Source organism: Procambarus clarkii, chromosome 49, assembly GCF_040958095.1.
Source record: "Procambarus clarkii isolate CNS0578487 chromosome 49, FALCON_Pclarkii_2.0, whole genome shotgun sequence".
Taxonomy (NCBI): Eukaryota; Metazoa; Arthropoda; class Malacostraca; order Decapoda; family Cambaridae; genus Procambarus; species Procambarus clarkii.
In genome coordinates, this window is record NC_091198.1 from 14,312,487 (window position 1) to 14,384,575 (window position 72,089).

Genomic DNA, 72,089 nt, shown 5'->3' on the forward strand with positions numbered 1-72,089 from the left:
AGAAATGCCGATTAAATGCGACCTCAGAACACTGAAAAGATTTACTGAACAAAAAATTGTACCACTTACGGGCTATTCATGCCCGTGCCACCTTGGGGTGGCTTTATCTTCATCAATCAATCAATCATCCAGCAGTGAATGGGTACCTTTTAAACGATTTGGCGGGTCGTATTCCAGGGAAAATAAGGATTAAGGACCTGCCCGAAACGCTACGCGTGCTAGTGGCTTTACAAGAATATAAGAACTCTTATATATATATAAATAAATAAATAATTAAATGAATAAATGAATAGAATGGCCGTTATTTAAGTAAACTAGTGTAAATATTATAGTCTACCCAAATTTGACCAAAGAAAACATCAAAGTTTACGTAACTGCGAAAGTGACCGAAATCACCACAACAACCGTTGCCTGCAAATTTCCTGACGAAGTAGACTCGTACAGTCATTGGGTGGAGGAGGAAACCTTGAGGCAAATTCTACGTAACATAAAGAAGGAAAAAGAACAAACATGAAGACATCATCTTGGTTCAAGTATCATACACAGTGGAAGTGTTGTATCTCCAAGAGACGGCCCACGCTGCAAAACAATTGCTGTCGTCCTGGGAAGGATATAAGCTTCCCACAAACTTTACCGGAAATTAACCGGCCACCGGTCATTAAGGTGGCACCTCACCGATGTCCTGAGTGTGGGAAAGGATTCAGTTATCCTAATACTATGAAGGCTCACATGGTAGTGCATACAGGTGAGAAACCTTACGAGTGCCCAGAGTGTGGGAACAGATTTAGTCGTCTTCAAAATATGAAGGCCCACAGGAAGTTGCATATGGATAAAAAAACATTTAGTTACACGTGTGCCGATTGTGGGAAAGGTTTTAATCACCTTGGGACTATGAAGAGGCACATGGTTGTGCATACAGGTGATAAACCTTATTCTTGCCATATATGTGGGAACAGATTCAGTCGTCTTTCAAATGTGAAAATTCATATGGTATTACATGCCCATGATAAACCTCATGAGTGTCCTGAATGTGGGAAAAGATTCAGTCAGCTTGGAAATATGAAGAGGCACAGGACGATGCATACAGATGATAGACCTTTCGAATGTTCGGAATGTGGCAGAAAATTCAAAAGACGTAATAGTATAATAAACCATATGTCGGTGCATGCAATTAATAAAACTTATGAGTGTAGTGAGTGTGGGAGAACATTCAGAAACCGTAGCACTATAATAAAACACGTGTCAATGCATTTTGAACATAGTAAACTAAAAATATCTCAAGCATGGGAAAGCATATATATGTAATCATCTTTAACCATTCATAATTCATAGCTTATGGTGCAGACTGATATCCATGCATACAGATGATAAACCTTTCAAGTGTGCGTGAAAATTTAAAAGAACATACCAGTATAATGTCATATTAGTGCAGATAAAAAATAAATTTCTCATTCTTCTGTGAGAAAAATTTAGGTGTAGCAGAATTGAAGTCATCTATTTGTGCTTTCAAGTGATGAATTTAACTCTGGTTAACTGCAGTGTCATCAAATCTAGCCAATCTTCAATCTACCCTTGAGCCTGGACATGAGTGGTCTTCTCAATTATAATTTGGGCTAATATTCGGACTTGGGGTTTTGGAGGTTTAATAGGGGGTCTTGGCGGCCCAGTACAGTATTTGTCCCTGCCCCAGGTCAGTGTCCCTGGTCCCAATCAGTCCTCTGTGGCACTGGGCCAGGTTTCACTGCCCATGGTCTGTTTGGAATTATATCTCCTCCTTCCTGGCAAGTCCATTATTTTTTCTGTTTCTCTGTGGTTAGCTTCAGGGAGCCACCAAGAGCCTACTCCCAGACAACCAGTCTTTAAAGAAATAAAATGCCAACCTACCAGGTTTGTTGGTTTCGTTCATTGTCGATCAGCTCTGGAATAGTTGGTGGAGCAAGTGTTTATAAATATAACTTTTTTTTTAATATATTATTCACCATTTTACTTGATATAATTTTATATACACTGTATAAACAAAAAACTCCTCACCTCTGAAGGATTCGAATTCAGACAGCCTTGCACTTTGGCATGTCCAGTACTTTAACTGCTAGGCCACACTGACTATTCCAAAGAATTGGAAGTTGTCTGACCTTTAACCCAATTCCCGACAACCTTGTTGAGAATTAGGAATATATAACCCAATTGTAACCTTGTGGGGGACCATTTATTCCATGACCCTGTAATTTCCTTGTCAATCTTTCATGTGGTACCTTATCAAAGGCTATAGCAAAATCCATGTATGTATACTACATCCACCAGAAGTACCATATCTGAGAAGCTGGTTAATGTTTCCAAAAATGTGAGCAGGATCTATTTTTTAACAAACCTATGTTGTGTTGATTATACAAGGTTATTCACTGAAAGATGGTAGTCTTGAAAGAATTTACCATTTAATCACCTAAATCTGTACTTGACAACTCATTATACCTTTGTGTGTATGTAAAGTATATTATATACAGTATACACACACACACCTTTAATTGTGCGTGTTTTATTGTGACATTAATTCTGGGTGATAGTTTTAAAAGAAAAAATGCATAAAAAATGATGTTAGGTAAGGGTTTGTCCTAGTTAACTTCTGTCATTAATAGAATATGAAGGTGTATAAATTGCAAGGAGCATGGTTGTTTTAGACACAAGTCAAATTGACAAAGCTAATTTTTTTTAAATCGTATATTGTTATAGTAGGCTGCATTAGCTAAGGTTTGGTTGTATTGAGATCAGTTAGGTTAGGTTGATTTGTATTAGGCTGGGATGGTTTGAGGTGAGCTAGGCCATCCTGACATTGTGGGGCAAAGTACAATTATGTGCAAGTTAAAACAATGTTAAAAACACATCTTGTTTATTGGCTTATGTTGTTGTTTTAGATTCAGCTACTCGGAACAAAAATTCCTAAGTAGCACGGGCTATGGTGAGCCCATAGTGTTCTTACCTGGCACAGGAGTGGGGCTTTTGTAATAGGTAATTATTGGCATAGTCATCATGTTTAGCAGTTTATATATATTTATGGTATATTATTTGAGTAATTAATACTGTTGTGATATTTTTAATTTGTAAACATTGCATATTTAACACTAATTAAACAAATACAAAGGACTTGGTTAGCATTGCAGACTGTTATGACCCTAGGCCCAGTGTTGAACTGTGCAGATGGGATTCTGGATCATACAACATTTCAAATCAAATCAAATCTATTCAGGTAAAAGTACATTGCATACATACAAGATAAGTTACAAACATAATATTGGATTTATAGTACTATATAGTAGTATAGTAATATTGGATAGCTAGTACATACAATGCCTAAAGCCAATAATACACACAGCATTTCGAGCAACATATTTGTTGTATTTGTTTACATATAAATTTGAGGGACTTTAGTAGGTTGTATATTTTTTCTGATGATAGGCCCTGAAAGTGATGAGAATATATGTTAGGAGAATGGTTATATAAATTATAGTTTTTGCTCAGCGTGGTACTGGCTGATTGTGGCGTTCCCCCGCCTCTTACTCTACTTCTTAAGGTTTATTACTAAATTAGTACGTACTAACGTACTTAAGTACTTCATTTAAGTGCCACCCTTCTGTTCCAAGGAAATCCAGATCCTGTCCAGTGGAGCATGTGGTTCAGAGATATCCATATACTGTACGGTATACAGTACTGTATATTTATTTAGGTTAAAGTAAATTGTTCCTGAAAGAATTGTAGACTTTACCACTACAGTAGTTTGCTATTATGTGAATCTCGTCTCCCTATTTATGCGGAGGTGAGGTAAGGTAGATGTGGTATTGTGTATTGTGTTACTTACAATAATAATAAAAATGTTTATTCAGGTAAAAGTACATACTGTACATGTATATACAAAATGAGTTACAAAAATAATGTTGGATTTCTAGACAGCTAGTATATACTAAGCCTAAAGCCACCAATACGCATAACATTTCAGGCAAGATGTGGGAAAACACATAATAAACTAATTGAGATAAAAAGCATAAATTGAACTGAAATAAAGGGAAAAAATGTTAGATGAAACTGTTGTACACTAGGGAGTGTAGTTTACAATAAATAGTAACTGACTTACAGGAGTTTATCATCCCCACTCATGAATAGGATAAGGCAATCTGCTCTAGACTGTCTTGTGATCTGTCACATTTGTCTTGTGAGGGTAGGCACTGATTGATTGATTGATGAAGATTAAGCCACCCAAGAGGTGGCACGGGCATGAATAGCCCGTAAGTGGTGGCCCTTTCGAGCCATTGCCAGTATCAAAAGATGATACTGGAGATCTGTGGAGGCGCAACTGCACCCTGCGTGACGGGAGATGTCTCCCGGACCAAGTGGTGACCAAATGGTGGTCGTAGGCACTGGACATGGCGAGTGTTATATTGTATCAAGGGAAAAGGTATGAATTGTAATTAGCGGACTAACTAGAATCTAAGTAGAATAACCAGGTGTAGTGGTAAGACACTCGCCTGGCTGATGATTGATTGATGAAGATTAAGCCACCCAAAAGGTGGCACGGGCATGAATAGCCCGTAAGTGGTGGCCCTTTGGAGCCATTACCAGTATCAAGAGTTGATACTGATCTGTGGAGGTGCAACTGCACCCTGCGTGACGGGAGATGTCTCCCGTGACTCGCCTGGCGTTCCGCAAGCACTTTGTCATGGGTTCGTATCCTGGCCGGGGGTGGATTTACTGGCCGCAAATCCTTAACTGTAGCCTCTGTTTAACTCAACAGTAAAATGTGTACTTGGTTGTAACAACGATTCTTCGCGGCGGGGATCGTATTCCAGGTACCTGCCCGAAACGCTACGCGTACTAGTGGCTGTACAAGAATGTAACAACTCTTGTATATCTCTCTCTCTCTCTAAAAAAAAAAAAAAAAAAAAAAAACATAAGCTAATCAGAATATGGAGCAAGAATATTACTGACATAATATACTTGCTACAGCATAACAAACATAAGATCACCAGATTGTTTCAAAAGTTAGTTATATATATAGTTTTTTTATTTATTGATATATTTATATATCATATATATATATATCATATATATATATATATATATATATATATATATATATATATATATATATATATATATATGTCGTACCTAATAGCCAGAATGCACTTCTCGGCCTACTATGCAAGGCCCGATTTGCCTAATAAGCCAAGTTTTCCTGAATTAATATATTATCTCTAACTTTTTTCTTATGAAATGATAAAGCTACCCATTACATTACGAATGAGGTCAATTTTTTTTTATTGGAGTTAAAATTAACGTAGATATATGACCGAACCTAACCAACCCTACCTAACCTAACTTTATAGGTTAGGTTTGGTTAGGTAGCCGAAAAAGTTAGGTTAGGTTAGGTTAGGTAGGTTAGGTAGACGAAAAACAATTAATTCATGAAAACTTGGCTTATTAGGCAAATCTGGCCTTGCATAGTAGGCATAGAAGTGAGTTCTGGCTACTAGGTACGACATATATATATATATATATATATATATATATATATATATATATATATATATATATATATATATATATATATATATATATGCAAACAAGCCTGAATGTTCCCCAGGACTATATACAACTGAAAACTCACACTGGTCACAGAAGTGACTCGAAGTATGGGTTCGAGTTTTCAGTTATATATATATATATATATATATATATATATATATATATATATATATATATATATATATATATATATATATATATATATATATATATATATATATAAATATATATATATATATATTTATGATATATAAATATATCAATAAATAAAAAAATACAGGAATAAGTAAACAAATCATATAAATAAGTTTTTTTTTATTAAAACTCATATTATTGGGCCGTAAGAGTTGTCGTTTGGGAAATGTACTTTATTACATCCTTGGTCGTGTATTCGGTTACCGTGTTCCTGACTCCCGCGAAGTAGGAATATGTCATTCTTCGCGGCGGCCCCAGCACTGGCCGTTGCGACTCCAGCAGTTCAATCCTCGTGGTCGTTGTAATATATCCTATCACATGTCTATGACAATCGACGGTCGAACGCGTAGCCGAGCTGGTGGTCTGGGTCACCATAAGCGTCTGTGGTGTACTTGTTGTTGAGGAAGGTGTGTGCCACTCAGTGAAAAAGGTTGTGTCAATTATACGAAGAGTCACAGTGAGATTCCAAGTGACGTACGTTCCTTCCGTGTTTACTATTTTGGTTACCGATGTGACGTAGACGGAGCGAGTAATGGTGTCCGGTTTGGGATGTACCGTTCGGGTGATGGTGGATACGACGGTGTATGATGGCATAGCTACTGTGTTCGGAATAAGAGAATTGGTCGTGGTGATAAGGAAAGCATTCAAGTTAGAGAGGGCCATCCCCACTAAGAGAAGAAATGCCAGCCACATGATTCTTACTGTACGTTAGATAAATCTGTGAATGAGTCAAGATTGATGATTGATTAAGGCACCCAAGAGGTGGCACAGGGATGAATAGTCTGTAGAATGATTCAACTTATTGCCCGCACAGATCTATATATCTCCCTTCACCTCACTCCAACCTACAATATATTTTTGTGATTATTTTCATGACAACGTTTGCCTCGTAATATTTTTACAATTTTTGTTTTTAACAATAGACACACTGGTATCCAACTAATACTTTAAGCCTTCCTTAAGGTGCCACTTATTTATGCTATTACTAATGTGGTTAGCTATTAATATATTCGTTACCAGATATATGCCAGTCGAAGATTCAGGGACTAGTTTGGATGAAAAGCAAACATGATAGTCAAGATTATTTATCTCTTGCATAAGAAGCAGCCATTTGTTAACTATCTATCCAGCATTCAGACTAGTGTGATCACTGAACAAATCCACAAGGGCAGTGACGAGGATTCGAACCCACGTCCTTAGTCGACTGCGCCACGACATAAGAACAAAGGTAACTGTAGAAGGCCTATTGGCCTATACCAGCTCCTATTTATAACCACCCAATCCCACTCATATACATGTCCAACCCAGGCTTGAAACAATCGAGGGACCCCACCTCCACCACGTTACGCGATAATTGGTTCCATGGTTAAAAGAATTGCAACCTGGATTTGTGTGTGTGTGATTATTCTTGGTATAAACAATTGAGCCCAACACATTCTAACCCCAAGCCCTGGACGAACCTTGGTAAATAGAGCTGGCGTCATACCTTAAATGTATCATACCTAAAACAAAATGTACATTTGATAATACGAATATTACTAGAAGTCAAAGGGAATCATTATAATAGGCCTAACATACAGACTTTTTGATCATCCATTCACAAAGAATTTGGTCATTAATATGAGATAATTTCGACAGTGCTTTTAAATAAGACACCAGATAATAGTATGAGACAATGGATATATATTGGATAAGTTTAGATTTAGGAAAGACCTGGGTAAATACTGGTTCGGTAACAGGGTTGTTGATTTTTGGGACCAATTACCATGTAACATAATAGAAGTAGGATCACTTGATTGTTTAAAGAGTAGGTTATATATATATATGTATATATATATATATATATATATATATATATATATATATCAAAGAATGAGGTGATTTGATAAAATGCTATGCCCAAGATTACCATCCGAGTGCCGGCGGGGAAGTGGTTCAAACAGCTTCGTCTATCACTTCCTTTTGTCCGGTCGTGATGGTCAAGCGGATTAAGGCGTCCTGTAGATACCAGTTGCGTTGCTCCTGGCAGTATGGGTTGGAGTCACTTCTGGGGTGTGAGTTTTCAGTCACACCCCAGAAGTGTGAGAAGTTACCTTGTGGATTTGTTCATTTCATGCATCACGTTATTGTGATTTCGGTGTGAAATAATGTTGGATTTTTCTAGTACATACAATACCTAAAGCCACTAATACGCAGAGCATTTCAGGCAATTTTAGTACTCTTATTGATTATGCTTCTCACATTTCTGGTTTTGGTCAAGATAGGCTAAACAAGTGATATAAGGTAAAAATGAATCCATGAGAATAATTTTACGATGGCCAAGAACTGTTATGCTTAAGATAATAAGGATGGACTTGACCTTACACAGTATTGGGGATTGAATTTATGAGATAAATGTAACTTCAGTGAATAGACTAATGAGAGGCGGGGGACCTAATGAATTAATCCACTCAAAAGGTGGGAAGGAATGAACAACGTATTTCAAACTGTAATAAGAGATAATATACAAGAACCTTATGGTCTAATGTTACAAAATATATATTACATTGACTGAGAAACAATTAACAAGCGACGTGTGTTCAAGTATGTTTATTGAGACAAGAAAACAATATATCTCAAAGGAATAGATGTTTAAGATTCAGCTACTTAGAACAAAACGTTTAAGTAGCACGGGCTATGGCGAGCCCGTAAAAAAAGGGGATAGAGTAGCTTAGGCTATTTCTACCGGGTCCATTAGTAAAACACCAAACCAGCCGATGCAACCTCTCTCCAAGGGAGACTGGGGTATTGTGGAAATTTCCACTCATGTTATTATCATCATCTAAGGAATGTATTATTCCATATCATATCTATCTATCGGCATCATTATCTATTCATCATATCTACTGTATATACATCAGCATCCTGTATGACCATTGGTTAAGTACACTGTTAGGCTTAATGCCTATACAATATGGTAGATGTGATCTCCAGAATCTAGAAGCTTCCAGGTAATCAAAAAATATTGCTGGAACCAATGTTATTACTTCCAATGATGTATTTTCAAAAACCTTAATAAAGGACAAAAGGTACTATCAACCACTGTTAATAATCTTTAAATCTCTTGTGATATAACTATATCATAATAATCAGTCTAAATAAAGAAAATAATAATTTTATAATCATTGCCGGCACCTCCTCTGAGGAGGGGACGCCGCCAGCAACACAGATTAGGCTACAAGTAGCGAATTAGGCTACTTTTGAGAGCCCCAAATTTTTCATTTTGCTACTTGCGGCATTTTGGGCTAATTTAAAAGCAATTAAGTTGGGCTAATTTAGGCTATTAATGTTAACAAAACTTAATGATGATTGTTGACCAGACCACACACTAGAAATTGAAGGGACGACGACGTTTCGGCACACGTCTCGACGACGACATAAATAATCATTAATGATGATTATTTATGCTTTTATAATGTAATGTGTACAAATCACAGTCGCGTCCAACACCCTGATTGACTAGGCCACTTACCGCAGGAGGCCTGGTCAGAGACCGGCCCTCTGGGAACGTTGATCCTAGAAATCTTCGAAAGAAAGAGTACTCTCCCCAGGGGCCATACATTTCCCAACCTTAATTGTCATTAATACTTCATCCCAAAAGCTATAGCTGGTTCCACAGATCTTAATTAAGGAGAGAACGTTTTTCTGAGGTTGGAAGAAAACGCGCTCGTTTTGTAAGTGAAGCAGCTGCATGCGTGGGTGGCGGGAAAAGGGACCCCACCAGACCGCGGGCAAAGCTTATATAAACATATGTTGCGCGCGCAGGGTTTTTTCGCACCACAAGGCGCAGTGTGGTCACAATGCTATCGGAAGAAGCAATACTTTAAAGGTCCTGAAGGACGTAACTGGCCTCAAACCCGCTGACATTAGTCAGGAAGGTGAAGATATCCACTCCGGAGACTACCACCAGGACGACCATGCGGTCAACTTCAACACCGACTCCAGAACCGCCCATGACCCGGGCGACACAGAGGTAATTCCTTCTCCAGCTCCCAACACTCCTACCTTCACTATCTCAGCAGCCGCGCTAGCAGACGTGCTGTTTACAAACGATAACAGCACCACCAGCGCTCCTGAAATAGCTACAACCACCAATCAACGACACCTAAACCTACCTAAGGCTGCGAGGCGAAAGACAAAAACGCCCACTACGGAGGTTACGGACTCCTCAGACGAGGAAATCATAGTAGGAGCTCCACCGCCGCATCACAAATACGTCATCATGGAAGCCACGTCACCAAACTCTAACGACAGCACTGCTCAGCCAAAGTCACAGGCAAAGAAAAAACGGAAAACCTAGAGGTCTACACTAACCTCATAACTGGTATAGCCCTCCAGGCTGAAAACCATCATGAAGACCCCCATCCATCGCCACATCTCTAGTATCAGCCACTGATACAGATAATGGCTCCAAAAAGCCTCCACTTACGGGCTCACCATAGCCCGAGCTACTGGATCCTATCGTTCTGAGTAGCGAATCTTAAACAACAACAGCGCGCAGGTTGAGCGGTTAGACGCATCTTCACAGACCTACGTTTTCTTCCATCAGAAAACCCACCTCTTTGGAAAGCAGTGTTCTTATCTAGAAATTTACAGATTGATAAATGATGGGAAAGTTTGAAAGGATGAATTTACTTTATCAAAAAGATGAAGTAGATTGTGTTTCCCTGTTAGATAACACCAAGTCTAAAATATTAGAAATATTGAAATGTAAAAAAATTGCTATAATCCCTAAGTTTGGTGGACTGTATATAACTCCTATTATTAGATTTTTCGATTAGTTGTAGCCAAATAGTTTGTGAATCCCACTTTGCGACTACCTTTAAAATTTTCCATATGGCTACACCCCCCTCCTCGTCTAATATATCTATGTGTGAAATAGTTTAAGTACGTTTAATTGATACTCAGCTAATAGTTCTGTTTCCAGTATGCGCATTCGGGCTACAGGATCACTCCCTTGGGTAACCAGTTCTTTATAATACAGTTAAGATAGAGATATATAAAGAGAGAAAGAGTATAAAAATTAGGGTACACCCAATTCAAAGTTGCAGTGAAAATCCAGTAATAAAAACACATATTGATCTATAACTTTTATTTTAGGTAATATTTTTATTGACACATGAGATGATCCTAAAACATTAAAACATTCAATGAACATCCACTTCATTGCACTTTCTGCTTCTTGTTGCTTCTAGAAAACTCATCAGATTCAATCTCAAACTTCACTAACATATTTTGTGGCATTGATTCCTCTTCATATTCTGCTTCTTGTTGCTCGCTGGGGCACCGATTAACTCTATCATCAGAGTGCACCTCTTCCTGCCTCTTCATATTTGTAAGCTGACTTTTCTCACACTCTTCACACTTGTGAGACGTAACACCTGTATCCACTTTTACACGTTTCTTCATATTTCCACGAAGACTGTAACTTTTGCCACAATCAGGACACTTATGAGGTTCATCGTTCATATGTTGTAACATGTGATGTTTCATATTGTAACGGTTTTTGAACTGTCTTACACACTCAGGACACTGGTGAAGCTTATCAGAGTGTACCAACAGGTGTTGTTTCAACGTTTCAGAGGACTTGAACCTTTTCTCACACTCAGGACACTTGTGAGGCCTATAATCTGAATGTTTTAAAAGATGTTTTCTCAAAGCCCCAGAGTAACAGAATTTTTTCGGACACTCAGGACACTCGTGAGGCCTATAATCTGAATGTTTTAAAAGATGTTGTTTCAAAGCCGCAGGGTAACTGAATTTTTTCGGACACTCAGGACACTCGTGAGGCCTATCATCTGAATGTATTAACAGGTGAATTTTTAAAGTTCTATGGTCCTTGAACCTCTTCTCACACTCAGAACACTCGTAAGGCCTATCATCTGAATGTACTAACAGGTGCTTTTTCAAAAATTTAGGGGCTTTGAACCTTTTCTCACACTCAGGACACTCGATAGGCCTATCTTCTGAATGTACTGACAGATGTTGTTTCAAAGTTGAAGTGTCCTTAAATTTTCTCCCACACTCAGGACACTCGTGAGGCCTATCATTAGAATGCACTAACAAGTGTCTTCTCAAATGGGTTAGATCTCCGAATTTTCTCGTACACTGAGGACACGAGAAGGGCTTATCATCACAATGAAATGCCAAGTGCACTCTCAAACCTTCACTGTTCTTGAATTTTTTCTCACACTTGGGACACTTGTTTGGATTATCATTAGAATGTATAAACATGTGCCATGTCATAGTGCTAAGGTCCTTGAATTTTCTTCGGCACTCGGAACACTTGTGGGGCTTATCACCAGTACGAATCATAACGTTAGTTGTCATCTCCAAGTTGACGTGAAAGCAATGTTCCCGTAAGTCCAGGAATTGCTAAATCTTGACCAAACTAGAAGATGAGATGACGAAGTTTTGATCCGTCTAGAACCGTTTTCAAGTCGATTGTCATAAGTGCGTAGAGGGGCAAGCATATATAAGGCAGGAGTGAGGTGAGGAGCAGATAAGAGAGGTGAAAGGGCAACAACAAAAAAAGGTGTGGGTTTGATGGGTGTAAGAAAGTAGAAAGTAAGAAAGATAGAAAAGAAAGTAAGTAAGAAAGACAAAAAAAGAGAGGGGGGTAAAATTACAAGAACAAAGGTAACTGCAGTTGTTGATTTGTGGAACCAATTACCGCGTAACGTGGTGGAGGTGGGGTCCCTCGATTGTTTCAAGCGCGGGTTGGACAAGTATATGAGTGGGATTGGGTGGTTATAGATAGGAGCTGCCTCGTATGGGCCAATAGGCCTTCTGCAGTTACCTTTGTTCTTGTGTTCTTATGTTCTTAACTGTTAGTAGATAGTGGTATGGGAATCGATTTGGAGGAAGGAGGTAATAAAAGTATGTGTTTGTGGGAGAAAAGAATTGGCAAAATGATCAGGAAAAGAGAAGGGCCTCAAAATAACAATTCACTTAGGGTATATTACACTAACAGTAGAAGTCTAAGAAATAAAATAAATGATTTAAATGCTCTTGTCTGCACAGAAAAAATAGATAATGGTCACTGCTTGCTTGATTGCAAGCGGGGATGTTTCTGGCGGGGGAGAAGGAAACAATTGCGCAGCGCGTCCCGCGGCGTTGCGCGGGCAGTTTGGGGCCCCTATAAATACGGGCGCACAACGGGGCTCTGCCCTCACTCTGCCTACCCTCGCCAGGCCTTCAGATGGGACAAGGAGAGGTCGGACTGTTCTTGGCTCGATTACAGGCTGGACCTGGAATTCCGCTCGATACAGCGGGTCGCACACGTCGCTATCCAGGCAGGCAGACAGGAGGCAGGTCGGCCGGCTGCCCTTTCCCTCTCTAGCGCCCGGGCCGCAGGGCTTCCCCCGGGCTACTGTTTTGCCTACCACTCAAGAGGACCCGGCTGCACTTTTACTTCCTGCGCCTTCCAGCACTACTGCCCGCGCTGCCGTAGGCGGCACCCGGCCTACACCTCGTGCCCCCCAGCCCACTTACGCGAACCCATGACCAGCGCCCACGAAGACAACCACGGGACAAGGCTAAGAAGAGCGCCGGCAGTAACAACGCCGGTGGACGCCGACGCCCTTGACGCTTTGCTGGCGGGTTACCCCCTGCGAGACTACGTCGTGGGGGGTTTCAGAAGGGGGTTCCTTCTCGGCTTTGAAGGAGTGCGAACCCCCCTTACTTCACGCAACCCCCAGGCTACGACGGACCTCCCGCACATCGTCGGGCCCATGCTCGACAAGGAGTTGAGTCTAGGACGCATCGCGGGCCCCTACGAAGTCCCCCCTTTCAAGAATTTCAAGTGTTCACCCATAGCTCTGCGGGAGAAGTCTACGCCGGGCAAGTACCGCCTCCTGCACAACCTTAGCTACCCTTACTCCCCTGACAGTGTGAACGCCAACATCCCACGGGAATCGACGTCCGTCACCTACCAGTCTATCCATGACGCGGTGACAATGGTTGTCAGCCGGTCCCCGGGGGCTCACCTGGCAAAGTGCGACATCGCAGAAGCTTTCAGGATCGTCCCAGTACACCCGAGCGACTACCATCTGCTGGGGTTTTCTTATGGGGGCAAGTACTACTACGAGAAGATGCTCAGCATGGGAGCCGCCCCCTCCTGCCGGATCTTCGAGTCCTTCTCCAGTGCCCTGCAATGGATCCTCGCCGAGAAGTACGGGGTCTCCGACGTCGTGAAGGTATTGGACGACTTCCTCTTCGTCAGTTTCACGTTCGACGAGTGCCAGCGAAGCCTGAGGGTGTTCACTGCCCTCTGCGAGCGTCTGGGGGTCCCCTTGGCACCTCACAAAACGCAGGGCCCGTGCTCCTGCCTCACGTTCCTGGGGCTGGAGATTGATGCTCACAGGATGGAAACAAGACTACCAGAGGACAAGAGAACGAAGTACACGGCAGCGGTCGAAGTCGCGCTGAGTCAGGAGCGCATCCCTCTCCGAGATTTGCAGGCGATCATCGGGAAGTTGCAATTCGCCACCGCGGTAATCCCGGGAGGACGGGCCTTCTTGCGTCGTCTGCACCCGCTTACGCGAGGCCCACAGCGTCCCTCGCGCCTATGCCATTTGGACGCGGAGGCTAAGCACGATCTCGTCGCCTGGCGCTCCTTCCTCACTGATTTCAATGGAGTAACAGTTTTTCCCCCAGATGGCGGGTGGGGAAACGCCCCATCACTTTCAATGTGTGCAGATGCTTCTTCCAAGGGGTATGGACTAACGCTAGGGGCAGCCTGGTTCAGGGGAACATGGCCTCAGGTCTGGGGTCGGCTCAACATTGCTTTGCTCGAGCTCTACCCTTTCTTTATGGGCATAGCACTTTTCGCCCCGCACTTATTGGCCAATAAGAGGCTGGTGTGTAAATCGGACAACAGTGCAGTGGTAAGCGTGCTCAACACACTCTCTGCTAGGTGCCCACTACTAATGCAAATTGTCAGGCCCTTGGCAGTGCTGTTACTCATCCATAACATTACACTACTACCCTCCCACCTCCCAGGAAAATTAAACGGGGTTTGTGATGCTCTTTCCCGCTTACAGACGCTGCCGCCCTTGTTCCTGCGAGAAGCAGGCCTCGCCGAGACGCCGACAACAGTTCCTGCGCACCTCCTGCCCTGCAACTTCACCCTGCAACTGTGAGGACCCTATTCAACTCCCTGCAGCCAGCGACGAGGCGTACTTACAGGGCTAAGTGGGTGGAGTACGCCGCCTACGTCTTGGCAGGGCGGCAAGGAGAATGCCCCTTCGATGCTGCACCTCCGACTCTGGTGAACTTCCTGCAATCTCTGCTCTCGCGGGGCCTGGCTTACCGCTCTCTGCACGCATATCTAGCGGCCATCGCCTTCGTCTGCAAGCTACACGGTAGGAGGGACCCAACTCGGCACTTCCTGGTCACCCAACTCCTCAAAGGGGCACGTAACTCCGCACAGCGGGCCCCTGCGCGGCGTCTCCCAGTGACGAGGAGCCTCCTGCATCGCCTGCTGCGGGCACTGGGAGGCGTATGTAACTCTGCCTATGAGAAGTCCTGCTACAGGGCGCTCTTCTCCCTGGCTTTCCACGCCTGCCTACGCCCGGGTGAGGCGGTTTACGTGGACCATGGACGACACACGCTCAACCTTGAGCAGGTATCACTTACGACGGCAGGAGTAGATATCGTCTTCAACACCTACAAGCACAGTGCAGGGCGCACGCCCACCCTCTCCCTGAGAGCGAACCCTTCCAGCAAGTACTGCCCGGTTCGTGCCCTGTCTAAATACTTTAATCTCAGGGGCCTGCGCCCGGGGCCCATATTCAAACACGCCGCAGGCGCTCCTGTCACCAGGCGAGATTTCTCCAAGATCCTACGCTCTGCCCTCTCGGCGCTAGGCTTGCCTCCAGATGACTACGCGCCGCATTCCTTCCGTATCGGCAGGGCCACTCAGCTGTCTCGGGATGGGCTCGCCACTTCAGAAATAATGGCTGTCGGCAGGTGGAGGAGTAGCGCTTTCACATCCTACGTCAGGCGGGACGTTGTTGCTCTGCCACTTTGAGTGCCTCACGCGGCCAGCTGGCACTCGCCCTTCGGGGGGGGGTCCGGCCGCTGGCCTGCGGTGGGGGTGCAGCGCCGGTCCCCAAGTGTCCCGCTGTCCGCAGCTAATACTTTGCCCAGTCTAGGTGCTAGTAAGCCCTACTTGTAGTCAACCCCTTCTCCTTATTCATTAGGTCTTACCGGCCTTTTGGTCGGGTACATTATGTGTTATGTGGTCTCTCACTTATTAGTTACTCTTTGTGTCCTGCCTGTTATATCCTAGTGTTAGATAATTACTCACATTTGCATTCGGCCTTAATTCTAGTACCAGTTAATGCTTTACGTTTCTGCAGAATTAGTTCCATGTCACTATAGGCTAAGGTCTCATAATTACTACGGGTGTACCTTTTAAGTTAAACCTAGTCCTCGGACTTGGAATTGTTACTGTTAATTCTTACTTTATATATTTACATGTTCTGCAGAATTTAATCTTCAATAAACTTTAACGCCCCATGCTGCCTGTATCTTTCTTCCCCTGGACAGAAAATGGTCACTGCTTGCTTGATTGCAAGCGGGGATGTTTCTGGCGGGGGAGAAGGAAACAATTGCGCAGCGCGTCCCGCGGCGTTGCGCGGGCAGTTTGTGCGCCCCTATAAATACGGGCGCACAACGGGGCTCTGCCCTCACTCTGCCTACCCTCGCCGCTGCCCTCGCAAAATCCCACCCTCCACCCCTTTGCAAGCGGCTGCTTTCGTACCCTCGTCATGCTTTGCACAGCGTCCTGTTTGTCTTCCCACTGCTGTGGGAAGGGGGGTGCAGCGCCGGTCCCCAAGTGTCCCGCTGTCCGCAGCTAATACTTTGCCCAGTCTAGGTGCTAGTAAGCCCTACTTGTAGTCAACCCCTTCTCCTTATTCATTAGGTCTTACCGGCCTTTTGGTCGGGTACATTATGTGTTATGTGGTCTCTCACTTATTAGTTACTCTTTGTGTCCTGCCTGTTATATCCTAGTGTTAGATAATTACTCACATTTGCATTCGGCCTTAATTCTAGTACCAGTTAATGCTTTACGTTTCTGCAGAATTAGTTCCATGTCACTATAGGCTAAGGTCTCATAATTACTACGGGTGTACCTTTTAAGTTAAACCTAGTCCTCGGACTTGGAATTGTTACTGTTAATTCTTACTTTATATATTTACATGTTCTGCAGAATTTAATCTTCAATAAACTTTAACGCCCCATGCTGCCTGTATCTTTCTTCCCCTGGACAGAAATTATTGCACTTACCGAAACGTGGATGAAGGTAGAAAATAGAGAACTATTAGCTGAATATCAAATAAATGGATTTAAACTATTTCACACAGATAGATATAAGAACATAAGAACAAAGGCAACTGCAGAAGGCCTATTGGCCCATACGAGGCAGCTCCTATTCTATAACCACCCAATCCCACTCATATACTTGTCCAACCCGCGCTTGAAACAATCGAGGGACACCACCTCCACCACGTTACGCGGCAATTGGCTCCACAAATCAACAACCCTGTTACTGAACCAGTATTTACCCAAGTCTTTCCTAAATCTAAACTTATCCAATTTATACCCATTGTTTCGTGTTCTGTCTTGTGTTGATATTTTTAATACCCTATTAATATCCCCCCTGTTATGTCCATTCATCCACTTGTAAACCTCTATCATGTCACCCCTAACTCTTCGCCTTTCCAGTGAATGCAACTTAAGCTTTAAAAAAAAAAAAAAAAAAAAAAAAAAAAATAGAGTCTCATGGTATTGGGGGTGCTATATTAAGCTGGATTAGGGCATGGCTATACCAAAGGAAACAGAGAGTTAGTATAAATGGAATCAAGTCAGAGTGGGAAAATGTTGTAAGTGGAGTGCCTCAAGGCTCTGTCCTGGGACCTCTGTTGTTTATAATATATATAAATGATTTAGATTCAGGTTTGAGTAGCAACATTTGCAAATTTGCCGATGATACGAAAATCGGTAGGGAAATTAATTCGGAGGAGGACTCACTATCACTTCAAGTTGATCTAGATAGGGTTTTGAAATGGTCAAAGGATTGGCAGATGCAGTTTAATGCTGATAAATGTAAAGTTCTGAGGTTAGGTAATGATGATAGAGTTACAAGATACGAGCTAGATGGTGTTGTGATTGCGAAGTCGGATTGCGAAAGGGATCTGGGAGTTATGATTAGTAAGAATTTAAAACAAAAGGATCAATGCATAAATGTTCGTAATAAGGCAAATCGGACACTTGGATTTATTAATCGCAGCGTTAGTAACAAGACACCTGGTGTGGTTCTCAAGCTATATCTTGCTCTAGTTAGGCCCCATTTAGATTATGCAGTTCAGTTTTGGTCGCCATATTATAGAATGGATATAAATTCACTTGAACGTGTCCAGCGTAGGATGACTAAGTTAATTCCCCAAATTAGAAATCTTTCATATGAAGAAAGATTAACAAAGCTTAAGTTGCATTCACTGGAAAGGCGAAGAGTTAGGGGTGACATGATAGAGGTTTACAAGTGGATGAATGGACATAACCGGGGGGATATTAATAGGGTATTAAAAGTATCAACACAGGACAGAATACGAAACAATGGATATAAATTGGATAAGTTTAGATTTAGGAAAGACTTGGGTAAATACTGGTTCAGTAACAGGGTTGTTGATTTGTGGAACCAATTGCCGCGTAACATTGTGGAGGTGGGGTCCCTCGATTGTTTCAAGCACGGGTTGGACAAGTATATGAGTGGGATTGGGTGGTTATAGAATAGGAGCTGCCTCGTATGGGCCAATAGGCCTTCTGCAGTTACCTTTGTTCTTATGTTCTTTGTTAATCTTTCTTCATATGAAAGATTTCTAATTTGGGGAATTAACTTAGTCATCCTACGTTGGACACGTTCAAGTTAATTTATATCCATTCTATAATACAGCGACCAAAACTGAACTGCATAATCTAAATGGAGCCTAACCAGAGCAAGATATAGCTTAAGAACCACACCAGGTGTCTTGTTACTAACGCTTCGATTAATAAATCCCAGTGTCCTATTCGCCTTATTACGAACATTCATGCATTGATCCTTTTGTTTTAAATTCTTACTAACCATAACTCCCAGATCCCTTTCGCAATCCGACTTCGCAATCACAACACCATCTAGCTCGTATCTTGTAACTCTATCATCATTACCTAACCTCAGAACTTTACATTTATCAGCATTAAACTGCATTTGCCAATCATTTGACCATTTCAAAACCCTATCTAGATCAACTTGAAGTGATAGTGAGTCCTCCTCCGAATTAATTTCCCTACCAATTTTCGTATCATCGGCAAATTTGCAAATGTTGCTACTCAAACCTGAATGTAAATCATTTATATATATTATAAACAACAGAGGTCCCAGGACAGAGCCCTGAGGTACTCCACTAACAACATTATCCCACTCTGACTTAACCCCATTTATGCTAACTCTCTGTTTCCTTTGGAATAGCCATGCCCTAATCCAACTTAATATAGAACATAAGAACAAAGGTAACTGCAGAAGGCCTATTGGCCCATACGAGGCAGCTCCTATTCTATAACCACCCAATCCCACTCATATACTTGTCCAACCCGCGCTTGAAACAATCGAGGGACCCCACCTCCACCACGTTACGCGGCAATTGGTTCCACAAATCTACAACCCTGTTACTGAACCATAAGAACATAAGAACAAAGGTAACTGCAGAAGGCCTATTGGCCCATACGAGGCAGCTCCTATTCTATAACCACCCAATCCCACTCATATACTTGTCCAACCCGTGCTTGAGACAATCGAGGGACCCCACCTCCACAATGTTACGCGGCAATTGGTTCCACAAATCAACAACCCTGTTACTGAACCAGTATTTACCCAAGTCTTTCCTAAATCTAAACTTATCCAATTTATATCCATTGTTTCGTGTTCTGTCCTGTGTTGATACTTTTAATACCCTATTAATATCCCCCCGGTTATGTCCATTCATCCACTTGTAAACCTCTATCATGTCACCCCTAACTCTTCGCCTTTCCAGTGAATGCAACTTAAGCTTTGTTAATCTTTCTTCATATGAAAGATTTCTAATTTGGGGAATTAACTTAGTCATCCTACGCTGGACACGTTCAAGTGAATTTATATCCATTCTATAATATGGCGACCAAAACTGAACTGCATAATCTAAATGGGGCCTAACTAGAGCAAGATATAGCTTGAGAACCACACCAGGTGTCTTGTTACTAACGCTGCGATTAATAAATCCAAGTGTCCGATTTGCCTTATTACGAACATTTATGCATTGATCCTTTTGTTTTAAATTCTTACTAATCATAACTCCCAGATCCCTTTCGCAATCCGACTTCGCAATCACAACACCATCTAGCTCGTATCTTGTAACTCTATCATCATTACCTAACCTCAGAACTTTACATTTATCAGCATTAAACTGCATCTGCCAATCCTTTGACCATTTCAAAACCCTATCTAGATCAACTTGAAGTGATAGTGAGTCCTCCTCCGAATTAATTTCCCTACCGATTTTCGTATCATCGGCAAATTTGCAAATGTTGCTACTCAAACCTGAATCTAAATCATTTATATATATTATAAACAACAGAGGTCCCAGGACAGAGCCTTGAGGCACTCCACTTACAACATTTTCCCACTCTGACTTGATTCCATTTATACTAACTCTCTGTTTCCTTTGGTATAGCCATGCCCTAATCCAGCTTAATATAGCACCCCCAATACCATGAGACTCTATTTTTTTAATCAGTCTTTCATGTGGCACTGTATCAAAAGCTTTGCTAAAGTCAAGGTATACAACATCGCAATCCTTACCACTATCAACTGCCTCAACAATGCTAGAATAAAAAGATAACAAATTTGTTAAACATGAACGGCCATTTATAAAACCATGTTGCGACTCAATTATTAATTTGTTTTTCAAGATGAAGACGAATTTTATTTGCTATTATAGATTCGAGTAACTTTCCCACAATAGACGTTAGGCTAATTGGTCGATAGTTAGACGCAAGTGATCTATCTCCTTTCTTAAAAACTGGTATCACATTAGCAACTTTCCAAAACTCTGGCACTCTGCCTGACTCTATTGATTAATTAAATATGGTTGACAGTGGGTCACAAAGCTCCTCTTTGCATTCTTTAAGCACCCTAGCAAACACTTCATCCGGCCCTGGGGATTTGTTTGGTTTGAGTTTTACTATTTGTTTAAGAACATCCTCCCTGGTAACTGCTAAACTCGTCAACCTGTCCTCGTCCCCACCCACATAGACTTGTTCGGCTGAAGGCATATTGTTAAGTTCCTCTTTAGTAAATACAGATACAAAATATTTATTAAAAATACTACTCATCTCTTCATCACTATCTGTTATTTGACCTGTCTCAGTTTTTAATGGACCTATCCTTTCCCTAGTCTTAGTACGATATAACTGAAAAAACCCTTTAGGATTTGTCTTTGCTTGCCCTGCTATGCGAACTTCATAGTTTCTTTTTGCTTTCCTTATCTCTTTTTTAACATTTCTAACCAGTTGTACGAATTCCTGTTCTAAAGTGACCTCCCCATTTTTAATCCTTTTGTACCAAGCTCTCTTTTTACCTATAAGGTTCTTCAAATTCTTTGTTATCCACTTTGGGTCATTAGTATACGATCTATTCAATTTGTATGGTATACTACGTTCCTGTGCTTTGTTTAGAATATTCTTAAATAAGTTATATATTGAATCCACATCGAAATCCCCATTTAAGTCACCTATCGCTGGGTTCATGTCTCGCTCCAAGACCGGCCCACACCCCATACCCAAGCCTTTCCAATCAATTTGACCCAAAAAATTTCTTAGGCTATTAAAATCAGCTTTTCGAAAATCTGGCACTTTAACAGAATTTTCTCCTACTGGTCTATTCCATTCTATGCTAAATCTGATTTCTTTGTGATCACTGCTCCCTAGCTCACTCCCTATTTCGATGTCATTAATTTGCGTTTCCCTGTTAGTTAACACTAAATCTAAAATATTATTTTCCCGTGTTGGTTCCTTAATGTGTTGCGTAAGAAAGCAATCGTCAATTAATTCTAGAAAATCTTCTGCTTCACTATTCCCTGTTTTGTTCAACCAGTTTATTCCGCTAAAATTAAAGTCACCCATGACATAAATACTGTTAGATCTAGATGCTCTAGATATTTCATCCCATAGATGCTTTGCTTCCATTCTGTCTAAATTTGGTGGCCTATATATTACTCCTATTATAATATTATTAGCTTTTTCGTTTAATTCAATCCAAATAGTTTCTGTGTGTGGCTCTGTTTTGATTCCCTCTTTGAGACTACATTTCAAATTGTCCCTAACATATATGGCTACTCCACCTCCTCGTCTAATATATCTATCTGTGTGAAATAGTTTAAATCCATATATTTGATATTCAGCTAATAGTTCTCTATTTTCTACATTCATCCACGTTTCGGTAAGTGCAATAATATCTATTTTTTCTGTGCAGACAAGAGCATTTAATTCGTTAATTTTATTTCTTAGACTTCTACTGTTAGTGTAATATACCCTAAGTGAATTGTTATTTTGCGGACCTTCTCTTTCCCTGATCGTTTTGCCAATTCCTTTCTCCCACAAACACATACTTTTATTACCTCCTTCCTCCAAATCAATTCCCATACCTCTATCTACTAACAGTTTAAACCCAAACAAACACCTCTAACCACTTCTTCTAACGAGTTCGCAACAGCAACAACCCCAGCTCTCGATAGATGCACCCCATCACGAGCATACATTTCATTTCTTCCATAGAAGTGTTCCCAGTTGTCTATGAAAGATATTGCATTTGATTTGCAATATCTTTCCAGCCGGCAATTGACACCAAGTGCCCTCGATATCCATTCATTTCCCACTCCCTTTCTTGGAAGAATGCCACATATGATCGGGATTCCTCCCTTGCTCCTAACTAACTCTATGGCTGAGTTAGTTGTTCTGAGTATTTTGGGTAATACTCAGAACACTTGGGTAAATACTGGTTCTACTCAGAAACTGAGTTTCTGAGTAGAACCAGTATTTACCCAAGTCTTTCCTAAATCTAAACTTATCCAATTTATACCCATTGTTTCGTGTTCTGTCCTGTGTTGATACTTTTAATACCCTATTAATATCCCCCTTGTTATGTCCATTCACCCACTTGTAAACCTCTATCATGTCGCCCCTAACTCTTCGCCTTTCCAGTGAATGCAACTTAAGCTTTGTTAATCTTTCTTCATATGAAAGATTTCTAATTTGGGGAATTAACTTAGTCATTAATCCTTAGTTAGGTTAGGTAATGATGATAGAGTTACAAGATACGAGCTAGATGGTGTTGTGATTGCGAAGTCGGATTGCGAAAGGGATCTGGGAGTTATGATTAGTAAGAATTTAAAACAAAAGGATCAATGCATAAATGTTCGTAATAAGGCAAATCGGACACTTGGATTTATTAATCGCAGCGTTAGTAACAAGACACCTGGTGTGGTTCTCAAGCTATATCTTGCTCTAGTTAGGCCCCATTTAGATTATGCAGTTCAGTTTTGGTCGCCATATTATAGAATGGATATAAATTCACTTGAACGTGTCCAGCGTAGGATGACTAAGTTAATTCCCCAAATTAGAAATCTTTCATATGAAGAAAGATTAACAAAGCTTAAGTTGCATTCACTGGAAAGGCGAAGAGTTAGGGGTGACATGATAGAGGTTTACAAGTGGATGAATGGACATAACCGGGGGGATATTAATAGGGTATTAAAAGTATCAACACAGGACAGAACACGAAACAATGGATATAAATTGGATAAGTTTAGATTTAGGAAAGACTTGGGTAAATACTGGTTCAGTAACAGGGTTGTTGATTTGTGGAACCAATTGCCGCGTAACATTGTGGAGGTGGGGTCCCTCGATTGTTTCAAGCACGGGTTGGACAAGTATATGAGTGGGATTGGGTGGTTATAGAATAGGAGCTGCCTCGTATGGGCCAATAGGCCTTCTGCAGTTACCTTTGTTCTTATGTTCTTATGTTCATCCTACGCTGGACACGTTCAAGTGAATTTATATCCATTCTATAATATGGCGACCAAGACTGAACTGCATAATCTAAATGGGGCCTAACTAGAGCAAGATATAGCTTGAGAACCACACCAGGTGTCTTGTTACTAACGCTGCGATTAATAAATCCAAGTGTCCGATTTGCCTTATTACGAACATTTATGCATTGATCCTTTTGTTTTAAATTCTTACTAATCATAACTCCCAGATCCCTTTCGCAATCCGACTTCGCAATCACAACACCATCTAGCTCGTATCTTGTAACTCTATCATCATTACCTAACCTCAGAACTTTACATTTATCAGCATTAAACTGCATCTGCCAATCCTTTGACCATTTCAAAACCCTATCTAGATCAACTTGAAGTGATAGTGAGTCCTCCTCCGAATTAATTTCCCTACCGATTTTCGTATCATCTGCAAATTTGCAAATGTTGCTACTCAAACCTGAATCTAAATCATTTATATATATTATAAACAACAGAGGTCCCAGGACAGAGCCTTGAGGCACTCCACTTACAACATTTTCCCACTCTGACTTGATTCCATTTATACTAACTCTCTGTTTCCTTTGGTATAGCCATGCCCTAATCCAGCTTAATATAGCACCCCCAATACCATGAGACTCTATCTTTTTAATCAGTCTTTCATGTGGCACTGTATCAAAAGCTTTGCTAAAGTCAAGGTATACAACATCGCAATCCTTACCACTATCAACTGCCTCAACAATGCTAGAATAAAAAGATAACAAATTTGTTAAACATGAACGGCCATTTATAAAACCATGTTGCGACTCAATTATTAATTTATGTTTTTCAAGATGAAGACGAATTTTATTTGCTATTATAGATTCGAGTAACTTTCCCACAATAGACGTTAGGCTAATTGGTCGATAGTTAGACGCAAGTGATCTATCTCCTTTCTTAAAAACTGGTATCACATTAGCAACTTTCCAAAACTCTGGCACTCTGCCTGACTCTATTGATTTATTAAATATGGTTGACAGTGGGTCACAAAGCTCCTCTTTGCATTCTTTAAGCACCCTGGCAAACACTTCATCCGGCCCTGGGGATTTGTTTGGTTTGAGTTTTACTATTTGTTTAAGAACATCCTCCCTGGTAACTGCTAAACTCGTCAACCTGTCCTCGTCCCCACCCACATAGACTTGTTCGGCTGAAGGCATATTGTTAAGTTCCTCTTTAGTAAATACAGATACAAAATATTTATTAAAAATACTACTCATCTCTTCATCACTATCTGTTATTTGACCTGTCTCAGTTTTTAATGGACCTATCCTTTCCCTAGTCTTAGTACGAAAGAGCCTCAGAACAATAATTATACAATATGGTATATCTCTAATACAATATATACCTGTACTTATTTTTATAGCTTCCAACATTCCCGATCACTAACAGATGCACACACACACATTCATAACATCAGGATCTTTCATATATTTCTCTCAACAAAACTAGATTAATTTGAAGCCTAACCTCTGCATAGTTGACGCATAAAAGATGTAAACACAGAGAACGCGAGCTGTAGCACTCAGGGTAAAACGCATATAAGGGACCGGAAGCCATTACCGTGGGAAACGTCAATAGTGATTTCGTTCGTCTGGAAATGTCACGCAGCCCTAAAGGTTGTGTCACTGGGTTTCAAATCAGTCCTCTAAGTCGTACCCAAAACATCCGTCGAGATTGAGTCCTTGCGCCTCAAACGTAGCCCTCGAGTGCGGGTTCCTGGGGCCCCAAACGTAGTCCTCGAGGTCGTGTTCTTGGGGCCTCAAACGCAGTCCTCGAGGTCGGGTTCCAGGGGCCAGATGCAGCCCTTGTAACTATGTCCTTTGATCCCAACGAATCCCTAGAGGCCATGTCCTTGTGTCTCAACGCAGCCGTCGATGGTGTGTCCTTGGGTTTTAAATGATGCCCAAAAAGTTGTGTCTTTTATATCAACGCAGTTCTCGATGTCTTATCCTTGAATCTCAACGCATTCCTTGCGGTCGTGTAATTTGGTCTTCATGCGGCTCTCAAATTGTTGTCTTTTGGATTCAACGTAACCTTCAAAGTCATTTCATTGGGTCTCAACGAAGCCCTCGATGTATTTTCAATGCCTCTCAACGCAGTCCTTAACTTCGTGTCGTTGGAAATCTACGCAGCCTTCCAGGGCGTGTATTTGGGTCTCAATATAATCCTCGACGTTGTGTTCGTAGGTCTCAATGTTTCGTTTTTAATAGTTTCTTTGGGTCCTAAGGTAATCCTTTAGGATAGTAGTAATAGGCATCCTGAAGTCTTGGGAGACTATGGAGTTGCGCTCTGTCGAGGGTGGAGTGTCCTCTTCAGGGCACAAAGCCTGGATAGGGTATTGGGTTACCCTACCCAAAAGGTTAATACCCAAAGCCTTGGGTATTAACCCACTTCACGAGGATGTGTTCTCGAAGCAGCCCTCAACGACAAGTAGGACTGATACTTCAAAGGAGACATCACTGAGAGGTGTAACCCACCTCAATGTGTAAATAAATTGAGAGTTTACTTTAGTTCAGGACTAATATACACTTGCTGGTTGATCATTAAGCTATTGTGGTGGCCTTAACAACTCTCCAGTGGATGATAGGCGCTAAGTCCAATACCAAACCAACTGATACACTTCAGTACAAGGAGCCAGATTCACGAAACATTTACGCAAGCACTTACGAACCTGTACATCTTTTCTCAATCTTTAGCGGCTTTGTTTACAATTATTAAACAGTTAATGAGCTCCGAAGCCCCAGGAGACTGTTTATAACAATAACAACAGTTGATTGGGAAACTTTCAGGCTTGTAAACTGTTTAATAAATGTAATCAAAGCCGTCAAAGATTGAGGAAAGATGTACACGTTCGTAAGTACTTGCGTAACTGCTCCGTGAATTTGGCCCCTGGTACTTAAGAAATCAAACTTAAGAAATCTTAAGTGTCCTCTCCTAACCTACCAGATTACCCAAAATAGAAAACGGAACAGTACGTCACTTTCTCGAGCCACTTCTTGTACGACAATTTTTTGGCCTTATGTAACGCATACGAACGAAAAACGACGACGTCCTGGACCATTCTCTTGGTCGATTGTGAGAAAGTCACAATCGAGTTGAGAATGGTCCAGGACGGACCGAAACGTCGTCGTCCCTTCACCTTCTAGTGAAGACGTCCCTTGAGTTTACTTTAGTAAACTGTGTTGTCTGGTCAACATTAAACTTATCTAATTAAGGTTCTTTTTCAGAAAACCTCGAACCATTTTCCTGTTTCTTCACGTAGGCAGCCAACAGTGTATGGATTTGCATCGATTCTTGCCTCCCAGCAGCGTGGGATTGGTCGTTCCTTCAGCCAGTGTGTGAGGCGCGCTGGTACGGTCACCAACTCATACTCATCACTACCTCACGTTCCTGAGCATCTCCCGCTGCTCAGCTTCACACACGCTCCTCAGATATATGCTCAGAGTCCCTCAACTCTTCTCATCTCCCACTCCTCTGCTTCTACGCTCATCTGCCGCTCTTGTCCCTCGCTAAGCGGACCTCAAGACCAGTCTTCAGCGATGGTCATCCCGGGTATTCTTGTGATGTTTCTGCTGACTCAGGTCATATTTGGGGCACATGTCTACTGGAATAGTACAGGTGGGTCGAATATTTATGTATCTAATTTCGCCCTTGAACCGTTAATAAAAGTTACAGTTCCGCTCCTGTGCCAGGTAAGTCCACTACGGGCTCACCATAGCCCGTGCTACTTTGAACTGTTTGTTTCCAGTTGTTGATTCTAAAACAACAACAATAAGCCTTGAGCCGTTTCTGTGTGGTTGGTGCATGACTTAGCCAGCACTTCGAAGTTCTTCAGACTAATTCTCCTCACAAGACTTAGTTTATCTAATGGAAATATTTGCTTATCAGAAGTAATGGCCTTACAGCACAGAGGTCTGATCCTGACCGAGTAATTGTAACTTAATCACTTCTCTCATTCCAACCATTAATCATCATATTAAACAAATTCTTACAGAAACTGACCAATGAGACGCAGAGTTTACGAGTTAATTTTCCAGTCATAATATCAAATAAAAAGTTAAACATAGACCTATAGGTTATTTTTTTAATTATCAGGGGAAAGTACCAAGCCACTACGACTATATATCACTGGGAAGGGGTCAGGATAAGGATTTGGGATGGGAAGGGGCAGGGAAGGAATGGTGCCCAACCACTTATGGACGGTCGGGGAGCCCTATGGGGTTAACAAATCCACAAGGGCCGTGACGAGGATTCGAACCTGCGTCCGAGAGCAACCCAGATTTCTGTGTGTCCTATGGGTTATATTTTCAACATTTTTCAACATGACAGGTTTGAATATACGCTACGTTAATCCAAGTAAGGTTATCGGCAGCGTTCGGAGGATGTCTATTGTCCAATGTGCTGCTTCCTGTAGCCAGAACACCCTCTGCGTCTCCTTCAATTATTACGGTGAGTACATTACTCGAAACGTTTGAACGCTGTGCGCAAAGGTCCTAGTGGCGCAATCGGTTAGCGCGCGGTATTTATTCAAAATTCAAATATTTATTCAGGTAAAGTACATACAAACAAGGTGAGATACAAAACGTTGATGGATTTATAGATAAAGCTAGTACATACAATGGCTAAGACCACTATTACATTTATTAATTCTGCTAGAATTTACCTACTTAAAATTATCTGTTAGATTAAGGACCTGTCCGAAACGCTGCGCGTACTAGTACAATACAATACAATACAATTTTATTTAGGTAAGGTACATACATACAATAAATATTTACAAGGATTGTTTGACTTATAGGTAGAGCTAGTACATACAATGCCTAAAGCCACTATTACGCAAAGCGTTTCGGGCATGACAAACTTAAATGACAAGCTTAATACTAATTGAGCATAATGAGTAGAATGAAAACAAGAAATGAAAACATAGATGAAAAAGCAGCACAAATACAATTATGTCGACAAACAGCGCTCTTTAAAGAAAAAAACAGACATTGGTTGACAATAGAAGGGTAAGGTAGGTTACAGGGAATTTATTAGGTATAGCTTCGCTTTTAACTTAAACTGGTTGAGAGAGGTACAGTCTTTAACATGGTTGGGAAGGTCATTCCACATTCTGGGCCCCTTGATTTGTAGAGCATTTCTAGTTTGATTAAGTCGTACTCTAGGAATATCAAAACTGTATTTATTTCTGGTGTGATGCTCATGGGTTCTGATACAACCTTCTATGAAGCTTTTGAGATCAGGATTGGCATTATAGTTTAGCGTTTTATATATGTATAATACACATGAGAGAATGTGCAGTGACTTAATGTCTAACATATTCAGAGATTTAAGTGGCTTTACAAGATTGTAAATACTATGCTATGTATTCTCACAAACCCAATGTACCTTCTTGTATATAAATAAATAAATAAATAAATAAATAAATAAAGCGTTTCGGGCAGGCGTTATATATATACAACAGTGTCTGACATTGTGCGTATTAGTGGCTTTAGGTATTGTATGTACCTGTATGTATTGTATGTACTCTATCTAGAAATCCAACAGTATGTTTGTAACTCATCTTCTATGTGTGTACTTTTACCCTAATAAACATTTTGATTTTGATTACTATCAGGAGTATGAATAATTCAGGTGTTTCCTAATTTAGATTATAATACAATAATAATTATAATGTTACTTTACTTGTAACACCTTGTACTAATCGTTACAGTTCTAGTTGGATTGAACAGATGTAGAACAATGCAATTGAAACGTACATATTTAGATAAATTTAATAAAAATTATCTTACAATTTGAGTGGTGATAGATACTGGTGAAAGTGTGTAGTATTAATGATAACAGTACACAGAGAACTCTCAGTACCGTGATATATCAACAAGAACATCCACATACAATGAACAAATCCACAAGGCAGCGTCTGGGATGATCTCGGACGCAGGTTCGAATCCTCGTCACGGCCCTTGTGGATTTGTTCATTGATGCATCACGCTATTGTGATTTGTGTGTGTAATCCACATACAATACGGTTCTGTTTTCAGTGTACCCCTGAACACATTGCAGAGCAATGTTCGAAATTAATTCAATATGGATGGGACACCACCACCGAGCCATATATCAGATATTACCATTACTCCACTCGACTATGAAGAAGCCATAGACCAGCCCGTCCTCCTAAGGTATCCCAATATCAAGAAAACAGTCGATTTAAATTGTCCTTTTCCTTACCTACCAGACACGGGAGACATCTCCCGTCACGCAGGGTGCAGTCGCACCTCCACAGATCTCCAGTATCAGCTCTTGATACTGGTAATGGCTCAAAAGGGCCACCACTTACGGGCTATTCATGCCCGTGCCACCTTTTGGGTGGCTTAATCTTCATCAATCAACCTACCAGAGGACCCAAAACAGAAAACGGGAAAGTACGTCACTTTCGCAAGCCCCTTCCATTTTCTTCTACGACAATTTTTGGCTTATTTAACGCATATGAGCGAAAAAGAGACTGCGTAAGAGGACAGGTTGCATAGACAGCATTCCTATGCGCTCGGCACCAGGCTCAGACTCATGCAATTCTTCATTCATCAGGAACTGCAAAAAAAAACATACTCATTGGCCCTAAATATCTTTTGGAGATGGAGCCTAGATATTGGTGTTATCCCTGATATAATTAACACAGCAGGGATCGCGCCACTTCCCAAAGGAGGTAGTAGAGCCGATGAAAAAAAATGCATAGACCAATAGCTCTAACATCGCAGATCATAACAATCTTTGATTCAGTGCTAAGAAGTAAGATCACAAAAAAAATATAGAATCACAACATCTACATAACATTGGTTCAGAACAGGGCGCTCTTGCCTCTCACAATTGCTAGACCACTGTGACAACTGACATATGGCCTTAGATGCTAAACAAAATGAAATCTGATACACAGATTGCGCAAAAGCCTTCGACAGATGTGACCATTGTGTTATTGCACACAAAATGGGTAAACACAACCAAAATGTGTACTTGGTTGTAACAACGATTCTTCGCGGCGGGGATCGTATTCCAGGGACCTGCCCGAAACGCTACGCGTACTAGTGGCTGTACATGAATGTAACAACTCTTGTATATATCTCAAAAAAATGCCCACAAAGGGTATTACAGGCAAAGTAAGGAGATGGATCATTAACTTCCTAACAGAACACAGGAGTGAAATATTAACAAAGTAAAATCTGAATCATTCACAGTGAGAAAAAGCAATGTAAAATATTTAGTAGTAATCATGTCGGAAGATCTTACTATTAAAGACAACAATAAAGTAGCTGTCACAACTGCAAGAAAAATGACAGGTTGCATAGCAAGAACCTTCAAACAACACATTAGTGCTCTCTAGAGTGGAATATTGTTACACACTAACAGCCGCATGCAAAGCTGCAGAAATTGCTAACCTGGAGAGCGTGCAAAGATCCCTTACCACTAGACTCCACTAAATAAAACATCTAAATTATTAGACCACCTAATTTTTTTTAATCTGCATTCCCCTTTTGCGTAGACGGGGAAAAATACATAATAATTTACACTTGGAAAATATTAGGACTGGTTCCAAATCTGCACATAGAAATATGACCACATAAGACCAAGAGGCATGGCAGGATGTGCAAAATTAGCTCCACTGAAGACCAGAGGTGCAATAGGCACGCTGAGAGAGAACTCTACAAACTTCAAAGATTTCAATTTCAAACATCAAAGGGCCGAGACTCTTGAACACTCTTCCCCTACACATAAGGGGCATAACTGGCTGACTCCTCACAGTGTTCAAAAGAGAATTCGACAAGCACCTTCCAAGAATACCTGATCAACCAGGCTGTGAGTAGCCGCATCAAACACCCTGGTTGATCAGATCAGTAAACCAGAAGGCCTTGCCAGGGACCGGGTCGCGGGGACATTGATCCCCGGACTCTTCAACAGGCAGGTAGCCCCCCTCTAATGTAGCATGGATTGTTTGAACTTCTAATAAATAATGTGGAGCATTTGAATCAATAATAGATATATGGGAAGAAACATTGTAACCTCGAGTAGATGTATGGGGTGGAACGTTGAACCTCCAGTACTTATGTGAGATGAAACGTTTGAACCTCCACTAGATGTGTGTGGATGAAACGTTTATTTAATGGTTCTAAAGTGTTTTGTTTACATAGGGTTGTCCGCTGCCTGCGACAAGTTCAATATTTTGTATTGCGCCTAATACACATTTTCAGGACGAACTGGCTTGTGCCCTTGTCACATATATTTTAAGAAGGTGTTAAGGAGAGACTATATTTTACAGATAATGTTTTCCTGACAAACCATTAGCAAGTTTGTGTAGCAAAACAAACTCGGAAACAATTGCATTGGCTCCAATTTATCTGTCAAATAGGTGCTCCAATGTCCCTCGTATTTTGTTAGTATAACTGGCCGCACTTAGTGCTTGTTGGACCATAAGTCTTAACGACATTCAGATTAGTTGAAGCACTATTTGACTCAAGCTCAGTCTCACTGTATATAGTGTGTACTTAGTGTGATATACTAACAAACATGTTGACCAGACTACACATTAGAAGGTGAAGGGACAACGACGTTTCGGTCCGTCCTGGACCATTCTCAAGTCGATTGTGAGAATTATCACAATCGACTTGAGAATGGTCCAGGACGGACCGAAACGTTGTCGTCCCTTCACCTTCTAGTGTGGTCTGGTCAACATACTTCAGCCACGTTATTGTGACTCCTCGCTAACAAACATGCATTCACCAAGATGTATGTACTCTATTACTATTCGTTACGGCTCGAAACCCTACAACAGCTAGACCTTAAATGTCTAGGGATACTACAACTGCTGTTCTCTAGAGCGGGTCATTGTCTCTGCCCCGCGAGTTAGTTAGTTTAGTTCATTTATTATGCACCCCATACCCATCTTGTGGGCGGTAGTGGAAAGGGTTACAGAGGCACATAATGGGCTCAGGGACTGAACCCCACCGCGAGAAAATGCCAAAGTTACAAGTATTTATAAAACTTACATGGAGCAATATATTGTGACAACAGTAATCTTAAACTAACTTAGTAATTGGTCAGAATAACATGTATAACAACAATTTGCCGACTAATGTTCAAACAATTATAATTGCACATACTGCTACCCACTTATGATCATTACAAATCATTTTCCCACGGGAACAAGCTGTACACAAAGAAAAAAAAACAGTCCTTCCCACGATACGTTGGAACTAACTACAAACAGGCAACAATGTATATATATCTACTAATATATATAACAAACATATATGTATATATAACAAACAGACAACAATAGTTGTGTATAAACACACAACTGCATAAATGTACATACATGTAATCATATATTACACAAAGCATATATAAGTACAAATTAATTTATTTAATTACGTATCTAAGAGAGGTACGTAACATACTCATCTATATATATGTACTTTTACCTGAATAAACATTTAATTTGATATGCTCACCAAGATCTGTGCTTGTGGGGTTGAGTATTTAGCTCCCTTTCCCTGACTTTTCAACTCATAGTTAATGTAATGAAACTTGATTCCACACATTTCCTCAAGGCTTTCATGTATGGCCCCCTAAGACATACCGCTTATTTTGACCACTATTTGTTTCGTAAATTTTTCCTCAATATCTTATACGTTGTGATTATATCTCCCCTGTGTCGTCTTTCCTGCAAAGTTGTGAGGCTGAGTTCCCTATAAGCTCTAAGACCAGACCTGTCACATTCATGACATGTGACGTGACTCCAGTGACAGCTGACTTGACAAAGAGGTCCACGAAAATTATATCACATTTCAAAGGTGTCTAATTGAAGCCCAGAAACGTTGAATATCATATAAATTAATTTATCTTTAATGGATGAACATGAGATTTAAAAACCTTAGCGGGAAAACGGAAAACTATATTCAAACGAGATAAGAATTAAGAAGTTCAGCTATAACAGTTTATCAAATTAACAAGAATAGCTGCAAAATAAACAATGTGTGTAGTTACTATTTGTGTCTGCAGAATCGAGCTATTAGCTATTGGACCCCGCCTTTCTAACCAATCTATTTTTTTTCTCTATTATATCTACTACATATATTTATAACACACGCACACACATCCTCAGGAAGCAGCCCTTAGCAGCTGTCTAACTCCCAGGTACCTATTTACTGCTAGGTGAACAGGTGCATCAGGATGAAAGAAACTCTGGCCATTTGTTTCCGCCTCGGCCGGGGATCGAACCCGGGCCTCTTAGGACTACGACCCCCGAGCGTTGTCCATTCAGCTGCGAGGCCCTATGAGTGTGTACTCACCTAGTTGTGCTTGCGGGGGTTGAGCTCTGGCTCTTTGATCTGTGTGTGTGTAATTACCTAAGTGTAATTACAGGATGAGAGCTACGCTCGTGGTGTCCCGTCTTCCCAGCACTCTTTGTCATATAACGCTTTGAAACTACTGACGGTCTTGGCCTCCACCACCTTCTCACCTAACTTGTCCCAACCATCTACCACTCTGCGAAAGGGAATTTTCTTATATTTCTTCGGCATCTTTGTGTATTCACCTATTTGTGTTTGCGGGGGTTGAGCTCTGACTCTTTGGTCCCGCCTCTCAACTGTCAATCAACTGGTGTACAGGTTTCTGAGCCTATTGGGCTCTATCATATCTACATTTGAAACTGTGTATGGAGTCTGCCTCCACCACATCACTGCCTAATGCATTCCATCTGTTAACCACAGGCAAATGTGTGTGTGTGTGTGTGTGTGTGTGTGTGTGTGTGTGTGTGTGTGTGTGTGTGTGTGTGTGTGTGTGTGTGTGTGTGTGTGTGTGTGTGTGTGCACGAAATCTAACATACCATGACTGTGACCAGATTGGGACACCTCGTGTGAGCTAATGAGCTACAACCCGTACCTGGCTAACGACCCATCGTTGGTCTCATCACCTGGCTGGAATCACTACACAGTCCAACTTCCCGTACAGGTGGGTTCAACATTTTACATATATGGCAACATTTTATATATATATGGCCCTGGTTGGCCGGGTTCGAATCCTTCAGGGGGGTCAAGAGTTTTCTGATGCATGTTGGCTTGGGGGACCATTCTAGCTTGATGCCCAAATGTGACTCACGTGGTCCCAGCATGATGAAGTGATTTGATAAAATATCTGTGCCCAAAATGATCACAACAGCTGTTGGGTATTGGGTTAAAAGTCAGACGACATTCCAATACAGTTGGTTGAGTGGTATAGAATTGGACATGCCAAGGGGCATGGTGGCCCTGGCTAACAGGGTTCGAAACCTTCAGGGGTTAAGAGGTTTCTGATGCATGTTTGTTTGGGGACCATTGAAGAAGAGCCAGTAGCTGTAACCACTACATTAGTAAACATTCAGCACAAAGGAGGATCTCACAGATACGCAACTGGAATCTAACTGAGACTTTAGCTGGCCTCCTCAGACTCTTAGATCACCTATAATACCTTCAATCCTCAATTGACACCCCAGTCCTAATGTATATTTTCCTGGAAAATGTTTTCCTGTTACCCCATTCGTGTTTTTATTCTCATTTGACACGCGAGAGTAAGTTTTCTCTTTGTTTACACAGAAACTTGACGCAAGCCTCTGCCCCGCCGGGAGTGTTGTCCTGCCCTTTGACCTGCCAGCTTACGTCAAGTACACCTCCTCCATGCAACTGTACACTTGTTCCAATCACTCGTGGATCCTACAACAGATAAAAAACTCAAAAAGTGAGTTCAACTGCTCTTTGGTCTCATTTACGTCCACTCTGTGCGACCATTAGGCTACGGATGCAACCGGGGCCAGATTCACGAAGCAATTACGCACGAACTTACGAACCTGTACATTTTTTCTCAATCTTTGGCGGCTTTGTTTACAATTATTAAACAGTTAATGAGTTCCGAAGCACCAGGAGGCTGTTTATAACAATAACAACAGATGATTGGCAAGTTTTCATGCTTGTAAACTGTTTAATAAATGTAACCAAAGCCGTCAAAGATTGAGGAAAGATCTACACGTTCGTAAGTGCTTGCGTAACTACTTCGTGAATCTGGGCTTAAGTAAGACCTGACTTGTGCACTAAACTTAGTAGATAGCTCCAAAGAACGGACATTATGACCACATATAATTCAAATGCTATTAATCACACTAGTACCTACTTCTTAACAAAAATACTTATACTTGCCACAAAACTTGATAATGTCATATCTGGGAGTCATAACAGACACGCCTGACCATACCATCACAAACAATAATTACCAAATGCAGGCGATGAGTCACAATAACGTGGCTAAAGTATGTTGACCAGACCACACACTAGAAGGTGAAGGGACGACGACGTTTCGGTCCGTCCTGGACCATTCTCAATCGACTTGAGAATGGTCCAGGACGGATCGAAACGTCGTCGTCCCTTCACCTTCTAGTGTGTGGGCTGGTCATCAAAATAATTACCAACATTTCACCGCTGCTGTCCAGAATTTTTGAATTTGGACTAAAAGTATTAGTCCAACTCAATATATATTCTTCAATCACAATCAACTTGAGAATGGTCCAGGACGAACCGAAACGTCGTCGTCCCTTCACCTTCTAGTGTGTGGTCTGGTCAACATACTTCAGCCACGTTATTGTGACTCATTGCCTGCGTATTCTTCAATTTCACATTTCCAAACTACTTAACGAAGCACTCACCCAAGAACAGGTAAGTGCTCAGAGACCTAATTTGTATTCAATTGCCTAAATTTACCAAACAATCGATCAAATTGCTTTGCCCTGCCCGTCTGAGAATGCGTGTCCCACGCATGCTACACCTTAAACCCCTACCTGGACCGAAAAACCTTTAAAATTACCTGTAAATCCATGTCTCCCAACACCGAGCGTAGGTCTGAACTCCAGTAACCTGAGGCCAGATTCACAAAGCAGTTAAGCAAGTACTTACGAACGTGTACATCTTTTCTCAATCTTTGACGGCTTTGTTTACATTTGTTAAACAGTTTATAAACATGAAAATTTTCCAATCAACTGTTGGTATTGTTATAAACAGCTTCCTGGTGCTTCGAAGCTCATTAACTGTTTAATAATTGTAAACAAAGCCGGCAAAGATTGAGTAAAGATGTATAGGTTCGTAAATGGTTGCGCTCGGCCATGTTCACCGGGTTGGTGAACCACAACGCTGTAAATATGCTTCACCCACGTACTACAAATACAAATTATCGCCAACAGAACCTAAAGACCTAACCTAACCTATGCCTAAATATGTACACTATGCTTATATATAATAATATTGATTTATATTTGAAAAAAAAAATCCTGTTTTGAATGAAGAGCATGTTAAGATTCATGAATGCTTCCTTGGGGGTCGACTGTTGGATGGAATGGACTTGGTCTGAGGACGGTTTGCAGCAAATGCTTTACCCTTGTACTTTAAATACAAATAATCTCCAACAGAACCTAACCAAACCTACGCCTAACTATACACAGAATGTTTATGTATAATATTAATTTATACATGAGAACAAACCAATTTTTAATACACAGTATGTTAAAATTAATGAATGCGTCTGGGGAGGGCGGCCGCTGCTTTAACCAGCCTAGTGTTAGAACGAGTTGTCTGGGGAGGACGGCCGCTGCTTTAACCAGCCTAGTGTTAGAACGGCCGCTGCTTTAACCAGCCTAGTGTGAGGACGGCCGCTGCTTTAACCAGCTTAGTGTGAGGACGGCCGCTGCTTTAACCAGCCTAGTGTGAGGACGGCTGCTGCTTTAACCAGCCTAGTGTGAGGACGGCCGCTGCTTTAACCAGCCTAGTGTGAGGACGGCCGCTACTTTAACCAGCTTAGTGTGAGGACGGCCGCTGCTTTAACCACCCTAGTGTGAGGACGGGTTGTCTGGGGAGGACGGCCGCTGCTTTAACCACCCTAGTGTGAGGACGGGTTGTCTGGGGAGGACAGCCGCTGCTTTAACCAGCCTAGTGTTAGAACGAGTTGTCTGGGGAGGACGGCCGCTGCTTTAACCACCCTAGTGTGAGAACGGATTGGAGGCGTCAGAAGTCTGTCCCTGTACCCACTTGAGTAAAAAAAAAGTTTGTTATAGCGTGATGGTGGAATGTGGTGGGAGGGAATGTCGCGTGGAAGGTGCTCCCACACTGTCGACAACGGTCATCTTAGCACTTACCTGTTCATGTGAACATGTGTGTGTCGTGTTAAACAGCGCCAGGCTGAGATTGATCCAAGGTAGAGTGCAGACCGCTGGAGAACCAACCATCAACGTCCACTGCCGACTAACACGAAATCCTCATTAATAATTGGTTCAGTGGAATGCCATGATGCAATTAATGATATTTGGAACAGCGTAATATAAAGTTCGCCTTTACAACTGTATTAGTATAACATAAAATTCTAATTAACAATCATGACGTTTGCACAGAGAAACCACCTTAGTGTGATGTATTTAACGAGGAAATCAACTGGAACCGTGATAAGGATTCGACTCTGTGCTCTAAATGAATTGTGGGGTTCAGTCCCTGAGCCCATTATGTGCCTCTGTAATCCTTTCCACTACCGCCCACAAGATGGGTATGAGGTGCATAATAAATGAACTAAACTAAAAAAACTAAAACTGCCCTGGGTATTCCCAAGCACACGCCTTAGACAACTAGGCCACATGGTAAAAAGGATTGCTAACCTGGGAATCTACTGAATCCATGGAGGTTTCTGAGGCTTCCACTGAAGCCGAACCAGGGGTTTCACACAATCCCCGAATGCACTCTGGCTCTGTCAATCATGAATTCTACCTCTAACGCTTCCACTTTTAAGGCATCTTTGTCTAAGACGTGTGCTTGGGAGTACCTAAAACAGGTTCGAATCTTCATCACGGCACCTACCGATTTTAATCACGGCAATTTTTTTCTTTACAAAAGTCAGCATTAACGGAACAGTACACCCTTCTGAATACCAGTATAAAATGTCGAACAATATTAGTATCTTGGTCCTAGTCAAGAAACTAAAAGCAAAATCACGTTTAAAATCGGTGACTTCAACATTGATCTGTCAACCAAATTACCCGGTATGCTAAGAGCCTAACACTGTAAACTCTTGCAAGCTAATATTATAAATCTGGTTAGCAATGCCAAAACGCTTCAGTCACCCTTTGCATTTGAGTGCTCAATAGCTGACTACAATTCAAGTTGTCTTGGAATTAATCAAACTAGAAATGCTAGTTTGCTAGAAATGCTAGTTTGCTAGAAATGCTAGAAATGCTAGTTTTAAATGCTCTACAAATAAAGGGTCCCAGAATGTGGAATGACCTTCCCAACCATGTTAAAGACTGTACCTCTCTCAACCAGTTTAAGATAAAATCGAAGCACTACCTAATAAATTCCCTGTAACCTACCTTACCCCTCTGTTGTCAACTCATGTCTGTTTTCTTAAACAACGCTGTTTGTCTACCTAATTGTATTTGTGCTGCTTTTTCAGCCATGTTTCCCCCTTTTTTATCTTTATTTTTATTTGTTCTCAACACATTTTATTCTTTATACTCAATTAGTATTAAGTTTTAGTCATTAATGTTTTTCCTGCCCGAAACGCTTTGCGTAATAGTGGCTTTAGGCATTGTATGTACTAGCTCTATCTATAAATCGATCAATTTATGTAAAATCTCTTGTATGTATGTACCTTACCTGAATAAACATTTTATTTTATTTTATTTTTAATCTAACAGATCTCTAACCTTGTTGATAACATAGTATGTGTGATGATTAGCACTGTAAATGAAGAACAATATCTGTGGTAGAAAATGAACTAAACTTAAGTCACCCACCTAACCTATCCAACCCATGCATATAAAATGTGGATATTTGTCAGCCGATACTGTTCATAGTAGGTTGTATTCTGTACGTTAGTGACCATGATGTACAAAGTGAGGGTTATTAGTTGAGAGGTTGCATAAATACCCTCTACGGATGCATAGTTGTTATCATCTGAGTTTACCATAACCACCTGAAAACTACCACATTTCCAGCTTTCATCTGGTTAAGGTTCCGGACCAACCGGGCTGTGGTGGGTTGTGGGCCTGCGGGCCGCTCCAAGCAACAGCCTGGTGGACCAAACTCTCACAAGTCAAGCCTGGCCTCGGGCCGGGCTTGGGGAGTAGAAGAACTCCCAGAACCCCATCAACCAGGTATCAACCAAGGTGAAAAACGTGACAGGTATATCGAATGTTTCCTCATTGCCATTTTCTTTAGTTATTGATGAGTGCATGAGCCGAACCTCACGTCCATGTCTATCTTAATTATTGGGGCCCGATTAAATTTGTTAAATCTGTATTCTCTAGAATGCAGAAGGGAGAGATACATAATAATTTCAACTTGAAAAATATATGAGGGACTGGTTCCAAATCTGCACGCGGAAATAACATCACATGAGACCAGGAGGCATGGCAGGATGTGCAGAATATCCCCGTTGAAAAGTAGAGGTGCAATAGGCACGTCGTTTTGAGACAACTCAAAATCAAAGGCCCAAGACTGTTCATCACACTCCAATGAGTTGAACAATCTTGGACATAGCTGGCCGGCCTCTCACGGTGGTCCAAAGAGAACTCGATAAACACCTTTGAAGAATACATGATCATCTAGGCTGTAAATCGTTCGTCAGGCTACAAGCAGCCGCATCAAACAGCCTGGTTGGCCAGACCACCAACCTGGAGGCCTGGTCAGAGACCGAGCCGCGGGGACGTTGATCCTAGGAATCACCACAGGCCATAACCACAAGGCAGACATAAAATTATTCCTATGTAATCAATGCAACGTGTCATATTTTATTTTAAATTATGCTTATGAGATCTGACCTTTATGTATGAATACTTTATATAATGTATACAGTATTATACATTGTAAGATGTGTAATATCTCCCTTTCTGGACTTGAAGTGTTTTGGCCATCTGCTCAGAAATCCAACTTTCGAAGACTTGGCAAAATCATGACAAAAGAAATAATATTAAAATTGTTACCCTAGCCCAACATAGGCCAACCATGAGCTTCATCTAATCACCTTCCCTAACGTTATATTTTTCATTTACATGTTAGTGTCTCGACAGATTCACATATTAAAAATATGTATCAGACGAGAAAAAGTCCAGCATCACAGGTAAGATAAATTAAAGTACATGATAAGTACATTATAAATCTTCAAGTACACGATAAATCTTGCACTTCTTCTCATATCACTCTCTCCCTTCTCTATACATTTTAAAGACTTAAACATTTCGAATGAACTTTTTGCCAGAACAATTTATCAACATTTAGGAACAGTTCAAATATTCATTATACCTTCCCTGTTGGTAAGACCCGTGTTTGTAACTACTTTAGCATTGCTCTTATATATTACACACTGTCTAATTGTATGACTGGGAAGCTTCTTATGTTTATAAGTCAGGATTGAATATCATTCGAGCAACAAAAATGGAAGAAATCCACTTTAGAGTTTAAAAACTACTCTGCCCTGTATATAATATACATATAACATACAAATAATATACTTTTTAAACCTAGTTTATCTTTGCACCTAAGTAAATTATACATATAGGAACCAATTTGGGTCATACCAACCTTAAAAAGCAAGATATACACAAAAATGTGTAGTCAACTTATATCCCCTCATCGATCTTTTCACCTTCGGGTAATTCTCCCTATTTCGTATTTACCTCTCAGCCACTCCTTTCACCCACAGCTTGCCGTCTGGTCCTGATGTACAACACAGAGTACGCAGGATATGACTGTGCCAACTTCCCAGGAGGCACGCTGGGTTTCTTCCCATCTCTCCTACAGTGTCTGAAGTATTCCTGTGCTGGAATGGTCTGCAGAGATCCTAGTGAGTTGTCCTTGGTACTGGAATAATGTTCTGGAGTTTACCAGAGTGGGTAAGTTTAGATTCAGGAAAGACCTGGGTAACTACTAGTTAGGAAATAGGGCTGTTGATGTTTGGAATACATTATTGTTGGTGTGTGTGTGTTTCACACCAACCATGGTGTTGGTGGGTAACATAAAAAGACAGTGGTTTTCAATTGGAAGCTTTAGGAATACAAATAAGTTTAGGTGAATACAGATAGGAGACGCCTCGAATCAGCCAATAGGACCATTCGAGGCGAGGCGTTTTGTTTAAATGAATTGTATGTTGTCTACCAGTATAGCTACCCCTCAGATTCTAGGTATGTTCAGTTAAGCACAATTTATATTTCAATAATGTACACAGTTATCGGGGTATTAAAATCTAAATAATTGGTGACCCACAGAGAGATTTACCATTTCACAGATTTTGGAAACATACGATTCAAACAAGTTTTAAGTAATGGCAATGTCTTCTCACAGACATAATTACATAGTATAAAAGCCCAAACTTATGTATTTGTGTATTTTATGTAAAGATATACACCAATTCTTTTGCACTGTCGTGGGTGCTTTGTCAAGGTCTGAGTATGCGGTTAGGAGACGTACACATCTCACCGACTAATACGGCTACTCCCTGTTGTTGAAGATTAAGCCAATACAAGAGGTAGCACTAGCATGAATAGCCCTTAGGTGGTAGATGTTTAGAGTGAATGTGGTGTTTGATCTTGTAACATCTTGAAGTGTGTGTGTGTCTGGTACCCAGGATCCTGTCCTCTTACCCTTCATGACCATGTCACCTCTATTCCAGACTACCGATGTAATTGCTGGGATATCTACAATTGAATTATGGCTAGTTGTTTTTTCAGTTCTCCTCATATCCCGATAAATGGAGTTATTAATAAAGGTTTTCGCCTGGATGCTATCCCTCGTAACTCCTTCCAGACCAAAAGGAGACGGCTATTGGGACTACATACATTCATCCATTTATTCAGATCTAATGATTAAGATCTGAACTTAGAGGGGTCTTAATAACCTAAAGCATTCCATAGTTTACTATGAAAAAAAAAGTTAAACCAAAAACTCCCCTTTTTAGATTGCATTGTAATTTGATCCAATTCATAAGATTGTTATTGTTTGTTAACCAAAATCATTAAATACATTTTTACTGGCCATATATACTCTCACAATTGTCATATAGTAGTCAAGAATGATTACATTGAGTCCTTATATCAGCATTCATATGAATATGTATTCACCCCAAACGGCTATTATTGTATGTTCTCTATCGGTTGTTGGATTTTTTTTCAGATGCCTGCTGGCTCAAGGCTTCAACTCATATCATACAAAGCAATTCACCATCTACCTCAACGTACATTTACTGGTATACAAAGTGCCAGTAGTAGTCTCATCGAGGCACTTCTTCATATGTCCATAGACAACTTACTTCCAAGCAGAGGAATTAAAGTTGCAGACAGCATGAGATCGTTGCAAGATGTTCCATAGTTATTAAAAAGATATTCAGAAGACTAATGCTTTACAGAGATGCCATAAATATTCATCTTTTTTTCTGCACGCCACTATAAACTACTGTTTAAGTGATGATTGTAAGTAAACTGTGTTTTAGAAGAACAGATGACAGATATCAAAGTATATACACAGTATAAAGGCTGATTGAAAAACTAAACCAGATAGCTGAGAGAGTATTAGGAAATCATCTCTCTTTTTTTTTCTTTTAGCTAACTGTGGAATCTGAAGTATCTGAGCAATCAGCTGGTGTCAATAGTCAGTGCTGCCAGTACAGTTCTGCCAAGAGTACAGGAATACTAATTTGAATGTTTTGACAGGTACATTAATCTGCAAGCATAATTATGAAAATATATAACTAATGTAAGGCGGGGCAAATCTGAAAATGAAATCAATATTAATTTGCCAATTTTGTCAGTGATAATTTTCCTGAATTGTTAAGATAATTGGGCTAATGATATATACTAGGTAATTATTTTTCCTCATTATTGATATTTGTGTTAAATTTATCTAATTTGCAAAGAGTAAATATTTGCCAGAATAATGGTTGTGTGTCAGTCTCAACAAGAGGTTTAACTTGATATAATCTATAAATACACAAATGTTTTATTTTCACCTTTCTGCTGTGTATTTCCTCCCTCCCTGGGAGATTGCCTGAAAAGCTGGTTTTTGTCTTAAGATTGTTATTATATCATATCTACTTTTTCAAGTCAAATTAGTGCATATTTTACTCTTATGGCATCTTCTTTAACAGGTGAATACCTCCACTGATATCTTCAAAGAGCTAGTCAGGAAGATTTAAATGAAAAATAAGTAGTGAAAGAATCAAGTCATTAATGCATTGAATATCAAATTTAGCAGTACAGTGTTAGAAGAAATATAATAGAAACCATCATAACCTTTATGACAACCTGCAAAAAGGCAACATTACCAATCATAACCTTCAAAGTAAATTCCACAGATACTAAGGCAGCATCTATTTACTTTGGTAGTAATGCAAATGCAATAAAGCCTCTCTCTGTAGTTGATGTAAGAGCAGATGAAGATGTGAAGTGCGGTAAATGGAGGAAAGAAGGAAACACAAGTGTGTGTGAAAGTGACTGGTTATATAGATAATCTTCCAGAGATGCATTCCTACTGCAGCATTAAAAATACTTATTATGTACCCCACTGACTTCAAAAGGACACAATATTATTAATGCTACATGGTGGGAGGGGAAGGGGATTTGACTTTTACAGGAATACAGTACTTATATAAAATATCTAATTTAGTTCTATTCCAGCATCAACAAAAATACAATACTGGAGATCACAATTCATAACGAGAGCTCAAGCACTAGCAGGGTAAACAAGCGAGGCTAGAAACAGTTGTTTCAACCAATGGGCAAAAAATTTCAGATTTCAGAATTTGTTTCCCTCTGAGCATGCGTGGATACTGGTATTCTCTTCTCTGGATTGCTTTATATCTTGAGTAATACCGGGGGGAAAGTAAATATTGTATAAAAATTGATATGTTATCAAAATGGACTCTTAATCATTACACTTTTAAATTACAAACATATATTTGTTAAACCTTTCAGTAATATCAAATAAGTGGTAAAATGTAAATACAGTACAGTACAATACTTTTTAGCCTCTAAACTAAAACTCAGACAATGCACAAAAATCTTGCATTTTGTATATTTCTGTATCAAGCTATTGTAAACAAATTAACAGTTGCTTGCGTATGACTCATTTAACTTGGAGGTAAATTACAGAAAGCATCTGAAATAATACAGTAAATAATAAACTATTAGCTCCATCATATAAGAAAAAATAACTCAGAAAAGTGTAGGTCAAATGCTAGATTATGTGTATAACTAGAAGAGATTTGATGTAGCTACAGAGGTACAAATATCTTTTAATAATCATGACAACCTGTCCTTCCTGGCTTAAACATTTCATGCCCCAAATTATTTGAGTTGAACATTTTTAATATTTTTAGTTCCTTAACCCTTTGGCTGCAGTACTTCTGCTTGGGCTATATTAGTAATTATCAAAAGAAGGCACCAAGCCGAGGAGACGACATAGCACCATCAGTGGCGCGGGATATTCAAAATGTGCTAAATATCACTAAGGATGATAATACATGAGCAAAAGCCTATAACGCGAGCAATATCAAAGGTATCCAATTCGCCAAGGATTCTATTGAAGGACAAAAGTTCCTGAGGGACATAAGGAAAGCAAGACATACAATCGTCCTGAAAATCAGGAAGGGCAGGAGTGAGGAGGCATGCATGAACTCATAAGAACCTTCCTGAAATATCTACAACATAGGAGATACCCTCCCACCACTCAAGCGTGCTGGTCCAGTGGAACCACGCCAATCCCAAGGACAGTCTACCAGCCAAGATGATACCAGAACCTCGGAATGCACCCAAAGGGGAGGAAGAACTGAACCCAAAGAAGCCGGATACATAACCAAGACGGAAACTAGGACACGTAGGAGGTACGTACATAGGGCCACCCGAGCCAACACCAGGAAACTAGGGAGGACTGAAGCTTCTGGAAGGTTGAAACCGAAGAGCCCAGACACTCAGAAACAAGCCTAGAGGGAAGCAGCACCCAACTTAAACACCTACAGGGAGGGGGTTAAGGAATCCCCCCCCCCCCTGCAACCCATGACCCTTTGCAGAAGGCACAAAGCCCCAGAAAAGACCAAACGGGACCCAAGGGTGCCATTCCAACTCCTGGAAACAGCAAACGAGGGACCCAAGGGCGCCATTCCAACTCCTGGAAACAGCAAACGAGGGACCCAGGGCAGAGCCAACATCTACGGCCACTGCCCGAGGTAGAAAAGCAGAGCCCACGGGAGAGGCTTTAAAAGAAGAAACTTGCTGGAAAGACCCAGATGCCATGGGAAGGACCAGGGAACAACACTGGGGTGTTAAAAGTGGAAAAGCCCCAAGCAGAAAAGGGCAAAATGATGAAAAACCTCTAAAAAGAGACAAAATGCAAGCCCAGAATCCCCCAGCATCAATCTGTGGGGAATGAGCCACCAGGGAGAATCATAGCACCAATCAGACTATAAGCTGGAGATCTACCTCAGCACAACGATGAGGCCTTGCGAACCACAGTGCACCAGACCAGCAAAAACACTTCCAACCTGAGGACAGACAGACAGACAGTCCAAGATCACTGGCTTACCGGAAAGGCCACCACAGGCGAGCTAAGAGCTGAGAAAGTGTGTCCCAAACATCCCAAGGAAAACATCCCTAACAATGCAAGGGTAGCACTTAAGGAGCATCCAGGGGAAACGGAACCCTGAACATATGCACCTCCAAGCACACTAAACTGTCGCTAATGTAAACGAATGATTCCAGGACAATTGAGCTCCAGATAGCCCAACAGGGCAACTAAGAGCCCAAATGGCAACCTGCCTCAAAAGCAAAAACATAGGAGATACCCTCCCACCACTCAAGCGTGCTGGTCCAGTGGAACCACGCCAATCCCAAGGACAGTCTACCAGCCAAGATGATACCAGAACCTCGGAATGCACCCAAAGGGGAGGAAGAACTGAACCCAAAGAAGCCGGATACATAACCAAGACGGAAACTAGGACACGTAGGAGGTACGTACATAGGGCCACCCGAGCCAAGCCGGATACATACAGTATGTCAAACAGGAGGTCAGAGCCAGACCTACTAGAATGGCAAACATACACATCAGAATAAGAACTGGTGGTGAGGAGGCCTGCTGGGCCAGTCTGTCTCTCTTTTCTTCCCAAATGACCAAGAGGAGGTAGTGCATACTTGTGCATGCTAGTTTCCTTGATAGTTTGTTTACATTGTTGGGGGGTTCTTTTGGACAGTTTTGAGGCTGCAGTCTCGTTCTAACCATGTAAAAGTTTGTTTTGTATCGCTGACTTTCTGGGTGCTTTGCCTGGTGGCAGCAGACGTTAATAACTTTAAATGGAAGGTGTTCATAGTGTCACCGCTCCCTGCACCTCTTTGAGACGACCAGGTTCTGGCTCACAGTGCTTGGTAGGTCAATAAAAGCTCCGCAACTGATGGCACCTAGAAATATGGCACTAAATCAGTGTAATAGCTTCAAGTAGCATCAAGGGGCTCCCCCTAGAAATGGTGCTCTTTCCACATATACCAAGAAACATCTTTTAAAATATATTTTAGATTGCATATATATATAAAAAATAAAAAGGCACAATTAAAGAACGGTCTAAGAATGACTACTGTAAGAAAAATATCACTATGGCAAATGGCATCATAACCGGCACCTGTCAGTCTACAAACATGCCAGTCTACACACTTACAACTTGATGCAACTACCAAGCCCACACACACCCTTCCTTCTTTCATTGCTAAGTGGCTGATACAGGGTCCAAAATATCGTTTTGAGGGTCAAATGTCTGGACGAACATTACATAATATAAAAAGTATTTTCTTGGGAAAACAGTTGGGAAAACTTGCTTAAGCTGTGAACACCTATTTATTGTCAAGCTAATACTGCACTACTGTATATTGCAGCCAAAGGGTTAACAGCTCTTTATAATCATATTGGGCTTCAGAAAGTAGCACAATTTAACATTTTTGAACAACATAACATAACATTTTGAACATATAAATCACCTTATAATGATTTCAGTTATTTTAACTCTAATATACCATATTTACATGATTATAAACTGCCCCATTTCTGAGCCGCAGGGTAAGTTTTGCACACATTTCATACTAAAAACCTTAAACGTAAATTCTAAGATGCAGTCTAATGACGTGTCGTCATTTTAAAACAAAATAAAAATTACATTCACATTAAGAATGGCTCTTAACACAAGAAATGTGTATAGTATATGCCCCGAGTGGTGTCTATGTTATCTCTTTCTCTCACGATATGTCTTGGGGATTTGTAAATGTGTTCTCTAATGTTGTCGTATAAAGAAATTATTATGCTATTGTGTATCATTTATAGTGGTTTGATAACATGTTATTTAAAAATATATAAAGAATTATCAAGCCTTCCTTATGCTCCCTTGTTGCAATTACATAATATTAAATTTTTTGTTTATAATTAAAAAAAAATATTGTAACAATTGCCTAGACTGTAACTTGGCTTATTTCACCTCAATACTGGTAATTATCACAATTGTTCAATAAATACTATATGAATAAAATTTGCTGAACAGTACATATACAAAAAATAATAATAAACAATTAGGATATGTTCAAATTAATAACAGTAAATAGATTTGCAGAGTTCAACATTGCAGTGATGATGTCTTTGGTGGTAACTTTTGTTGACGTGGTAGTGGTGATTTGTGGAAATTGTGGTGGTGACTTGTGGAAATTGTGGTGGAGACTTGTAGTAATAGTTGTGGTAACTTGTAATGACTTGTGGTAACTTGTAGTTATCTTGAGATAATTTCGGGGCTTAGCGTCCCTGCGGCTTGGTCCTCGACCAGGCCTCCTTTTTGTTACAAACATCCAGGAAGCAGCCTGCAGCAGCTGTTTAACTCTCAGGTACCTATTTACTGCTAGGTGAACAGGGGCATCAGGGGGAAAGAAACTCTGCCCATTTGTTTCCACCTCCAAAGGGGATCGAACCCAGAGCCTCAGGACTACGAATCCGAAGCGCTGCCCACTCAGCCGTCCGGCCCTATATGGTTGATTGACCCATAATGGTTGTGGTAACTTGTGGTAATGGTTATGGTAACTTAGGGTAATGATTGTGGCTATTCAATATCTTCCTAGCAAGCATAAGAAATATTTCTGAATCAATGGCGGTTTCTCTTAAAAAAATGTTCGTGCAAGAACTGTTGTACCAACTAGGTTGTAGTGGATATGTGGGCGTATGTGTCACTCCAAGCAACAGTCTAAAACTCTCAGAACCCACTCCAGGTATGACCCAGGTATGGTTGTGACCTAGTGATGATAACGTGGCTGCTTTATGGCGACGTGGTGGTGATCGTTTCATTACAAGTGACAAGTGAAGGTGGCGAATACAAGAGATTGTACTGTAATTTTAATAAGCTTTGCATTCTATTTTAAGCAACACCTTCTCCACCCTCTTTTGCCATTTTTTTAGGGGAAAGGGGGATGGGAGACGGAAGGAAGAAAAAAGGTGCAGTTTATAATCGTGCAAATACGATAATAGTATATCTTGCATACAGATATTCTTTGAAAACCAACATCATAACATTTATAAAGATGTACAGAATCATAACAGTACATATTAGGTATAGGCATCCGCATTGAGTTCAAAAAGCATAACATACTTCTCATGCATATCTTTCTTTTTTTTATTATTTTTTTTCCTTTTTAAATTTACTGAAAGTAAAGTATGCCAGACAAAATTTCTAAATCATACCTTAAAATAATACCTATCAGAAAATAATACTAGTATGTACATCAGGCTTAGTAAAAACATGATCTATTTCAATTTCAGAACAATTCAAAACTGCAATGGAAGAGTGCACTAAACTAATACATGAGTTTCTAAGAATAGAATCTACTCTGTTATTGTACATTTCATGATAAAAGATAAATATGAACTACATTCAGTGTAACAGTGATTTTCACTACAAATGTGAGATACAAGGTATACCTTATGACTGAAGGGATCTATAATTCTATATCAGAATTGCTTTTATAGAGCTGATACCTCAAATGAGCTGAAGTGCGATGTTCATATTTATGATCAATCTATTTACTTGACATATATTTTTTATATAAAATATGCTTTAAAAGGATTTAAGATTTGAAATACAATTCACAGTTTCCTATCATTTACCTGGGCCAAGTCCTGACACCGACAGTTCGTAACAATGACAATGTTCACTGCTGTACAATCACATTTTGCTCATTTGTGAAACCCAAAGAACATGTGCTAAATTGCGGAAAAGCTAACAAATCCAAAAATTAAGGATATTATACAACAGATAGAATCAAACATAAGTACTGTACTGACTTTAGATTCATGTCATCTTTACCCCTTAACCAAAAATTCCCGACTAGAATTTTCAACAATTTACACAGGAACAATTATATCGTGTCTCATTTTTATAAAATATAAATTTAAAATGCTCGGTCTGCAAATAAATCTAACTGATGCCTCTGAAAAAATGACAAAGCAAATACAGCATGTATATTTCAATGTTACTCGAGTTTATTTTAGAACATTTTCGTATTATGTGTAAACACGATGTTGTATTCTGGTTTCTTAAATCCAATTCATGTCTTTAACAAACATTAAACTTTTATCAGAAAGTTTCATACTTTGTTTCATAGAAAAATCTATTTTAATATTAGCAATATGGTGAAACAGTACCTGCCACAAGTGACTAATTGTGTTCATTAATAGGCACACAGCACTATGCCATTCTGATAGCGTTATAGGTCCATGTCATCAGAGTCTGGTAGATCAGGCAAGTCATCCAAGTGTGGAACTCTGTGAGGCTCAACAGCATTAAGATCAAGTAGTGCAGTATTGTTATTTTCCTCCAGCCACATAAAGTTTGGTGCATTGTTATTGTTATTGTTAAACTCCATACGCTCGGAAAAGTCGTCATCTGCCATGGGATCAGGTAATGGGCTAGCGGGCCTTCTTAGGGGAGGTAGATATCCCCCTCGAGAACCAGATGATGTAGATGGAAGTGATAATAAATCGTCGCTAGCATCTGATGATCCTACTGTGATGCTTGTGCTAAGTGAGGCTGCTGATGATGATGACAATTGTGATGATGAGGAGGAGGAGGAAGAGGATGATGATGATGAAGGTGATGTCGAATTCTGGCCAAGAAAAGATAAGGATGGTGGAGGGGATGAAACCGAGATACCAGAATCTGGCGAGCTGCTGGTTGATGTGTCTCCTGTGCTTGTAGAGTTGGAGGCATTAGTCACAGAATCAGAGGGAGAACTTTTATTCTCTGCATTTTTAATCAGAGTGCTTAAGCTTGGCGTAATTATGTTTCTGATGAGGTTTTCAGGGGGTTGCCACAACACTACTTCCATGCTGGGCTTAGTTCTGAAAATAATAATCCATCATTAAAACACAATACTGTAATATATGTTATTGTACTGTATTATTTTTATCTTTGAGCATTTTTTTATACATTTACATATTGTACTAGTATATAAAGACATAATAATTGTGCTCCCAACATGATCCACCCCGAGAAGTGAACCGAAGTCTAGCAGGCCATCAAATGGCTAACATTAATGTTTTTAATATATATTTGTGTATATCATTATTGTCATATGGCATTTGAAGAACAGAACATTTCAGATGGCAATTGGACCAGTCAATTAGCATAAAAATTAGCATGACTACTACCTGCTGATGATTTCGAGGATCAACGTCCCTGTGGTCGTCTCTGACCAGGCCTCATGATTGCTGGCCTGATCAACCAGGCTGTTTAATGCGACTGCTTACAGCCTGATGTACGAGTCACAGCTTGGTTGATCGGGTATACTTAGAAGTTGTTTGTCAAGTTCTCTTTTGAACATGCAAGAGTTTAGCCAGTCACCCATATGTGTGAGGATAATGTTGAAAAGTCTTGGGCTTCTGATGTTGATTGAGTTCTCTCTCAGTGTGCCTTTTGCACCTTTGTTTTTCAATGGGGCTATTTTACACATCCTGCCATGCCTTCTGGTCTCACATGGTGTTATTACTGTGTGAAGATTTGGAACCAGTTCTTCTAATATTTTCTAAGCGTAAATTATCATGTATCTTATGTATGTATGTATGTGTTATGTACATACGTATTATGTCTCTAAACTATTATTATACCAAGGCTGGGCTGGCTGCAGGGAGCTAGAAGGAAACCCTCACATTTAGGACTACAATTTTGTAGGACTCGTAGCAAGAACTGGATCTGGTCCAGCCGAAAGGCAACCACAGCGAGAGTCTTGCAGTCATGAGATAGCACCTCATAAAGAGGAAGGCACCGCAACTAAGCAGATGCGAAGAGGTCCATGTCCGGGCCCTCAAACATCCAGCAAAGCCAAAGGAAGATGTTAGCATCAACGGTTAACTCTGTGGAGTTAACTCGCTGGATGTGAACGGCACTAAAAGCCAAACCCCAAGAGACCAGAAGACGAACAACATGTAGAGAAAAAATGCAGCCACTGCCTCCCAAAGGTCAGGTTTGTAAAGCAAGAACCGTCAACAGCACTACTACAAAGATCAAAATCCCAGCACAAGGAGCACGGCCCAGAGCAGGCTGAAAGCAGCCCCAGAAGGCTCACGAAATGCACGGCAGTGCCCAGGTGTAATGAGTGTGAAAGTCTACTGCAACAACATAACCAACCTTAACACAGAACTGCAACAATCTGACATACCTCGGGAGTGGGGCAAATGGGCAAATCTGTAACACGAAAGCAGCACACCACTAAATCGAGTGGAAGCAACAAAACCAAGCCAAGCTCCTGGTAATTTTTTTTTTAAAGAAAAAAAAAGGGGTGTCTGCCAGCCAGGAGAGCTCCGGAATCTCACAACGCATCCAACCATGACCGAGGCAAAATCTGGGCCATGACCGAGGCAAAATCTGGGCCATGCCCGGGGTATGTCCAGATTGCCTCCCAAGCCTCCACTAGGGAAGGTGGGAGACCAGAGGCTCCAAAGGACAAATTTAAGGAACCGAAGGGCACCCAGAAATTATCATTGGAGGAGCCACACACAGCATCCCACATGTGGAAAGGGAAAACAAATTCCCTGTACCCAGCACAGAAAACTCTCCACAAAAAGAAGAAGCATACACGAAGGATCAAACAGGACCCAAGGGTTATTTCTCACACCCCCAAAGCCCCAGGAACCACAGCTAAGGGGCCTGGGGCAGAGCCAGAATCCATGCTCAATGCCCAGGATAGAGAAGTGGAGTCCAAGGGAAAGGCTTCAATGGTTGAGACTGGGTGAAAAGAAAGGCCCAGAAAGAACATACTGTATACAAATTAATAATTACAATTTTTTTAATAATGATGCTGGAAGTTGTGATTCTCCAGGAATAATTTGCTTCACTTCATCAGCAATGATAAGACACGCGGGACCTTTGGCTCTGGATTTCCAGGGTCGTGGAATCCCATCGTCTCCCAAACCGTCATCAGGTTCCTCCTCCAGCATCATGTCCATGTCACTTGCACAACCCTGAAAGTAAGACCTTATATTACTGATTGAGCTTAGTATGTAAATACAAATTAAGGAAATTCCTTTAAATAATATTTAACCACGCTCTTAAAAACTAGCATACACACATCACTAAGTTGGAAGACTGTAATTATAAATCTCTAGACAAATATGAACATGCCACAGCTCATGTAGTATCCCTAAAATTGTAAGAAATTTGGGCTCTGGAAGAATCATAGCAGTTCATTAGGGCTCTTAAATCCCTGGAAATTTGGAATCTGGTAGATCCCTGGAGGGTCAGCGATAGTAGTGTGAACATCTTCACCCAGGCTCTGACGGAGTGGGCCACATATATTCACTTGGACTTAACTCCAAAGAAAATCATATTCTGTACAGTAGAGCATAAGTGTGTAATAAGAATTGTGCTTAGTGATCATGTGTTACTTATTTATTTATATATATACATATATACTGTAGGCTGAGGCTATGAGGCTATGGGTCCCCACATTGGCACCAGAGGTGGTACCCTCACAAATTTTTATATATATGTATTATATATATATATTCTACTCACCTATATACTGTATATATTTATTTATTTTCAGCCGACTTTAACCAGGCCGAAACGTTCACTTCCTTTCACATTTCTCTGTGGATTTTCCGCATACAGTATATATATAAGTCAAGCTCTGCGTCGAAGCTAGGAGCCTGAGAGTTGGCTACAGTTTTTTTCACTTTGATAGCTGCTAGTAACTATACTAGTACTTGATGTAATTTGTATATATGCTGTAGTCTGTAAGTTGAGAGGCTTGCAAGGAATATGTTAACTGGAAAAGTGAGACATATAATCCACATATCAATAGCACTAAAATGCACTTACTTTTTTACCAAGTCGATGATTGTAGTAACTTTCTGAAAGATGGAGAGAATTTAGATGCGCAGCCATTCTCTCTTCACTGATGTGTTGCTTGGTTATTGGTTTCCTGCATGTAGAGGAAAAAAAATAATAACAAACAGTTCTGTATAGAGAATAAAGATAGGCATCATCAGCTGAACAAATCCACAAGGGCCAGTTTGAGGGTTCAAACTTACATCCGGGATAATCCCAGACGCGCCTTAGTCGACTGCGCCACGATAAATTAAGGAAATATGGTGTGTAAATATCATCACATTCACAACGATGCCAATATTTAATCGTTGAATAACATTAATGTGACTTGGAGATATTCAACTTGGATTCTTTAAAAGCCCACCAAGAAAAGTGGGCTTTTAGTATAAAGTAGTGTATATATATTATGAAACCAACCCACTTTGTGATAGCTTAATGACCTTCAACATACTCAATTCCCATACTGCTACAAACAATTCTTAACTTTCCTGTTTTATGATGAAGAAATTGAACATTTGAAAGATGAATTAAAGCACTCAGTGGTAAGAATTTGAGCCAATTACTAGCCCTACAAACTCTTGGCAATATATATATGCTTCTCTCTTAAATTAATATACTGTAAATATATATACATAATTTTTTTTTAACCCAAATAAGGGTACCACCTCTGGTGCAATTGTAGGGACCCATAGCCTTGGAGAAGAAAACAAGGAGTACCTAGAAAAGACGTTGTGGATCCTCACTGAACACTAATATTTTATTCTACCACCCCTATTCTTTTTGTATACTGTAGAAATATATATATCTCATTTTATTTTATTTAAAATTTAATTACACAAAAAGGGTTACAACATTGGTTACATGCAGGGTACAAGGCTACTTGTCATAGGTTGTAGAGTTCCTCCAGCTCCTCAGATGGCAGGCAGGAACCATGGATGCAGTGAGCATTTGCTTTCTGGGTCGCTACACTAAAGCGCTGAAAGTGGAAACTGGCAGCTCTGGGGTCTCTAGTTTTTTCAATTAGCTTAGAACCCAGTTCCTTAAAAAAACTAGCAGCACCTTTACCCCAGGCACCAAGTGTCTCTGAGGCAATGGGGACCAAATTGTAGTGGTGATCAAGATCTCTGTATTTATGAGACTTAGCTGCTTCCCAGTGATTGGCAGCACCACCTGCCTGTGCAGCACTGAAGTTAACATAGGTGTTGGCCAAAGCTGAAATGCAAGTGTAGTCCCACACCAACTGTCTACCATTCTTCCAGGGGTGCTGGATGTCCAGTCAAGTGTTGGTGCTGGATGTCCAGGTCAAGTGTTGGTGCTGGATGCCCAGGTCAAGTGTTGGTGCTGGATGCCCAGGTCAAGTGTTGGTGTTGGATGTCCTGTCAAGTGTTGGTGCTGGACATCCAGGTCAAGTGTTGGTGCTGGATGTCCAGTCAAGTGTTGGTGCTGGATGTCCAGTCAAGTGTTGGTGCTGGATGTCCAGTCAAGTGTTGGTGCTAGATGTCCAGGTCAAGTGTTGGTGCTGGATGCCCAGGTCAAGTGTTGGTGTTGGATGTCCAGTCAAGTGTTGGTGCTGGATGCCCTGGTCAAGTGTTGGTGCTGGATGCCCAGGTCAAGTGTTGGTGTTGGATGTCCAGTCAAGTGTTGGTGTTGGATGTCCAGGTCAAGTGTTGGTGCTGGACACCCAGGTCAGTGTTGGTACAGGCCCATTCCTCCCCCCTTCCATATCAAATGTAATTAACCCAAAACGAGGTTAATCAGCAAAGGGGGTTACTAACCACTTCTTGCCTAATTTCTAATCCTAATACCTATGGACAACCATACATGGTTGTCCATAATTTCCCCCTATAATTTCACAAGGCCAAGTCTACAGGTGATGAGTTGGTAAAGAATTTCTAATATGCATAGCTAACTTCCATATAACATTAACTTGCATTTTAACATTAACAAAACCTCTATTGCAACATGAAATGGCAGGAACATTTTGGCCCCCACCATTAATATCTTTCCGACCCCTGCTCTTATGCCTTTAAATATTGAGATCATTAATTCACCCCATATGAGCCTACCTTGTACAGTAAATGGTTGCTCCTTCAGGAAGGATGAAGGCTGGAGCAGATGGGCCTAAAAACTGAGGAGTTTCAGTTTTTTTTTTTACTGTGCACATTAGGTCTTTGCTAAAGGTTTTTCCTTATCCTTAACATAACGTTTTCTAAATAAGCTTGGAGGTCTACTATAGCTCCTCCATAATTGAGCCAACATACAGTACTGTATAATAATATTATTATTATTATTTAAGATAAAAATACACACTCATGTATTTTTTAATTTGATGTAAAGATTTACACCACATTTGTTGCACTTTCCTGAGTGCTTTGTCAAGTATGTGGTTAGGACAAAACTTTCATTTTAACAACTAATGTGGCTCACTGTTTTATATATAAACACATGACTTGATTTTGTCTATTGTACATTTCTTTTTCTTCTTCTCTGCCAAAACAATATTTTCTCCAAATACTGTATATCTTTAATAATAACTTCAATGAGTTTACTTTTTAATAAATTAACATTCTCAAATATATTTCAGTCTTCAATTTTTTTTATCAAATCATCTAATACTGTATTTAAAATAATCTGTTTAGTAATACAGCACATGTGTCCTTTATTCTAATGTATTTTCTATTAATCTCTGCATTATTGCAGTGTGTATATTCCTCCAATGGTTTTGTTATTGGGCAAAGAGAGGCCTGCACACAAAGAACGTGCTAATTCAAACCTCTGCAGCACGAATCTCTGGGTAATTCAATTAAAACGGAGTCAAAGTTCTTGTTCATTGAATTCAGATAGAACTCTAAAAAGCTGGGCTTTGCTGTCAAGTTAGTAAACAATTATATTAATACATTAATAACAAAATATATAAAAACAGTATAAAATATTGTAACTATTACATTAAACGTGTGTGTAAAGGCCGTATAGTATATTTTCCGGCTAAAATAAAGGAATTTGTTTCATCTGGTAGGCCACATACCATCTCCTGAGTGGACCCATCCCACCTTGTGAATATGCCTAGCCAAGCATTTCTTTCCTTTTGTGATATACCAAAGTGGTAGACCATAGCAGAAAGAGTTTCATTCCAAAACTTTGTTCTTGAAAATAAATTTGGATATTTGGCCAAGAACATGTCTGGCAGTAGCAGCAATCAATGTGGAGGTGTTAAGAAAAAGAAAGTTACTCTATCAATTAAGGATAAGGTTAGAGTCATTGAACTTTGTGAAAATGGATTTCCTGTACTGATGTGAGTGTTGCAATATCATTTGGTATAGAAGTAAGTACCCTGTACTGTGTTTAATATTAAGAAAAGAACGTACAGTAGTACACGCAATACAAACACTTGTATAGCAGAGGCCAGAACAGCTATTAACTCCACCAAGATAAGTTTTTGTCATTCAATTTTGACTTATTTTTATGAAGATGCTAACATAACAATGTAAATTGATTATTATATGTGGATACACAAGTTACATTGTGGTACAATATACTAGTATGTATAGCAATTTTATTTGACATATGGCATAAGCAATTTTGGTAATTTTCATATCCACTTGATCAGGGTTATCCCATATGATCAGAATTAGTGAGCTTAGACCATAATCAGGTTTTTCAAGCCTTCCCCAATTCTAGGCCAACTATGGATCTTCCCTAGGATGGAACCCACACCTATTGCCTAACTCCTGGGCACCTATACACTGCTAGATGAAGAGAGGCATCAGGTCCAATCATCTCTGTTCTACTGTGGACATTGATCCCGGTACACTGGGTTGCGGGCCAACGTTGTCGATCACTGCACTACAGGACTCCGTCAATGGTACAAAGTAAGATCTGCCCAAGCCACTTTTTCTATTAGGCAACTTAAAATTTGTTTTCTTTATATTTTGAAATTAAAATATAGTTAATAATATTTGATACAAATGTGGAAAGTGTGAAACATAAGTTTAATACTAAATAATGTAAAATTTCATTGCTAACCAAAACAGTTTTAAATGTGTGATTTTTTTCATATTTCTTCTCAACTTGAAGGTTGCTGCTAGTGAAGATAAAAAAATTTGTATGGGTTGTTGTTTTTATTACAAAACCATGGGAAATACCCACTGTAATAAGGTATCAAAGACTCACCCTACCTCAAAGTCTACTAATAATTAGGTACAGCAGTGTAATAAGTAAGAATAGTAAGAGGGAACATAAGCACTGTGAACAGCAATGGTAAACACTAAGTACGAAACTATAAAAAAAAAAAAAAAAAAAAAAAATCCCACTATTTGTTTTAAATTTAGTCTCATCATAATATATGTAAACTTATTACAAAATCATTGGTTTTTCATTATCAAGCTACTTACCCTGTTCTTCCTGGGGGGAGGCCCGTCAGCTTCCTGAAGCTATCACACTGATTAAGTGCCATATTACTAGGTGTCATCAGTTGCAGAGTTCTATTGGTCTATCAGGGGCCACGAGCCAGAACCTGGCCCTCCCCCTCTAGCGATGTGCAGGGAGCGATGGCCTATGAACACTTTATATTTAAAGTTGATCATCTTTACCACGACCAGGAAAGCTCCAAGATAGATAGGAGAATCAAAACAAATTACTGCATGATTTAAAAACGAGACTGAAGCCCCAGCATTGCCAAAAGAACTCCCCCTAACAATGAAAACAAACCAAAATTTGGCAAAACTAGCCCCTAACTAGTTTGCCCTACCTTCCCCCTCATTTGGTGGAGGAGGGAGCTGGCCTGGGTCAGCCAGGCCCCCCCCACCATTCAGTTCTTTAATGATGCCTGTACTTGATGGTCATTGTTGCTCTGGCTCCGGTCTACCATTTTCGAGTGCCGTTTCTCGCTATCTCTTTCACCTCTGGCCTGCTCGAGCACCATTTGAACCTGCCTGGTGTCTGAACTGGGTTCTATCTTTTCCTTCTGTACATTTGTGTTGGCCCCCTTTGGTTCGTGTTTTGTTTTCTTGGCCCTGGTGGGTGTTTGATTATTTGCTGCTGGCTCTTCCTATTCTGTGAGGATTGGGTCGATGGTCATCTGGAGGGGTCCTTTGGTTGTGGGGTTTTGGCACCTGGTGTCTTGTGCCCATTCCGGGTCCTTGGCGGACCTATGTGACTTTGGGTCATGAGTTGCAGTTGCCGGCCGCTTCCTCGTCTTGATACCTGCAATGCTGACACCTCCCCGGTTGGTGCCCCTTTTGTCCTTCACTGTGGATAGTTAACTTCAAGGAACTGACACAGCCCCTCTTCCCCCAGAAAACCAATCTTGAATTTAATGAAACGCCAGTCTCTGGGTGAACCCAAGAGGTTCCCGTCACCCTCCCTCCCCAAGGGCATCGGTGTTTTATTATTATAGTTATTATAGAATTGAATGGTGAGGAAGCCCAGCTGACTCGAGATGGCTCCCTCCACCCCCAAATAAGGGGGGGGGGGAGCAATTTCACTAAATTGTGTTTTTTTTCATTGTTGGGGAGTTCTTTTGGCAACACTGGGGCCTCAACCTTGTTTTTAAATTGTGAACCAATTTGTCTTTATTTGCCTATCTTTCTGGGTGCTTCCCTGGTGGTGGCAGATGTAAAAGTATTCATAGGCTATCGCCCTCTGCACCTCTGTAGAGGGGCCCAGGTTCTGGCCAGTAGTCCCAAGCAGACCAATAAAACTTTGCGACTGATGACATCCAGTAGTATGGTACGTAATCACTGTGATAGCTTCATGGAGCCTCTGGGGTTCACCCAGAAACTGCCGTTTCATTACATTCAACACTTGTTTTTTAGTGTATGTGTGCCCTTCCCTTTTGATATAGTTGGGACAACCATAGTTTTCTATTAGTCAGACTTACAGATCTAATGTAATTATGGAAACTATCTAGTACGGTAACGAGTAATTGATAATCATTAAATGTAAGATACTATAAACTAAATCCTTTATGAGAATTAAATTCTCTGTTCCTAAATAAATAACAAATAAAAGAGATCATAACATAACATAACTGCACAGTAACGCCTACATGCAACACCAATAATTCGCTCATGGCGTCATACCATAACAATCAAATCAACTGTCATCATTACTTTAATAATAGTTTAAAATTATATCTTAAAGAGGAAACATGATTAGCTCCTTAACAAATAATAGTGTTTTGACACCTTCAATAATTACCGAATAATATAGTCTCGCTTTTGAGAAATGGCCATCAATATAACTCAGTTAAGCTGCCATTCAAGAAAGAACTCACTCATACGCCACCATCGGACGTGGGCCATTCCTGTTGCTGACAGTTGGTAGATAGCCTCAAGACCTCAAATATGGTATTTGTCCACCTCACACTTAAGTAAAATAAGTGACACCCCACCTTCATATTCTCTTGTTTGGCCAAATAGATTATACTTAGGAAAGGGGGGTGACTTGAGTGCAGTTATGAGGCATGAAAATCATAATTAACAAGCGAGTTGCACTATTGATCATTCCACACTAAATAATTATGATATAAACCTTATGCTCTTATTATTATTGTAGCCTAAAATTTCCTGTATTATAAACGACAGCATAAGTTCATCTTCCATAGGAGGATGCCAGGAGGCCATATTGGGACCCTCCCAGGTTTAACACACAGCATGCTTTTTTGCCAGCCAAGGCCTTAAACCTTAAATAATACTAACAAATTTATACTATCCAGTAATTAAGCATAAATTAAGATAAGCAAGATACTTTAAATAAATTCGGGTTTATATTCCTTTTCAGCAGTGCTGCCGAGATCAGTCATTGTTGCCGTATACTGTATGTTGTATGGTGTGCCTTATGTTCGTGCAAGGCACACGAGCAGGCGATTGGTTGGCCTTTGGAACAGAGACCAGAATACACACAGGAAATCACAATAGTGTGCTATATCAAATGAACAAATCTACAAGGGCCGTGATGAGGGTTTGAACCTACGTCCGGGATGTTCCAAGACGCCCCTTAGTTAACTGTGCCATGACATGGCCCTTGTGGATTTGTTCAGAAACCACAATAGTCAAATTAATACTCGGAATGAAATCTGAACTTTAATGTTTACCAACTGACTAAATAGTTTAAATTAAAATTAAATAAAATTTAAATAAACTAACCCCCTAAAGTTTTGTGGGGCATCAAACCACAGTATTTTAAATTCTTATATAGTCCACTTCTCACCACAACAAATTCATCACAGTCATTGTATTGCTCCTATTAAAAATATAGTTGTGTATTATCTACCTGGAAGCATAGTTATAAATTTACCACTGTTGCATGTACAGGTGTATATATTTCACCCGAGGGCCACTAATACTCTAGTGGCTTTGATGGGTAGAGGAAGCCGGCAGCTTGTCAAAGATTTCACCAATTGTCCTGATGATTCTGTCAAACTGGATTTTAAAGTTCCGTGGAGTTTTGCCATTTACGGCATCAGCGGATAGCCGGTTCCATGAGTTTGTAACCCTGTGCACGGAAAGCATCTCCTGATTTTAGTCCTAAACTGTGGTTTGTTGAACATGAAACTGTTACCTTCTTGTTTGCACTACATCTGACCTTTTGAAGAATTGTCCGGATCAACATCCTCCAAATTGTTCAGTATTTTGAACATTTCAGTGAGATCAGCCCTATCATATCTGGTTCGCAGTGTTGTTAGCCCTGTGGCCCTCAACTAGTCCTGGTATGAGAGTTAACTTAGTTCTCGAATTATGTTTCTGCAATTGTAATCTATCTTATGTAATATATAGTACTCAAGTACAGTATTTAAAACATATGACATTTCATGTCTGTCGCTGAATATAGTGTTCTAAAATTATATGTAAACAAGATATTTTCTATAAAAAAAAACGTAAACCATATTTGACTAAAACTAAAATATCTACTGCCCAATTAAGCTGGACAAACCCTGGCGTTCTTGTAAACAGCACAATCTCAAGAGGACTTTGTTGACCACTGACCCTGTGTGTCTCTCTCCCTTCTCCCAACCAGGGTATTCAATTTGTCTTCTCAGGCAAGTTTAGTCTCACTGGAGATTTGATAAGAACAAAGAGCCAATGAGTGTTAGTGCAATGAGTAGATTAATGTTAAATATTCAATGGCTCCTGCTGCAAATAATGTAAGACTTGGGTTGAATGTATAAATACATTAAAATACAAACACTTCAGTAAGGCATGAATACGAATACTCTAATTTGTCAATGTATTTGAATACGAATACGAATACTTTAATTGTGTATTCGAATACATTTTTCATACAATTTAATATACTGTATACTGTACAAAATACTAAAATGTTCAAAATCACATGTATATATTAGAATATATATATATATATATATATATATAGAACAATTATATATGGCACTAAATGGTGCTTTATATGCATTTCATACCAAAACAACTAACAACAAAATGCAATCAAACGGAATATTTCAGTTCATTGCAGTTCCTACCAAACTACATGCATATTTAATCAACACGATCCAAGCTTTACATGACGCTAATATTCAAATAAACAGACAAATTATTTATCAATCATCCCAACACAATAATTCAGTATATTAACCAATTTATTCAACATATGAACTTATTTATTCAATATATCAACCTTATTTATTCAACATATCAATTTACTTATTCAATATACAGTATCAAGTTACATATTAATTTTATCTAACATAAGAGTTGATAAGCACACAATTAATCAGTCAATACAATTACAAAATTCCTGCAACTGAAAGCAACAATATTTGTTGAAATCAACACACAGCTTCTCATGGCATTATTAAAAAAAAATTATATATATCACATTTCAAAATATATATCCCATTTAAAAAAAAAATGTAAGGACAAATCTCACTGGCCAAGAAATTAACAGGAAAAACTAAAGAGAAAATTATATATTATATCAGCCCACTATGCAAAGATATGAGCCCAGGCTGTTGCAATATAATTCTCAGCAAAGTACTACAGTTAGAATTTCCTGGAAATGATATATATATAAACAGAATGTTGAAAATTTAAGTCATTCTGATTTTTGTGTCGTGGTATTACACATAAGAAAAATCACTATGTTCTAATATATTAAATTAAACAGAATCATATTGTGATACTAATCATTAACATAAGCAGATGCACATGCTAAATAAACAAAAACGCGTACAGTAATTAGAGATGAACTGGATTCTTACTTCAACATTCGATTTATCAAGTAATTTCGGAATCGAACCACTTGTTTTTATCTTTTCATGTTTTTAGACTAATTGTGTTAGATCATCGGGAATTTGAAAAAGTAACATCTTTAAAGGAAAACAGTTTTCCGAGAAGTAATTCTGCTGAAATATTAAACAAACGCTCCCCCAAGAGCTGATGATCAAACTATACCAAGATAATTTAAGCAGTAAAAGGATGTACTCTGTTGTCCTTTACTTTCTTGTACATATTGACACACATTATTAAGATGCTTCTGCACTTGTGTCTGCAGATGAAGATGTAACTGCTTCAGTGGTTTAACGTGCCATGATACTGAAGATATCAGCATCCGTCTTGGGATTCTTACGAGGAAGTTGCTGAGTTTCTGTATCAGTACAGTAGTGTCATATTAATAAACTAGCACAACACGAAGTCAAAGGTACATTTTTCTACCAGTCAACCAGCCAATGGACTTGGCTGGAACAAATTCCCCTTTAGAGAATGATCACTGCTAGCTCTTTGTACTTTATTGCTTCCACATTCTAATATACAGGTAGAAAGGCTTATCAGTTGAAATGCATAACAAATCTACATTTATTCTGCAGACTGTAACTATGTACCTATCATCACTCAGAAGAAAACCTCTTGCTCTGAATCCTAATTAAATAATATACTAACTATGTTTATATTGCAGTTGATCAAGAGAGGTATCCACAGCTTGTATGCCAACATGTATCGCTTTTAAAAAAATATATATTATAAATATTTAAAAAAAACAAAAATGCCCTCTAGTTCATTTTTCAGTTCAAAAATGCTTTGCAGAATAAGATCACAAGTCCTTAGCCACTAAGTTATTTGTGTTCAACAACATTAAATGCAATAAAATACCTCTTTATGGTCGAGCCCCATTGGGTCACTGAAGTTATTTCCTGATCTTGCTCCAAGCTAATGGAGCAATATCAGGAAAGTCACTGCAATATCAGGCAATATTACTAGTCATGGAAGTTCTATTTAGCCTATCACAGACAGAGCAAGAACCTAGTCCCCCCCTCCCTGTCCTCCCCTCACCGAGGTACAGAGAGTGACTGCCAATTCGTCACCCCACTGGAAAGCATCCAAAAAGTCAGCGAAGCTTTACAGACACTGGAGGGATTCCAGCTTGCATCATTAGAAAATGATACATCGGAACAACAAAATAATTTTACAAATGATTCCCACTGAACAAGGGATTTATTCAAACTCAAAACTCATTAGTACTGATCACCATCGCCAGGCGACCTGGTTCCTACCCTCAACCGGTTCCCCATCAGTTCTAGAGCTAATGAGCAACTCGTCAACAAACCTGGAAGAGATGGAGGTAATCAACTGCGATGCGGGAACATTAACTAAATACTAGGCAGCTAGAACCCTGTTAGAACCCTCTAGTCCCAGCAGCAGCAAAGTTGGCATAACCAGAGAAACTTGAACACTGCCCTGAGTCAAACCCTGAATAATGGGAAAATCATGCAGGCAAAGTTCAGGCTCTCGCACAACTGCTTGACTAAACGACGAGTCATCTGGGTTCAATCCAACGCCCAATACAGTAGTGACAAACCTGGCAAAGCAGACAGAGGCAAGGACAGAGAAGCCAACCAAGAGTCCCAAACTAGACCCAGCCAAGTCTGAACCTGGGGATGGAACCAACTCGGACTTCCTGTAGCAGCTGTTACACCACAGGCTGCTTCACCCCAAGAAGCAGCCCGTAGCAGCTGTCTAACTCCCAGGTACCTATTTACTGCTAGGTAACAGGGGCATCAGGGTGAAAGGAACTTTTTGTCCATTTGTCTCCGCCTCCACCGGGGATCGAAGCCGGAACCTCAGGACTATGAATCCGAAGCACTGTCTACTCAGCTATCAGGCGCCCTGTTAAGGGCACCTTAAGAAGGCGAGAAATAAGTTCCTTAAGAAGAATAAGAGGTTAAGGGACCTTTTATTCCAAGTTCCAGCTTGTAGTAGTAGTCAAACCTGGGCAAAATTGGTCATGTGGAAGGCGAGTCACAGAATGAAACAGTTCAATCCTGAAAGATCAAGAAAGTACCATTGGTCTGCCAAGTCTTCCTTCAGGACTGGAAATAACCAGGATACCCACTGAAGGACTGAGATCATCTTGACCACTTCGGCATCAAACCAACACGCAGTGACCCGAACCAGTGCCAGGAAGGAACATTGACCCATAAGACTCGACCCTAAGAATGGAGGGAAGGACCGACCAACTCCACCACAGAACAAGGAAGACGACTGAAAAGCCCACAATTCATAGGACCAAAAGCTGGCAAAATTTGGCCGATTTTGCATGGGAACACCCAAAGCCGAGTCAAAAGGGCGAACCACAAAAAAGACCAGCATGAATCAAATGCAGAACCATCCTTCTGCAATGTGTAGTTGAGATGTTGAGCAGAAAGGAACTTGCAGTAGGAAGCTTAATGGCCCGAGAATCAGATCCACCTAAGGACCTACCTCGACCAACAGCAGACGAGATCCCACCCAGAGCAACATAGCAGACAAATAAGGAAAACTCTCCAGCTAAAGCAAAAGATCCTCCCCTGAGGGAACCAAGGTCCAAGAAGGGCTGAAGGACACCCATGGACCCCTCCTCAGCCTTCCCCTCAGCTCCCAGAACCCTACATTGAAAGTTCTGGGACAGAACCATATTCCTTGCCTAACACATGTGACAGAAAGACATCTTCCCAAGGAGAAGGTCCAGATTGGGGGTTAAGGTCAGTTGGGAAAGGAAAATGCCTCAAAACTCCGGTAGGACTAGAAGGGTCAACTGCCTCTGCCGTCATAGTGGATGGGACCATCCCTGGAGGAGGCTGAGCTGCACCCCGAGTTAACCCTTAGACAGCGGCTATTGAAAAATGCCTATGCGCAAAATATTTAAAAAATTCCAAAATATATTTTATTACAGATTTACACATTCGTATGCAAAATGTATGAAACACTAAAAAAAATATTATAATTATGCACATTTTTACCGGTAGTAAGAGCTGTGAAAAGCTGTGCTGTGGCAAGGCACAGAGTCATCACTCAACACCCAATAATAACTTTGCTGACACAGTCTGTATAAGATACGACTCCAGTGTTCATCTTAGATGTTTCTTTGATCGTCTATTACTCGTTTTCATGTATTTATTATATTATATAGTATGAGTGTTCAATAACTTATGTGGGGCAAAATTTGTATGTGCATGCATATGCATGCAAGTGCATGTGCAATTACCTAAGTGCACTTACAGGGTAAGAGGTACGCTCGTAGTGTCCCATCTTTCCAGTATTGTTTGTCATAATGCTATGAAACTACTAACGGTTTTGGCCTCCAGCACCTTCTCACTTAAACTTGTTCCAACCGTCTAACACACTGTTTGCAAAAAAAAATAGACTGGTAGGAACATAATTCTACCTACGAACATACGAGTAGGAATAGAGCAACAGAATATAATATACCAATAGGAACTACATCCACAGCCATTATCAGTAGATAATAGGGCAGAGACAGATGGAAACCCAGAAAGAGGGACTAATCTCTGCTTAGAATTGCTTGGAGTCCAGTCCCATCAAATGACATACAGTACTCTGAAGGTGAAAAGACCCTGAACCCAACAAGCTGAATGATGGTAGCAACAGAGATCACTATCAGGGGTTCAAATATATATACAAGTACAGTACATCCCAAAAATCTGCAAATCCCAATGTCAGGTAAACAATCAAACAGAACATTATGTCCCAGCCAGTACAGCACTGGTTATCTTGAGGTTATCTTGAGATGATTTCGGGGCTTTTTAGTGTCCCCGCGGCCCGGTCCTCGACCAGGCCTCCACCCCCAGGAAGCAGCCCGTGACAGCTGCCTAACACCCAGGTACCTATTTTACTGCTAGGTAACAGGGGCATAGGGTGAAAGAAACTCTGCCCATTGTTTCTCGCCAGCGCCTGGGATCGAACCCAGGACCACAGGATCACAAGTCCAGCGTGCTGTCCGCTCGGCTGACCGGCTCCCCAGACCGACTGTAATACAGACAATAAACCACACAGTGACAAGGGCCACCAGCCACTCATGATTGTACAGACAAACTGGCATGTTGGGTGCCAGTAGAGCATCTCGGTGAACCCCCCAACATATACCACTTGTTAAAGAATGACGTATGCTACCATGTACCTATTAGGAAAGGTGTGCATCTAACAGTCTCACCCTCAGCTAAAGTGCAAGGCTTCTTCCCCACCCCCCCTTCCCCCAAACATGCACCAGGGACAGAACAAAGCATTACAGGCTGGACTTACATGCCCAAACACACAGTCCTGAATGACCCCCAGTAGGGTTAGCTGAATGACTTAACAGTAGTCATTCTCAAAACAAAGAAAAGACTTGTCTCCCCAACAACAAACCCCACAGGATTAGAATACTGTATATGAAATGTACTGCCTGGACATCAGGGAACTCGAGAGGTGCCAAACACACACTGCTGGAAACCTACAACCCCTCAAGAGCAGATTTCTCTGGTGGTCACAGTTGGAATGAAATGGAATCTAGAGCACATGCAATGTCATGAACACAATTGCAAAGCATGAAGTTAAGCAAAGCAATGGACTAGCTGGACTTATGTTCCAGGAAAAGCCACCACCACCTGGCTGAAGGTAAAAATCTGTGGAAAAGCGATGGTAGGTGTGAAATTGAATGCTCTTTCCTAACTAGCCAGGAGAGAGCACTTGCTAGTTAACTCTCTCTGGAACCTAACTAATAGGAAGCAGTGCAGTTGGCCCTATTTCCAAGATTGAACCTCAACAATGCATATACAGTACTAGATAATTGAAGATGGACCGAAGCAATAAGCAGACAGCTGGAGCTCATCCACAACTGCATACTTGTCAGTATAAATAATATCTAATCAGTATAAATAACATCTAAATATTTGGTGCACATAAATGAATCAATCATATCAGTGAATGTGGGAGCATTCAAGGCATGAGAGGGAGCCAAGGGCGAGTACAATATCACAGCCCCTTAATAGTGAGGGGGTAGAGTATTCAATGCCAGTGTAACGAGGAATTCATCAGGGATGAAGCACTGGTCACACTGGGCAACGTAGTAGTAGCGGAGGCAGGGAGGATAGAGAAGTTGATGAAGGGGTGGTGCTGAATCAGAATCCAAAACAGAGTCCATGGAGCCACTACAGACCATAGGCCAAATTCACAAAGCAGTTATGCAAGCACTTACGAACCTGTACATCTTTTCTCAATCATTGCCAGCTTTGTTAACAATTATTAAACAGTTATTGAGCGCCGAAGCACCTGGAGGCTGTTTATAACAATAACAACAGTTGATTGGGAAGTTCTCATGCTTTTAAACCGTTTAATAAATGTAACCAAAGCCGTCAAAGATTGAGGAAAGATGTACACGTTCGTAAGTACTTGTATAACTGCTTCGTGAATCTGGCCCCATACCACCAGGTCATGAGAAATAGGTCTCCTAGATACACCCAACTCGAGGGCCTGCTCACACACCACATAAATTTGAAATGAAATAAGCAAGTAAGGTTTGAGAAATGCATGACATACACTGAAATATCCACCACAGAGCTCAGCAAGGGATGATATAAGCAATCAAGTGACTCCAGGGGGTACAGCGGAGAGCATAAGCAGGTAATAAGCAGAATGTGTATGGCAACTCGGGGACCTATAGGAATAACAATCCTTAAATGCCACTTGTCCAAGTCCAGATAAGCCCTCAATTAAAACAAGTCAACTGATATATCAGACCTAACTTAACCTGCTGTGTGTTCTGTCCATTCCATCTCAGGAGAACTATTTTGAACTATTTTTCTCCATAGAAGTCTAAGCCTATGGATATATTCAACTTCTAGCAGAAGAAAACAGGAAAGATGCTGATCTCCACGCATGGAAAACATGTCAGTGGTAAAAGACTTGGTCCTGCTTCTACCCCAGAAGACCCTCAAAAGAATCTGCTAACAGAACATGCTAAACTGAAGTAAATTACTGTATCTCACCAACATGACAATGGTAGCTAGCATGAGGGGAAAGTCTTGACTAACAATCTGCCAGATTCTGCTCAAGGCTTCTGGCAGATGACATTCAGGTCTCACCCCGCCAAACACACAATGAAACTACTGTACGACGTTGTTACAACATTCAAACAAGTTTTAACACCTAACAATTGTATCAACCAATATAATATGTTGTAACAACGTTCTTATATGTTATAAAAACATTATGAACACAATGTATAACTTTATTACAAGTTGTAACAAGGGAATCATAGGGATCATTACATTGTGTGTTTGCAGGGACAGGCCTGGTGTGTGGAGCTAAAGCTTTGTTGTACCAGTGTATAAGCTAGGAAAGCCACCGAGTTGTCCCTCCCAGAAAACATTTACGGGACAATAATGAATGCATATAACAAACAGTATATGGTGAAAACACGACTTAAAGTGTTTATATGGCTTGGTGAAGCCATTGTGTACCAATTACAAGGTTTTGGTGAAACATGGTGAACTGACAAATATCTGCATATTCATACGAGATATGTCACCAATACAGTATTGGGCAAAACAAATATCACTGGAGAACACTGAGCATGGTTAATACGCAAATATAAACGAAATATGGCGGAAACAAATAACGAAGTTCAGTGTGTGTGTGAATATATTATGTTATTATTATAAGTAATATAAAAATATAGTAAGTTATTTAATCATTTTACTAAGATATATTTAATCACATACGTGAGGAGTGATCAAGCTTGAAAATATCTTCGAGATATATTAACAGTGGTATAATTAATACAAGGTGATGTAATAACTGCAGGGAGTATATTGAGTTTAAGGAGTGTAATGTGTGCAAGACTGATGCAAGAAGCACTTTGAAAATAACAGAACATACATTTACACACATTTTGATACCAAAATCACTTGTAAAATTGAATTTTGTAACAAGCTGTATTTTATTGAATATGGTTGAGGCTTTCGTCACCACATTCCTGTCCGGCAAATATGCAAACTCGCTCCAACAGATGTCTTCCATTATTTCCCATGGCAACCAATTGCAAATTTCGTTACAGCTACACTTACTGTATTTAGTTTTCAAGTCAAAAGTTCTACCTCCTTCCTTGATATATTAACTCTAAAATCTACCATTAAGAGGCTCCCCATAGCAAAATAATTGTTTATACATTAAACTTTCTACATCAACAGAAATAAGTGTTAAAGGTATCAAGTTGATATTCAAAGGAGTTTTCCAGATATCGTGCGTGCACACAGCAAAATTGTCAACAAAAAAGATAAATAATTATATTAAAATCAAAGAAAGCCCTACTGGCAATACCAAATAAAAAAGTAAGTGGCACAATGAACTACTTACACTTCCTCTGGTTCCTCCTCAGGCTTGCGCTTGTAAACAAAGGGTAAACCATTTAAGTGTGAACCTGCCATCCTGGAGGAAAAGAATCCATATAAGAATACTGTATACAACACTGCATTCGTGTTTATAAAGTACCTTAACATACAAAAATATTTACACATACATACACATACAACAAACTACTAGAAACAACACTAGACAAACGTGAAGTTAATGTAGAAGAGGTAAAAACACACTTGCAGGAACTGGACATTGCACAGTCAGTTGGACCAGACCAGATATCACCATGGTTACTGAAGGAAGCTGCAGGGAGCATGTGTTACCCATTAACTATTGTGTTCAACATTACTCTAGAGATGAGAGAGCTGTAACGGAAATCTGGAAAAAAGACCAATGTACAGTAGTTCCAATATTTAAGAAAAGGGACAGATAAAGTATGAACCTGTGTCCTTAATATGCATTCCATGCAAGACTCAAAGTCGTCAGAAAAAGGATTGAAGAACATTTGGGAGGAGCAAATTTTATAACGGAGGAACAAGATGGGTTCAAAGACAGAAAATCATGCTTAATGAACTTGACTGAATTCTATGACGGGTCATCAAAATAAGACAAGAGAAGGAAGGATGGGTAAACTGATCTGTATGAGACGGATTGGTAGATCTGTATGAAAAGCCAAAAATCTTTTCATACAGAACCTTACGAAAGATTAATACACAAAGTGAAGAGATAGACAAGCGGGGATAACAGGAAAGGCACTGGACTGGGCTCAGGAGTGCTTGATGGGCAGGAAAACAAAGGGTCATAGCCAGAGGATGTCAGGTTCAAGCAGTGTGAAAAGTGGTGTTTTTTTTTTTAGATATATATACAGTACAAGAGTTGTTACATTCTTGTACAGCCACTAGTATGCGTAGCGTTTCGGGAGGTCCCTGGAAGACGACCCCCACGAAGAATCGTCGTTACAACCAAGTACCCATTTTACTGTTGAGTTAAACAGAGGCTACAGTTAAGGATTTGCGCCCAGTAAATCCTCCCCGGCCAGGATACGAACCCATGACACAGCGCTCGCGGA

At 40.4% G+C, this 72,089-nt stretch overlaps 4 protein-coding genes across 5 annotated transcripts in view; 2 read left to right on the top strand and 2 right to left on the bottom strand.

Annotated features, from left to right (window-relative positions):
* Positions 1-510: 510 nt before the first annotated feature.
* On the top strand, positions 511-10,928 carry LOC138351398 (zinc finger protein 239-like). Its single transcript, XM_069303213.1, has 2 exons — positions 511-1,135; positions 10,906-10,928. The coding sequence occupies exons 1-2, from the start codon at positions 511-513 to the stop codon at positions 10,926-10,928; spliced, it is 648 nt and encodes a 215-aa protein (XP_069159314.1).
* Positions 10,929-10,968: 40 nt separating this feature from the next.
* Positions 10,969-12,135, bottom strand: LOC138351399 (zinc finger protein 493-like). The gene has a single exon (XM_069303214.1). The coding sequence runs from the start codon at positions 12,133-12,135 to the stop codon at positions 10,969-10,971; it is 1,167 nt and encodes a 388-aa protein (XP_069159315.1).
* Positions 12,136-25,773: 13,638 nt separating this feature from the next.
* Positions 25,774-43,335, top strand: LOC123763197 (uncharacterized). The gene is made up of 8 exons (XM_069303216.1): positions 25,774-25,837; positions 26,003-26,187; positions 27,188-27,578; positions 28,290-28,409; positions 34,852-34,961; positions 35,582-35,723; positions 41,712-41,852; positions 43,178-43,335. Exons 1-8 carry the CDS (start codon positions 25,774-25,776, stop codon positions 43,267-43,269), a joined length of 1,245 nt encoding a protein of 414 aa, XP_069159317.1. The 3' UTR covers positions 43,270-43,335.
* Positions 43,336-44,936: 1,601 nt separating this feature from the next.
* The window catches only part of LOC138351324 (uncharacterized), a 35,195-nt gene continuing 8,042 nt past the window's right edge, over positions 44,937-72,089 (bottom strand). For both annotated transcript variants that reach the window (XM_069303011.1, XM_069303010.1), the window contains exons 3-6: positions 71,021-71,092; positions 54,387-54,489; positions 53,346-53,527; positions 44,937-51,409 (exon numbers count right to left, since the gene is read on the bottom strand). In XM_069303011.1, coding sequence (XP_069159112.1) covers positions 50,776-51,409; positions 53,346-53,527; positions 54,387-54,489; positions 71,021-71,092 — 991 coding nt within the window. In that variant the 3' untranslated portion in view covers positions 44,937-50,775. The remainder of the gene's footprint in view (positions 51,410-53,345; positions 53,528-54,386; positions 54,490-71,020; positions 71,093-72,089) is intronic.

Excerpts from the sequence above, each read along its gene's own strand:
- LOC123763197 (XM_069303216.1), top strand. The coding sequence starts at position 25,774 with ATGTCCTTTGATCCCAACGAATCCCTAGAGGCCATGTCCTTGTGTCTC. Across the intron at positions 25,838-26,002 it reads TCTCAACGCAGCCGTCGATG|TCATTTCATTGGGTCTCAAC; the intron begins GTGTGTCCTTGG and ends TAACCTTCAAAG. Across the intron at positions 28,410-34,851 it reads CGTCTCCTTCAATTATTACG|ATTGGGACACCTCGTGTGAG; the intron begins GTGAGTACATTA and ends GACTGTGACCAG.
- LOC138351399 (XM_069303214.1), bottom strand. The coding sequence starts at position 12,135 with ATGACAACTAACGTTATGATTCGTACTGGTGATAAGCCCCACAAGTGT.
- LOC138351398 (XM_069303213.1), top strand. The coding sequence starts at position 511 with ATGAAGACATCATCTTGGTTCAAGTATCATACACAGTGGAAGTGTTGT. Across the intron at positions 1,136-10,905 it reads TGGCAGAAAATTCAAAAGAC|GTAATATTTTTATTGACACA; the intron begins GTAATAGTATAA and ends CTTTTATTTTAG.